Below are 70183 nucleotides of genomic sequence, written 5' to 3' on the forward strand. Positions count from 1 at the left end.
ACATGAAAAAGGTGCAGACACTTATGTGATTTTGTGACCCATTAAGGATAATATTGTGATACTGATGTCTATGACTAATTCATCTAAGCTTAGTTTCAATCTTGCTGTTTTGCCACTCTGTACCTAATGGCTTTGAACCCTACATGACATTGTAGTGAAATCACATAGGAATAGAAAGCCATAAAACACAGCAGTGATTTATGCTACATTTCATTAAATGTTGACAATAAAACAGAATGACAATAGGTTGCTCTGTTCTAAGTTCCTTATTGTGGTGGTTTATCACAGCCAAAAGTATATAAACCACTTGAGTCAAGAGCAACACAGAAGATTAAACTCACATATACATGAATAATTAAACAAAAGAAGCATTATCCAGCTTGGAGTACTATTCAGCTTTTTTCTGGTCTGGAGGGATAAAAGTGTTTGTACTTAATTATTCTTTTTAAGATAACTCCTCAGAGAGAGAAAGAGCTTGCCTTAAAAAAGTATTTAAAAATGCCTTTAAAAATACATATATATATATATCACACCCAGCCATCTCCAAACTCTTCTTGCTGGTTCAGTACTGAGATCTGAGTGAAAGTCACTGGGTCCCACAGGCCATTCAAAACCGGCTTTGATGAAAACATGGTAACCATGCCAAAGAATGAAAGGTACAATGATGCTAATCAAAAGGATTTTCTAGTTGCCATGGCTTGGTGAATGCTATGGGGATTACACAAACATTCATTTTCCATTCGACTCCACAACTCTTGACTTTCGGCATTTGAAAAAAAAGGGTCCTGGAGAATTGGAGAATTACCAGGCCTGATCAAGGCTTCTGGCTGGGGAGATTTAGATTAGTAGATCTATTAGTTTAGTAGATTTAGATAATTAACATGATCTTTGTGTAAATAGTTAAAAGCAAATTCTGGGTTAAGCAGATGCCACATAAATTCTGCCCTTTTCAGCCTGCATCCATGTTTCATACAGTGAGCTGTTTAAACAACCCAATGTGAGTTCTGTCTACATTTAGCATCTCAAAGGAACAAAAGGTAATACATTTCACTTACTCGTCTCTGAGGCCTTTAAAACTGGGTCAGGGTTTATGTTCACATTTACTGTTCAATTATTCAGTGGATATTCAGAATGATCCTTTGGTTTTTGCTGTTATCAACACATTCTCCTGATATTTGTCCAAGGGTGTTTTCTCAGCTCGGTTTCCTCAGAAACCCCCATCAACTACATTCTCCATCAACTACAGAAAAAAAACTAACCTGCAAGGTCTTTAGGTGTTGAATAAGAACAGCAGTGAATCTGTTTTTAATATCTGATAAGATGTTTATACAAACATTTGCAAAAATTATCCTTTTTAAATGGAGCTGCTGAAAACAAGCCTGCTTATAAAATAGATGCATTTTAATAATTAATGTTTCTTGAGCCGCTTAAGCAGTTAGCAGCCTTCTAAAAAATGCAGTTAAACATTTTAATCTGTAGTAAATTTATAGTAATACTTTTCCACAATGTTGGCCTATAAATCATTACATTTAGACACAATTAATTGTTTTGCTTTAGTCAGCAAACACTTAGCCACAATAGGAGGAACACTTAGCCACAATATTATTATACATTTTTTTCATAAAAGAAAAAAATAGACTTGTGTGTCAGTTGGAAAAATAAGCATAAAATACCACAGGCAACAAAGCATCTCTTTAGAATTTAGGGGCAGTCATGGTCTGGTGGTAGGGAACTGGTCTTGTGACCGGAGGATCATGGGTTTGATTCCCAGGCCTGAGGCCATGACTGAGGTGCCCTTGAGCAAGGTATCTAAACCCAACTGCTCCCCGGGCGCCAGGCTAGGGCTGCCCACCACTCTGGGCATGTGTGCACCACAGCCCCCTAGTAATCACTAGTGTGTGTGTGTGTTCTAACTGCACAGATGGGTAAAAGCAGAGGACTGATTTCGATTGCGGTGAAAAAAAAAAACAATTGACAAAATATGACACATTTACACATTTCTACAATTTGTTAAGACACCACATGAAATCTATACACTTGGGGCCTCACTCAAGCACAAGAGCACAAATATTACTGTGGACATTTCCTCTCCACCGGAATGCAAAATCTGGTGGTAGAGTACTAGAGAAACAGTCACCTCCATTACAATCAATACCATACAGTCATCTCCATTACAATCAATACCAAACAGTCATCTCCATTACAATCAATACCAAGCACAGTCATGTCCATTACAATCAATACCAAAATGTAGTCATCTCCATTATAATCAAAACCAAACATAGTCATCTCTATTATAATCGATACCAAACCAATCACAAACAATAAAAACAAACATCACCTGTTTTCTTTTTTCTCTTTTGTCTTTCTCCACTCCTCCCACTTGCTCAACCACAGAACGATTTCACTCATTGCTCTTGTTTTATTGGTTGAAAGTTCCAGGCTTTATACATCGCACTTTCGCCTGCCTAGTTGCATTATTTCAAATGACCTCACTTCTGTACTTCAGGATTTAATACAGCTTCCTCTGTTCTATGAAAGGCATCTGGGACAAGCACTAAAAAACACCCCAGGCTTGCTATAGTGTGTTCTATCCTATAATTTCACCACAGGGAAAAAAATTTATTTTCTGTTTCATGGGGCATTGATCTGGTATTGCTTTCCTTCACCACCTCAGAAAAGAACTGAAATTATCAGACAGTAAAGACGGAAACTGCTAGTAAGTCAGCATACTATATATGTGGATAGTATATATATATATATATATGTGTTACATACAAATAATGTAGAATACTACAACACACCTAAGATAACATAGCAAATGTCATACAGCACACCTGAAATAAAATAACAAAGCAAACTACAACACACCTGAAATAACAGAGCAAACTACATACAACACACCTGAAATTACATAGCAAACTACAACACACTTGAAATAACCTAAAGCTATGCCTACTATTATTATCCCTACTGAAAGCTATTAAGTTGCCAGTATTACAAATTGTGATTTACACCCCAAAATGGAATTTGTCCTCCACATTTACCATTCTGTGCAGTGAACACACACACACACACACTAGTGATCACTAGGGGGCTGTGGTACAGAGCGGTGGGCAGCCATAGCCTTGGCACCCGGGGAGCAGTTGGGGTTAAGTGCCTTGATCAAGGGCATTTCAGTCATGGCCTATCTGGGAAATAGAACCCACATCCTTCCGGTGACAAGACCAGTTCCTTACCTAAAGCTATGCCTACTATTACCATCACTATCTAAAGCTATGTCTATACTATTACCATGCCTACTGTTACCATCTCTATACCTAAAGTTATGCTTACTATTATCATGCCTACTATTACTATACCTATTTGTATTTGATTATTTCTAAATCTCTATATTTCAAATACTGCTTTTAGGTTCGCTAGTAGTGTTTGCACATTTAAGCCGTAGCCATTCCTTTATGAAGAATTGTGTGGTGGGTGGTCCAGAGACAGGATGTCATTTGGCACCAGGCGCACTAGAAATGGATTCAATGGAGTGACTTAATTGAAACTTAAGCTTCCTGAATCAGGCGCTGGTATGGAACAGAGACCAGGTATCAGGGCATGCATTTGCTAGGTTAAAAACAAAGGCTTCCTGTTCAATTTTGGTGCCTGCAAAAGTACACTTCTATAATTCCAATATCCAATGACCAGAACAGATAATTATCATCAGTCCCTGTGTCACCGGTGTTGTAGCATTAATGCAGGAGAAGAATGTGTATTAGCAGTCTGATTAAGGCTGTGCATCTTCTCCATTCTTTTAAAATTGAAAAAATAAATGATGTGGATATGAAATGGATTGCTGTAGTATAAAATACCACAGGCTGTAAAGGCAGTAAAGAACATCCTGAGACACGGTTACGACACCAGGTGAAATCTGCGTGACTGGAGGCTCACTCAAACCCAAGAGCAGAAGTTCTTCGTCTTCAACCTATTTGTCTTGTTCTTTTCCCCTCCCTAAATAGTACTGATTCATGTCATCTGACTTCATCTGTAGATGTGCCCATGGGGACATCTTAAAAGGGTTGGATTATGCAGAGCCCATGTTACAGGTTCTTTGAATCTTGGTTTTTACAATATTTATGGCAATGTGCAATGCTGTAATGTAAAGTATAGACTAACCCAGTTGGTCGGTTTTCCACACAGATGGATATGTACAACTATCTTTTTTGTTCCCAAACGACATTACAAGTAAAGGGTACTTTAAAGTTGATCTTTTGACAATGTTACATAATGTTCAGAAGTGCATAATGTTCATTATTGAATTCGTTTTTTAAACTTTATAAACAAGATCATACGGATTATTCAAGGCATATAAAACATAACAAAACTTCATTCCATGTATCTGTGGAGTCTCACAGAACTTCTCTGTCAGCTCAAATGTCAGAAACAACACAAGAAAATGCTCACTTACCTGAACGTCTGCGTTTGAGACTGAAAGATGGGGAGAATGCTGCTCCCATCTGTGTACTGTGTGGCGTAGAAAGAGACAGAGAGATGCAGAAACAGAAACTTAAAGCATTTTTTAAATAAATAAAGATGTGGTCAAGCATAGCCGTTGTGAAAATTCTCAATAAACACATATTTTTTACCTCATAGCATGCAGCATAGTGAGTGGAAAGTGGAGAATGAAAGTTTCAACCTTCCTTAAGAGTAGCATAAAGGGAGAGAGGCTGAGAGTGGGGCCCAGCTTCAAGCCTTTCTTCAATGAGTCCTTGCTTCAGCCTTGGCTCTGTGCCCCTGCCTCTTACCCTGAAAGAATATAGTGGGAGGGGGCAGTTCTTTTGTTTCTGCCCCCCTCCGCTTAAGACTGGAACTCCAGCCAATATTTAAGCTGTACAGCCAACAAATGCCAAGTTTTCATAGTCCAAATCTTCACTTTTTCCCCCAACTGTTCATTCATGTGAAAATAGAATAAACTATTCTAGCATCCTTAGAATCGAAAATGTACAACTGTCATCATCCCCCCTCTAAAGAAACCTGGTCGAAACTGGTCTTGAAAGTGTCACATGGAACAACAGAAAATGGAGACGTTTAGAGATGGTGCGCATCGTGTGGACTTGGGAAGCAGGTGCAGCGTGTCTTCCTCCCCTACTCCTGATTCCTCCTCTGCACGAGCCCTCTAGCCCAGACAAGAGGGCTTTGCTGCGGGGCAGCAGGTGCTCTCCTGCCCCTGGAGTCCAATTCCTGTTTCCCTTCTGCATGCTTCTCTTTCAGTTCCTTGCCCACTCCCTCTGCAGCTTTGCCCAGGCCTGCCTCGCTTAAATGCCCTTCCACAGAAATCCAGCAGGGCCCTCCAGGAGAAGCAGAAACAGTGCTGGAATGACAAGAAAAAAAGAGAAAAAAGCAGAGAGAGAGAGAAAAAAGCAAAGAATCTGAGTTGCAGAAGATTCCACAGTATGTCATCTTCAGAACTCTCTGCCCACTGACAGGAGAGAACGGGAGGGTGGAAGGTATGAAAGGAGAAGTGAAAGGAGGGATGAAAGGAGGGATGAAAGAATGTAAAAACAGACGGATTATTTGGCTGCCTCCATTCTCCTCTGCATCCCTCCACTGCTCTGTGCTTTATCCTCACAGCTCTCACTGCATCAGTACACACACACACACACACACACACACACACACACACACACACACACACACACACACACACACACACTTCTCCTCTCCCCTCCTCTTTCCCTCTGTCAAATAGACACACCAGCTTAGTTCATTACTATTCACCGGCTTTCTCTGAGACACACATCGCTACTCTACAGAGAGATGGTGGATGAGAGAAAGAAAGAGACAGACAGACAGACAGGCAGAGCAAGAGACGGTAGGTGAATGCCCAAGGAGGAGACATTTGACATTATCCAATAATCCGTTATTTATAGTCACATTTAGAAAACATTTTTCTGGCATGTTGCACATTACTACACATCAGAATGTTAGAAAACAGCTGTAGTCCCACTGTCACATATGAACAACATAAACACAAACAAAAGCCTTGTGATGCAATGTGTTGCAATGGAATTTCCCCTCTCTTGTGAACATTGCGATGTTTGGTGCTCCACCAGCAAAGCTTTCAGCTGAAACCTGATTTGAATCTATATGCCCTTCACTTATTTAAAGTTTCCTTTCCACCTTCCACTGAGAACTCACAACCCACAGGCAAGTGGGGGTTGGGGTTGGGGGGGGGGGGGGGGGGGGGGTCACCTTTGTCCCTCTCCCACTGCCCACTGCAGGGTGATCAGTGTTGCATGGCTGAGCAGTTGGCAGTAGTGTGGGAGTTTAGGAGATGGAGAGAGCACTGGGGTCTTCCATGCGAGTCCAGCTTCAGACCACTACACCGTCACACTACACCATCACATTACACCTCACACTACCCTCACATTACACCCTCACACTATACCATTACATTACACCCTCACACTACACCATCACATTGCACCCTCACATTACACTATTACATTACACTGCCACACTACACCCTCACACTACACCGTCACACTACACCGTCACATTACACCCTCACACTACACCATCACACTACACCCTCACATTACACCCTCACATTACACCACCACATTACACCCTCACATTACACTGCCACACTACACCCTAACATTACACCCTCACATTACACCTCACACTACCCTCAAACTACACCCTCACATTACACCCTCATACCACACCGTCGCACTATACCCTCACGCTACACCCTCACAATACACCCTCACACTACACCCTCATGTTATACCCTCACGCTACACCCTCCAGCAGCTGCCTGTGGAGAGCCTGGTGTTGTCCTGGCACTGCGTTCTCAGGGGAGCCAGAAGCAGAGCGTGTTGGAGAGCAGTACGAGCAGTGGCTCCAGTGCTATTTGCTGTGAGGAACTCACCAGTCAGTGTTGCCATGTTGCCTTTTTATTAGCATGAAAGTCATTTTTGCAGGGCTTCTCCATAGTTTTGCTTGGTACATACTAAGGTACCAACATCTGCACAAGAGAACTGAATTTGATTGGAATGTTTGATTGGGATGTTTCTGCCTACAGTTTCAAGCCAGTCTATGTTGAGTTTAGCATCTCCACTGGAGTGCGGACGAGCCTCACTTCACCCCCAGTATTGTTGAAGCTACCCCACATTGGAGTCAGTTCACTGTCTTGCTGATTCCTGCTTCTCAAATCTTAGCCCTATTACATATTAACCCTCCTGAGAAATGTGCTGCTCAGTATTAATGTAACTGAAAAGAAAAGAGGATCAAAAGAAGAAAAGTGGATAAAGATTTAGAATAATTTTTAAAGGACATATATGGGCATTAGGTCTGAGGATTTAAAAATGCTGGTATTTAGATTTACAATAACAAAGAATACAAGAGATAGCTTCTGTGCTTTTGGGGAGGTAATTCTCTCTATCTTTCTTTGTTTCTTTCTTTCTTCTTCTAGTTGTCACTTTGCTCTTGTCCAGTCTAGCTGGGTTCTATTTTAAGCAGAGGCTATACTGGGGGACAGAGACTCCCAGGGTGAGGAACCATTGAAATGAAAGACAACAGCAGGGTGAAGACCCATCCAGACTGTCTGGAAACTCAGACACTACTGGACTATACTGGTCTCCTCATATCCCCATTTCTCTCCAAAGAAAATTATCATAATTAATTACTGGTGTGAGTTGGTAAGGTGATTTAATAAAATCAATCTTAAAAAATTATCAAGATTTAAGGGGTTACTTAACAAACTGATCATTCTGATTTACCCTAAATGCACAAACAAGTCGGAACATGTTTGTCTTCTCATTATCTCTAGGATCTTGGTAAACTGCTTGCAAAGCTTTTGAAGCTAATCATTAAGGCCTTATGCTACTCATGTAGCTCTGACAGAGCAGCAATACACAAATCATCCTTGTCAGAACAAGGGCACAGGCTGTGTTGCATTCAGCCGCCTTATCTCCCCTCACCTGCTCTGTCCAACCACCATCTGGAATGTTCCAGAACCATCAGAGTGTGCCGTCCAAATCCCGCACATCTGAGTAGTAGTGGCCAGCGTATGAGGCTGATCGGCGCACGGGTGTGCTCTGGTGTAAAAGGATAACTGCCACCACGTCACATCTCCATGGACTCTCTCTCAAGCCACCACAGGAAATCTGGCAGTATCCCCACCCCTCACCCGCACTGGTTTTCTTCAAAGACAGAAATGCTTCCATCTCTGAGCCTTTTCATTTTCAGGTCAAAAGTGGGGTTTTCATGCAGGAACATTCTATTGGACCTCAATCTTCTGGACTGCAGGTCTTTTTCTAGTGTCTGCAAACAGAAAAAAACATAATAATAATAATAATAATGATAATAATAATAATAATAATAATATCCAAAAATTATGGAAAACCATCTGTGACAAAAATAAATATTCTGTTCTTACCAGAATCTCTTCTTCTGTGATGTGATTCATCAATGTTGCTGTCTGGACTGCTGTGTAAATACTAAAATAACAACAAACAAACCATGATTACATTTCCTATAGGTATTAATAATAACATGAATTAATATAACGTGGATCTAAAAACTAATTAACACTTTTTGAATTGATAGGGCTCAGGAAGGTGGCATCCACAGCTCAATGGCAAGCCCTCTTTGAAAGTTTCTGGATCAATTCCAGCACAGTCACTGTGTAACCAGCCCCCACAGTATTCACACTGGACCCACTGGACTGTCTGCACTTCTGGATACATTACTCTAAAAGACAGACATGCATAAATATATTTTATTTAATTTTACATTCATAAATTTCACAAGTCATTAATTCCAAACAGTTTTTTTACATACTTGTTTCGTATCTTTTGGTAAGTGCAGGCATATATGTCCTGTGCAAGACAGTGATGTTTGGATTTTGATGCAGTTTGTTTCTCTTGTTTGAGGTGTACTGGAGATTGAGGATCCTATGAAATACACAGCACTGATATTGTAGAATACTATTCATTTGTAGCAGTTTATATTTTTCACAGAATTAAGACTATACACTGATAGTGATGTAAGTCAGATAAAATAGTTCAATTAATCCTTGATGATTAAGTAATTAAATACGAAATGGCTGTAAAAGGGATGTTTTGTGATGTTGCATTCAGAGTTAGTACCCTGTGAAGGAATCTAAAACCAAACCTGGGTTTGTGCATGTTGTCCCACCCCTGCAGGACTCCCCGAAGTTGTAGAGTCCTGCTTCCCACACCTGATACCGATACACCATCTGACACAATGGGCATTGTCTAAAGAAAGTGGACACATCTACAAAAGGAAAAAAACAGATAATAAAACAGATAAATGTAGCAGTGTGTTCTATTAAATAATATTAAAATGGCCAAAGTTATTCAACAGGAAATTGAACTTACTCTCAATGATGCCACCTATACCCACAATCCGGGCTTTGTCCGTTATCTTGACTGGACCTTCCAGCGAGGGCTTCCCAGAACAGACAATACATTTAGTTTCTTTTGCAACTAGTCTTGTTGGGTAACTGAATACTGGTCTGGGAATAGTCAGTTCTTTTGGAAGTTTGGAAGGAACTTTTTTCTGAGTGAAAATGTATTTCACTACACGTTCCAGGTTGTTTGTTGGTGGGTAGATGATGCTGGGCTGATCGATCACTGCAGCAAATGAAACAGTTTTTGTCTCAAATAAATGTCTGTGGTTGAACAAGATGCCATTTTGCAACACTTCTTGGCTTTGCACAGGGACAATGCCATGAATTCGTCTTTTGCCTGAATGTCACCAGGATTCATCCAAGACAACTGGAGAGTTTCATTTCTGGCTCATGAATTGAGCCTCATTTTATTTCAGATGAGCCTCTGAAATGCACTTCTATAGAAAAAGGCACATGAGCTGTCATGGCTGTACCTTTTTAAGCAGGTATTTTTCCTTGATACACCCAATATACTTAGATGTACCATTTCATCAAGAACTCCCTCATCAAGGAACTCCTCACTAGCAGTGTTAGCACAGTAGTCAACAGATCAAACATGTTTACAATGGTTGTGAACACATTTACTACGTTGTGCTAGACGCTGGTACTGCTGGCAGTCTTCTAATTCACAGCCAGTGAATTGCACTTTGCCCCATGTCTTCCTCTGTACATGGACAGGCACAGAAAAACCACGACTACCCCACTGTACTGCATAAATACCATTGGTGGCATCCAAACATACACTCTCAAACACGCACAAACGTACACGCACACGCAGTGTACAAAACAAAAGAGAACATTAAAACACATTTTCACTTACAACCTTATCAATTCCAGTCCAATTGACCTGCTGTCAAGTAACCGCTGCTAAATGTCTAAACGCTAGACAGTCAGATTTGTTTGGTAAACGGCACTTGTTATATTCCAGTGCAATACCACCATCAAGATAATACAGGACCTCCTCTCTGGGACCTCAATAGGTCCCACAGATGAGGTAAGCCTCGGGGGTGAGATATATGGCCAGACCCTACTCGCTGAAGTTGGTTACTTATTCAAAAAAGGTGTGTTCACGATGCGTGTTTGCTGCCCACTTTGTTTAAAAGCGATAGATTAAACAAACGAGCATAGGAGCAAACATTTAAGAGGTTATTGTTTCCCATACTGATTTTGTGAATGTAGAAAAAAAAAAATTTAATGAAAGCATTCCTTTTGTAAATGGTTTCTATTTCAAGTTGTTCAAATTGCATGCGATTTGTACATGATGATTGAATTCGTCAGCATTTCTAACATAAGAAAACATTCTTAGATTTAAAACTAAAAACACAGAAATGCTGTTCTAGAATACAAATGAATCGGAAAAAGAATTACACACACACAACATGGTATATCGAGCAGTAGGCATATAGGTGAATGCATTTAAAGGGGCAGGTTCAGAGGCTTATTGAAGGCCTTATTGATGTTGGGCCAGAGAAATAACAAATGCATCATGAAGAACAGGTCACTCCCTAAGAGAGGAACCTGATTTTAGCCTGATCCAACATCATTTAATACCTCAAATCTATCTGGAAACACGGCACATTGAGTAGTTAAGCGCACAGAAAGCGCACTGAAATGGTTCAGAGGGACAATTTCAGAGGTCTGCTGTATGCCTATAAGGCGTCGGGCCAGACAAATAACACATGCATCATACATAACTAGTTCCTATATGTATGAGGAACTTGATTTAGCATCATTTTAGCTTCAAATCTAACTGGAAACATGGCATATTGGGTATAAGCGCACAGGTGAAATGGTTCAGAGGGGCAAGTTCAGAGGCCTGCTGTATGCCTGTAAGGTCTTGGGCCAGGCAAAACTCAATTGTATCATGCATAACTAGTTCCTTTATGTATGATGAACCTCTGAACTTGGCCCTGTGAACCATTTCACCTGTGTGCTTAACTACCCAATATGCCATGTTTGCAGTTAGATTTGACACATAAAATGATTCTGGGCCAGGCCAAAAACAGGTTCCTCATACATATAGGAACTACTTGTGTATGATACAATTGAGTTTTGCCTGGCCCAAGACATTACAGGCATACAGCAGGCCTCTGAAATTGCCCCTCTGAACTATTTCACCTGTGCGCTTTACTCAATATGCCGTGTTTCCAGTTAGATTTGAGGGTTAAAATGATTCTGGCCCAGGCCAAAACCAGGTTCCTCATACATATGGGAACTAGTTATGTATGATACAATTGAGTTTTGCCTGGCCCAAGACATTACAGGCATACAGCAGGCCTCTGAACTTGAACCTGTGAACCATTTCACCTGTGTGCTTAACTTCTCAATATGTCATGTTTCCAGTTAGATTTGAGGCATAAAATGATTCTGGGCCAAGCCAAAAACAGGTTTCTCTTACATATAGGAACTAGTTATGTATGATTCAATTGAGTTTTGCCTGGCCCAAGACATTACAGGCATACAGCAGGCCTCTGAACTTGCCCCTCTGATCCATTTCACCTGTGCACTTAACTACTCAATATGCCATGTTTCCAGTTAGATTTGAGGCATAAAATGATTCTGGGCCAGGCCAAAACCAGGTTGCTCATACATATAGGAACTAGTTATGTATGATGCATGTGTTCTTTGTCTGGCCTGACGCCTTATAGGCATACAGCACACCTCTGAACTTGCCCCTCTGAACCATTTCAGTGCGCTCTCTGTGCACTTAACTACTCAATATGCCGTGTTTCCAGTTAGATTTAAGTTATAAAATGATGTTGGATCAGGCTAAAATCAGGTTCCTCTCTTAGGGAGTGACCTGTTCTTCATGATGCATTTGTTATTTCTCTGGCCCACCATCAATAAGGCTTTCAATAATCCTCTGAAACTGCCCCTTTAAAATGCGTTCACCTATCTGCCCACTGCTCAATATGCCATGTTGTGTGCTGGTATTTCTTCTTCCGATTATTTGTGTTCTAGAACAGCATTTCTGTGTTTTTAGTTTTCAAATCTAAGAATGTTTCCTTACGTTAGAAATGTTGACGAATTCAATCATCATGTACAAACTGCATACAATTGAAACGATTTGAAATAGAAACCATTTTACAAATGAAATGCTTTCATTATATTTTTATTTTTTACATTCACAAAATCAGTATGGGAAACAATAACCTCTTAAATGTCTGCTCCTACGCTCGTTTAATTTAACGTTTAAGGGTCATTCCAGGATTTTGGTACATTTCCTGTCCCACCACTTAAATTTCAAATGTACATATCTGTAACGTGGCTTGCGCCACGGAGCGAGGAGACGGACACAATCGCTGAGAGGAGCGAGATTTATTAAAGGGAATACCATACTCGTCGTCAGAAAGCCAGGCAGGGTCCATACCGGGAGGGCAGTCCGAATAGCAGGGCGGAGCAGGGGGAACACAAAGTTCATGCCCAACAGGGGGCAGCACAGTCTCAAGGGCAACAGGCGGGGACCGCTGGCGGGCAGCGGGGACAGGCGGGGACCGCAGGCAGGCAGCGGGGACAGGCGCCGGCAGGCAGGCAGCGGGGACAGGCGCCGGCAGGCAGGCAGCGGGGACAGGAGCCGGCAAGGACGACCCCTCCTGGGTCGCGGAGACAGGAGCCGGCAAGGACGACCCCTCCTGGGTCGCGGAGACAGGAGTCGGCAAGGACGACCCCTCCTGGGTCGCGGAGACAGGAGCCGGCAAGGACGACCCCTCCTGGGTCGCGGAGACAGGAACCGGCGGGGGTGAGACGTCCTCGGGGGGCGGAACCACCATCGGGCTGACGTCCTCGGGGGGCGGAACCACCATCGGGCTGACGTCACCGGGGGGCGTGTCCACCATACTGACGTCACCGGGGGGCGTGTCCGCCATACTGACGTCACCGGGGGGCGTGTCCGCCATACTGACGTCACCAGTGGGCGTGTCCGCCGCGCTGACGTTATCCCAGGTCCGAGCCAGCCACTCCCGGGGTGCGTGGCTACTGCGTCCCCCCAAAAAATTCTTGGGGGGCCTTCGGGGAGTAGCTTCTGGGATCAGCAGAGGGAGGTCCTCCTCCACCGGGTCCGGGTCGAGCCTGGCAGAACACACAGACACAGAAGCTCCTCGGTTGCTCTCTCTGATGCGGCTCCGCCTCCCTTGAGGCGCCGGGAGCTCGCGGTGATCAGAGAGAGTCAACCGAGGGTTAAGCGAAAACTTGTCTGTGCGCTCAGACCGTCTGCCCGCTGCTCGCACTACAGGAGGTTTTTCCCTGTCGTGTTCGCAAAACCGGGCAGACACACAGCGCTCAGATGGAGTCTCGTCGCGAAAGCCAGTAGAAAGAGACTGCGCTTTCTTTGGTCGGCGACGAGACTTCCTTGTACCCGCAGCGCCAGGGGTATTCCTGTCTCTGGTTTGTTCGCACTGAAATACCGGAGAGTCGAACCGGATTAAACCAGCCGACATCCATTCACAGTGTTTGAACTCACCAGAGTCTCGCTCTCTCGCTGTGTCCTTGATGGTCTGGTGTTATGTAACGTGGCTTGCGCCACGGAGCGAGGAGACGGACACAATCGCTGAGAGGAGCGAGATTTATTAAAGGGAATACCATACTCGTCGTCAGAAAGCCAGGCAGGGTCCATAACGGGAGGGCAGTCCGAATAGCAGGCGAACACGGGCATAACGAAGACAGGGGAACACGAGAACAGACTATGAATCACAAAACAAAAACACACGACGGCCAGGTATACAATCAAACGGTCCAACATCCAAAATATCAAAACACCAGACAAAGGACAAGGGAGACTCAGGGGTTTATATACATGGGACAGAAAACGAGGGACAGGTGTGAACGATAATACAGGGGCGTGGTAACAAACGAGGAATCACGAAGACAAACGAGCTGGGCGGGATGAACAGGCAGGGAACACGGACATAAGGGAACCCAGAGTGGCAGCTACGAGAGGGGGCGTTGCCCTACGTGATATAACCCCCCTCAAAGCGTGCCACTCCGGGGCACGCAAGGGCAGACAGGACAGGGACACCGACCAGGACAGGACAGGGAACTACGGCACACGGCGAGGGACAGGAACAGAAGACACAGGACAGACCAGAGGGACAGGACCGGGCAGAACAGGACATGGGACCTGGGGCATGGCAGGGACAAAGACAGGGGACATGGAGACTGGCCAGGAGCTGGGCTGGGACACGGTATGACACGGGACACAGGGGGGCAGGACAGGGCGAGGCACAGGAGCAGGACTGGACAGGACAGGACTGGGGACAGACACGGGAGTCGGGCCAGGGGACAGGGCAGAGGAGAACACGGAGGCAAAGACAGCATGAACAACAGAGACGGGCACAGGCACAAGGTGGGTGACAACTTGGGGAACAGACATGGGGACGGGGACAGAGACGACACCACAGGAAACAGACACGGGAACAGGAACACAGACCTTGACAGACACAACCACGGGGACAGGGACCAAAACAAAACCAGGGACAGGACCAGGGAGCAAGGGGAACACGGGCAACGGAACATAGGAGGCACAGGGCGGAGCAGGGAGAACACAAAGTTCATGCCCAACAGGGGGCAGCACAGTCTCAAGGGCAACAGGCGGGGACCGCTGGCGGGCAGCGGGGACAGGCGGGGACCGCAGGCAGGCAGCGGGGACAGGCGCCGGCAGGCAGGCAGCGGGGACAGGCGCCGGCAGGCAGGCAGCGGGGACAGGAGCCGGCAAGGACGACCCCTCCTGGGTCGCGGAGACAGGAGCCGGCAAGGACGACCCCTCCTGGGTCGCGGAGACAGGAGCCGGCAAGGACGACCCCTCCTGGGTCGCGGAGACAGGAGCCGGCAAGGACGACCCCTCCTGGGTCGCGGAGACAGGAACCGGCGGGGGTGAGACGTCCTCGGGGGGCGGAACCACCATCGGGCTGACGTCACCGGGGGGCGTGTCCGCCATACTGACGTCACCGGGGGGCGTGTCCGCCATACTGACGTCACCGGGGGGCGTGTCCGCCATACTGACGTCACCGGGGGGCGTGTCCGCCGCGCTGACGTTATCCCAGGTCCGAGCCAGCCACTCCCGGGGTGCGTGGCTACTGCGTCCCCCCAAAAAATTCTTGGGGGGCCTTCGGGGAGTAGCTTCTGGGATCAGCAGAGGGAGGTCCTCCTCCACCGGGTCCGGGTCGAGCCTGGCAGAACACACAGACACAGAAGCTCCTCGGTTGCTCTCTCTGCTGCGGCTCCGCCTCCCTTGAGGCGCCGGGAGCTCGCGGTGATCAGAGAGAGTCAACCGAGGGTTAAGCGAAAACTTGTCTGTGCGCTCAGACCGTCTGCCCGCTGCTCGCACTACAGGAGGTTTTTCCCTGTCGTGTTCGCAAAACCGGGCAGACACACAGCGCTCAGATGGAGTCTCGTCGCGAAAGCCAGTAGAAAGAGACTGCGCTTTCTTTGGTCGGCGACGAGACTTCCTTGTACCCGCAGCGCCAGGGGTATTCCTGTCTCTGGTTTGTTCGCACTGAAATACCGGAGAGTCGAACCGGATTAAACCAGCCGACATCCATTCACAGTGTTTGAACTCACCAGAGTCTCGCTCTCTCGCTGTGTCCTTGATGGTCTGGTGTTATGTAACGTGGCTTGCGCCACGGAGCGAGGAGACGGACACAATCGCTGAGAGGAGCGAGATTTATTAAAGGGAATACCATACTCGTCGTCAGAAAGCCAGGCAGGGTCCATAACGGGAGGGCAGTCCGAATAGCAGGCGAACACGGGCATAACGAAGACAGGGGAACACGAGAACAGACTATGAATCACAAAACAAAAACACACGACGGCCAGGTATACAATCAAACGGTCCAACATCCAAAATATCAAAACACCAGACAAAGGACAATGGAGACTCAGGGGTTTATATACATGGGACAGAAAACGAGGGACAGGTGTGAACGATAATACAGGGGCGTGGTAACAAACGAGGAATCACGAAGACAAACGAGCTGGGCGGGATGAACAGGCAGGGAACACGGACATAAGGGAACCCAGAGTGGCAGCTACGAGAGGGGGCGTTGCCCTACGTGACAATATCCAAAATATCTAAATGACAATTTTTTTTAAACATGGTACTTGTTATAAGACAAACTGTAAAATTTGGTGGAAAAATAAGCGCCTTAGATATTATTCAAAAGACCGAATACCTTTGAACCACCTCAAAAAATGGCCATTTTCTCTTGTCCCACACATTGGGTGACCAACTCCTTTGCCAAATTTAACAATTAAAATAAGCTCTAAATAAATTACTTCCTCTTGTATATTGTTGAAATGCATCTCCTTTACTTATGAAAACAACTTATTTGGTCTACATTGTATTGCATGTCACAGTTTTTACACTATTAAGTTGTGTCCCACAACATGCGCGCAACCCTGTTACCATAAGGAATTTTATCTGGCAGAGAAAGGGTTAAAAATATTTGTGTACTAGCACAAAGGAATTTGCATCACAAGGACATTTCCTGCCCACATGGCAATAAAAATGGTAAGTGCTCTAACAATTTTCAAGGTTTTTTTCCAAATATGTTTGTCCAAGTTGTGTGTGTCACTCAGTGAATGCAACCCTGTTCCTCATATTGTAAGACTAATATTGAAGTAGAGTCAAAATTTACTTTATATACTTATATAACCACATTTGTCCTTGATCTTGTATACATAGCTAAATTTTACAGTGAGCATCTGTTCCTGGGGTAGACCACAACTTAGCCTAAATTTGCAACCCTGTTAGTCGCAACCCTGTTACTGCATACCAATTTACTGCACACCAATCTAATAAAGAAAAAACTTTACGAAAACGAATCAAACTTTTTGATAGTTTATAACCTGTAGATTATAAATATATGATTTAAAATGATCAAATTGAAGATCAAATTTTCAGAAGTTACCACCCCTAAAATGTACCAAAATCCTGGAATCACCCTTAATCTATTGCTTTTAAACAAAGTGCGCAGCAAACACGCATCGTGAACATAACCTTTTTGAATAAGTAACCAACTTCAGCCGCCGAATACGGAGCTGCGAATAAGTAACCAAACGAATCTCAAACTGCGAATAAGTAACCAACTTCAGCCTCGTGGAAAAAGTAGTCAAAGACATAACAATCCCTAAACTATGAAACATATACCTCTCTCTCTCTCTCTCAACTCGCAAAACGTCAAATGTTTAATCTTTTTTAGCGTTTGCTTTAATATATTTTACAGAGTAAAGACTACGATCAGTTTGGACACCTACTATAGCCTAGGGCAGTGGTTCCCAAAGTGGGGGGCGCGCCCCCTAGGTGGGGCGCGGAGCTATTGCAGGGGGGGCGCGGAGCTTGAAAGTAAAACGTGCACATGTGTTAGGGATGCACCGATTCCGATATTAATATCTGAAAAAATTCTAGATCGGGTATCGGGGACAATGTGACCGATCCATAAAAACAGATCTATTCAGTCTAATTCTATGCTTGTATTGCTTGCTTTTCGGAGTTAGTTCAACCTTAATACTCGCGCTGGTGGTAATACTCCACTTAGTCCGTTTATTTGCTGGTTGACCAAAATAAACCTGGGCTCCAGCAATACTTCACTGTTCATACATGAACTGGTGAGTTGTCCAAAGCTCATTTAATGCGTTACTTACAGAAATAAATTAAAGAGCAGTGGTCTGAGTCTGTCTACGGCAGAAAGCTAAAAAAAACAATATTCCATACGCGCGCTCTACTCGCTCCCTTAAAGAGACAGTACACATATTTCTGGCCATTACATGCTTTGTGCTCTGCGTGATGTCTGCGCTTGCAAACTAGCCGCATATGTATTGCTGTTTCTCTTATTTCATCTCCTTATTTATTTTAAATTATATGTAGAATTATTGAACCATTTAAAAGGTTTCTTGCTGTTTATTTTTTTCATGTTTGACCAAAGTTGTGAACCTATTGTTTTTGTAAGTTTTAAACACATTCCTAGTCAATATGGGGGGGGGGGGTGTAGGGGGGGCCGCAAAAATATTCTCATCTACTAAAGGGGGGCACGGCAGAAAAAGTTTGGGAACCACTGGCCTAGGGAACGTTTTTGTCGGGAATCGGCGAGTATTTACATGCATTTGATAGCGGCGTAACATCTGTACGCAGGTCTCTGCGTACACATGAGTACGCATTTCAGTGCAAAGTTTTGCGTATGATTTCATACGCATGGGGAAATGCGTCCCAAATGCGTCTCAATAAATGAGATCGAGACACGCTGCCTCCAGAGGTGAACAACACAGACTAACAAAAAGCTGCTGTCGATTTTTCAACATCGTTTCATCTTTTATTTGATCCTGTAAAGTTAATAGAGGGCAAATGATGCTTCACACTGACGACCCAGTGAGTCAGAGATGTCGGAATCAGAGACCCAGGCTGCTTGGCGCTGCGGCTGACATTGCCAAAGGAAGAGATGCATTCCACTGCTGTAAGTGCAGTCCAGCTCAGCTGGGCCAACAGGGGGTGGGGGTCAGACAGAGGGGTGCAGACACCCGACTGATGCCGGCACCAGGCCCAGCCTCATGCCTGCCATGGCCTGATTGATCTTATTTAGAGGGGTGAGATTGGCTTTTCTGAGAAAGCAGAGGATGCAGTCCTGCATTTACCTTGAGGCGGCGAGATAGATAGGCTGACATGGTATGTCACGGTGCAAAAGATTGATTTGTGGAGACTGTGGTCTGGGGGATAGAGGATTCTGGAAACACAATGACACAGTGCTTTCATTCTCTTTAAATCCTGAAATGGTTTTCTTGATCAGAGTAGTGTTGATCTGCAGATGTAGGTTGGATATCTATGGTTCATATGAAAAGGACAGTTTCTGCTCACTTTATGTCTTTAATTCGATTATCAGATCTATGCAGCACAGATTTTAGGGACTAAGGACTACTATGTTTAAGGAGATATTCAGTTTTCTGTTTCATGATGACTCTTTTGGTTATATTATCGCAATATTACCATGATGCTGCTTATTTGGAATACTAACAGTAACTTTGATGTCATGTTGTAAAACATTAAGTTGGGTAGGAACATCACAAATATAAAAACAAATTCCTTTACTTGTTGCTCTGAGGATACATGGTCAAGCCTAGGAGGTGTGCTGAAGACCCTAACCCTAGAGAAAGTCGAGCATCAGGCAGAGACTGACAATGAAAATCCAAGCCATGTATATCCTTGGCAGCAACAGCATCTATCAAGACTATTCCAACACCAACTTGTTACCCGGTTCAAGACACATTATTAGGGTAATGATCAGCACACTCAAAACCCACAGTTTCTTTAAATTTTATTATAATTGAATAATTATATGCACTTGAACAGGCCAACCTAAAACGTAGATGTCTATCAAACTCAGAGGGCTCATGCATACTGGAGCTATATAACTAGAGTTATATAAAATGCACCTTTTCAAACTGTGTTTTACACAAATATTTTTTTGTTATAGAAAAGGCTTTTATGCAGCAAATTGTTAATCTGAGCAAAACCAAAATAAAAGTAAGGAAGTCAAGCATGTACTTTATTTCTAGGGCAGATTTAACACAAGAAAGATGAACTGCTGTTAAAGCATAAAACAATACCAAGAAGGACAATAAACATCAATGACAAATACAGATTTGTTGTATGATGTAGTGCACCGACACAGCCAGAGATTAAAATTGTGTCTTTACCCTAGATGTAAAAGCAGAGATGGAGGTTGAAAGTTAAAGCAGGGATGGAGGTTATAGGTTACAGGAAAGATGGGGGTATACTATACCTAACAGGAACTGGTTTGACAAGGGCAGCAAATGCAAATGCTGTGTCACCTTAGTGATACTTAGAAGGAATTCCCATATCAAATTAAAATGAAATAATAATATGATCATGTCAAGCAAGGAAAGAAGGACAACTTCAATACATTGTGTACTGAATGACTGTATATGCCCAAAGCCTGACATCTAGTGTTGAAATGAGGAACGAGAACCACACTTTTCAATCTTACCGAAGTCAAATGAAATGGGTGAACATTCCATTAAGTGAGTACATGTGCTCCAGTGGCGATTGCTCTAAGACTGCAAGGGAAGCTCAGCTTCCCCTAAAATGTAAAAAAATAAGTGATCAAACATAAACTGTTGTGTGTACATGTCATTGACTAAATATGCGCTACAACGCGCTCAACTTTTGTTCAGAATCAGCTTCTTATCACTGGTAACGACGCGGCTTTCCTCTCACTCAGTCCCGCAGCTTCACGGTGCTTTAAACGGTGTGGACGCTGAGCGTCTACAGCAGGGGTGGGCAATTAATTTTTACAAGGGGCCACATGAGAAACCTGAATTGTGTCAGAGGGCCACACAAACAATAATGACGTCATCACAGTGGCTCCGCCCACCTCACGCAAACTTCCGCAAACGGCGGAGGCGTTTATACTTGCCGCGTCACATTCTGTGCAGTGTTCTCCGAAACAATGTGTGTTGGTATAAAGAAACACCCCTCAAAAACAGGGGAAGGAACATTTACCTGACCAATTTTAATGTTGCTTTTTGTTTCAGATTTGAAAAGTGCTGGAATTTAGGCTAAATACTTGAAAATGTTTGAAATTGTAACTACTTCGTTTCACAACAAATAGCCATTTGAATGAACAGTTTTCTTGTATTACGTTAACAAATACGAGCCTCTTGTAATTCCAGGACGAAACACGAGAAAATGTGAAGACGTTAAGATTGGGCGTTTTGAAAATAAACAACCATTAAATAATGTGATAAAAAAGCTAATTATTTCGGATCATTTCGAATATATGTATAAATATTTAACTTAAGTTCAACGTGCTGGGAAATATTGACATGGACCTTTAAAGTGACGTACAAGTGCTTTAATTCCACCTTGTAAAGGTGTATGAACCCTGCAAACATGACTTTGTTCATTGCGCTGAAGTGCGGCGCGCGCGCGAAGTTACAAAATTCGAGAGGTGCACGACCTTGCGAATCAACAGCACGTGAGGCCCTCCGCCACCGCTATTACATAATTTTCGCCGCGCGGACCCTCGCGCCACGTCAAGTATAAACCTGGCTTAAACCTAGCTTTAGAGCACTTCTACGGCACTTTCAATGTCCATTTCAATATTTCCCAGCTGACTCAGGTTCTCTCTAAGCTCGGTTTCTGTAACGGAAAACCTGAGCTTTCGTTAACTCTGAGTTTACTTACCCGCTTTCTGGAATACCCCCCTGTTCAGTCAGCTATTTGTTGTGAATCGAAATACAGTTACAATTTCAAGCATTTTCAAGTACTTTAGCCTAAATTCCAGCACTTTTCAAACCTGGAACACAATGCACAATTAAAATTCGTCACGTAAATTTTCCGCCGTTTGCGGAGGTTCGCGCGAGGTGCAACGTTCACTCGCGAAAGTATAAATACAGCCTTAACTTGTCGCTGATCACCTACAGTGTTTCTCGCACAGCTCACACACACACGCAGGTACGTCCACACGGAATTAACACAAACGTAGCGCTTCAAAATAAAAGCGTCACAGTTGTATTGCACGCATGACATAGATATTTGTTTCATTTATGATTGGCCTCTCGCGGGCCGGACAGGGACGCACAACGGGCCGGATGTGGCCCGCGGGCCGTATTTTTCCCAGGTCTGGTCAGTGCAGCGAAACGAGACGAGCCATTGGATAAATACTGGGCTTTGTCCCGCCCATCGGACGCTCAGCGTCTCTGGGGGTCTATGGGGCAGTGGGCTGGCCTCGGCTGGCCCGGACGCTCAGCTTCTGCATGATGATTGGATGATCTGTCTGAGGCTGAATCCCTTTTTGATTGACAGCAAAATGTTCGAATCAGCGATCTTTTGGTGTAAACCTCCGCGGGAGCATTTAATTTTAATTTTTTGAATATTCATTCTGTTTTGAGTTGAACCGGAGATTTTCCTAATCCTCTTAGCGGCATTTTCTTCATTAAAAGAAACGAAGAAAGAAACGTTTCTTGTTGGTACGACAGGGTCACAAAACATTTTATTGAAAAGGAACGGGTAGAATTTACGTATAAATAAACCGACACATTTTATGATGTAGGCCGAAATTGAGCTTCCCCTCTGTACTGTTCTTAAAGCCAACAGCCAGCTAAACTCATCTCTTCAACGAATCCCCCGAGGAAGAGGCAGGTCTCGTAATAAGCGAGATTTATCGAAAAGACGGTAAAATGGCAATGCCACACCAAAAGAGTAAGATAATTTTTCAGAGGAGCTGAGCTGATGTATGTCCTTGCCTTTAAACAACTAAAAGAAAATGGCTATTCCCCTGAACAGCAGTGACATCATACCTTCATTGCTATGTCAAAATAAAAGCCCCCTTTCCCAAAATATATTCCCTGTGGCATCACACTCCCCGCCTGGCATCACTAGATGCCAAACCCCGTTAACCTAAACAGTCTCTGCCTCTAGGAGTAGGACCACGTCAGAGACAGGTCTCAGGTAAGTCTTTGGCGGATGATGCAATGTGACTTTGACATCCACTTTTCTGACAAGTCCATCATCACTTGGGAAGGTCTTCACAATCCTTCCAATGGACCACTCATTCCTCCTGGCTTGCTTATCTGTCAACAACACTATGTCTCCTTCCTTAAGATTCCGTTTCTTCGCATGCCACCTTTGCCTGGCTTGAAGTACACTCAAGTACTCCCGCCTCCATCTTGCCCAAAACGTCTCTGCCAAGGCCTGTACTCTCTTCCACTGATGCTTCAACAGACTGGCCTCTGAGCCGTCTGCAGGAGGAGCTGGTGGAGTACCACTCTTCTGCGTAAGCAGCATCGCAGGAGTAAGTATCAGTGGCGCTTCAGGATCTGAGGAGACTGGTATTAATGGCCTGGAGTTAATTATAGCGGTAACTTCAGCCATGAACGTGCACAGGACTTCATGAGTGACCTTTGACCTTCCAGCTTGGAGCAACATTGAATCCAGGATACGACGTGCTGTACCTATCATGCGCTCCCAGCTTCCACCCATGTTGGAGGCATGCGGCGGGTTGAAGACCCAGGTGCACTTCTGAGAGCACAGGTAAATATTCACACTTTCTTCCTCGGCTTCCATTGCAGCATTCAAGTTGGTGTTGGCACCCACAAAGTTGGTTCCTCGATCGGAACGTAACTGTCTCGCTGGTCCCCTTATTGCAAAAAACCTGCGGAGGGCATTAATACAGCTTGAGGCACTCATTGTCTCAATCACTTCTATGTGAACTGCTCTCGTAGACATGCATGTGAACAGTACTGCCCATCTCTTACTGTTGACACTACCGCCTCGGGTTCGTCGGGTGATGATCTCCCAGGGTCCGAAGACGTCTAACCCTACGTAGGTAAATGGAGGTTCCTGCTTTAAGCGCTCTTGAGGAAGGTCCGCCATTTGCTGTTGTTCCAATTTGCCACGTAACCGCCTGCATATTACACACTTGAACACCAGGCTAGAGATGGCTCGCTTGGCTCCTACTATCCATAGACCACTTGCGCGCACTGCTCCTTCAGTGAAGTGCCTTCCTTGGTGTTGCACTCTGAAGTGATGGTGACGAATGAGCAATGTGGTGACATGATGCTTGCCAGGAATCAGGAGTGGGTGAGTCTCATCAGTTGGCAAGTTCGAGCGAGAGATTCGGCCTCCAACGCGTAGCAGACCTTCTGCATCTAACACAGGGTGAAGCTTCTTCAGAGGACTCTGTGCAGGTAAGTCTCGCCCCTGCTGGATGCATTTGATCTCATCTGCGTACACCTCATGTTGTACAGTTTTGATGATGATGCGCTCTGTGGCAGTAAGCTCTGAAGATGTTATTCCTTTCTTGCAGAGATGCCATCCATTACATCCTGTGTCAGGTGCAGGGTTTTGGAAACTTTGGGCTATGTGCCTTAGACGCGTTACAGCTCTTGTCAGACGCTCCCAGGATGAAAACTTCTCAAAGCGTTGCGAGTCCAGCTGAGTCCCTGCAACCTTGGTCAGAAAAGTTGCAGGACGAAGTTCAGGGTCTGCACCTGGATCGATCAACTGAAAGTCACTGTCAGGTGATGAAGAACTGTGTGGCTGTAGCAAGAACTTAGGTCCAGTAAGCCAATTGGTTACTTGCAGCTGGCTTACAGACACTGACCTTGTGGCATGGTCTGCTGGGTTGTTCTTGGTGGCAACATACTGCCACTGATTAGGTTGACTGGACTGCCAGATCCGGTGTACGCGATTACTAACAAACACATAAAACCTTCTGGACCTGTTGTGGATGTAACCCAATACCACCTTACTGTCAGTAAAGAATGTGATCTTGTCCAGTGCTTGGCCTAGTTCTTCTTTGACCTGGTCTGCAATCTCTGTAGCTAACACCGCTGCACAAAGCTCAAGTCTGGGAATGGTGAGCTCAGCCAGAGGTGCAAGCTTGGACTTGCCTAAGACAAAGCTTACTTCTGTGTGGCCATTCTCATCCTCTACCTTGAGGTAAGCCACCGCTGCTATCGCCTTCACTGAAGCATCTGAGAAGACGCATAACTCTGTGCACTTTGCTGTTGTTACTGGGAAGGAAGCATAAGTGCGAGGGATGTTCAGCTGATTCAGCTCCTGCAGAGATTCCTGCCATCTCTGCCACTTAAGGAACTTCTCACCAGGTAATGGCGTATCCCAGTCTGTCCCCTGGGACACTAGTTCTCTCAGTAGAAACCTGCCTTGAATTGTCACAGGTGCTAAGAATCCGAGTGGATCAAATAGGCTATTAATTGTGGACAGAACGCCTCTGCGTGTAAAAGGCTTCTGAGACACAGGAATGGTGAACGTGATAGTGTCCTTAGTCATGTCCCAGGCAACACCTAGACTGCGTTGGACAGGTAAGTCATCAACAGCAAGATCTAGAGCCTTAATACTCTTGGCTCGATCGTCTGCGGGAAAGGCTTCCATAACCTCTGTTTTGTTGGAGGCAATCTTGTGAAGCTTGATGTTGTAACCTTTCAGCAACTGCTGAGCTCGCATCAACACGTCCACTGCTTCGGCCTCTGAGGGAAAAGACCGGAGGACATCGTCGACGTAGAAGTCAGTCTTGATGAACTCACAGACGTCGCTGCCAAAGTCCTTTTCTCCCTCTTGAGCTGATCTTCTCAACCCATAGGTTGCGACTGCCGGTGACGGGCTATTCCCGAACACGTGAACGGTCATGCGGTAGTCCACTACTTCATTCTCAGGGTTGTTGTCCTTGAACCACAGAAAACGTAATACATCCCTGTGTTCGTCCTTCACATAGAAGCAGTAGAACATCTGTTTGATGTCTGCGGTAACTGCTACCAGGTCTTTCCGGAATCTGAGAAGGACTCCGAGAAGGCTATTGTTGAGGTTGGGACCCTGAAGCAAGACGTCATTCAGGGACAGTCCCTCAAAGCTAGCGCTTGAGTCGAACACGACCCGGATCTTCCCGGGCTTCTGGGGATGGTACACCCCGAAGATAGGAAGGTACCAAGCTTCCTTTTCATCTACTAAAGGTGGCGCCCCCTCTGCATGGTGGTTATCCAGAACCCCCTGCATGAACTCGATGAAGTCTTTCTTCATGTTGGGTCGTCTCTGGAAGTTACGTTGCAGTGACATAAAGCGTTCGTAGGCATACCGCTTGTTGTTAGGGAGTTGTTTTCTTGGAGTCCGAAATGGCAGTGGGGCTATCCAGCTTCCGCTGTTATCCCTGACGAACTCCTTGTCCATCAGCTGTAGGAACGTCAGATCATCAATAGATGGTGATAGATGATTGTCCTTGTCAGACCTCAAGAAGACTGTTCTGCCCAGGTGGTCCTCTTGTCGCACTGTAGCACATGACCAAGGAATATCTTGCTTGAAGCTCTGACTCAAGTCTTCCTTGACTTTGACAACATTCAGACAAGGATTCATGCAGCTTGGACGACCGTTTTCCATGAAGCATGTCTTGAACGTGTTTACAGTTTTCGGCGAGTGAGCTCCACTCAAACAGACATCGCCGACAATCACCCACCCAAGGTCGTGCTTCTGGGCGAAGGGTGCGCTTGGTGGGCCATTATGTTGCTGACGCACCTTGTGGACCTGGAGTATGTCCCGTCCTAACAGCAGCCAAATCTCTGCGGAGTCATCCAGAGCAGGTATCCTGTCAGCAATGCGCTGCATGTGGCTGTGGTGGTATGCTGCCTCTGGAATGGGAATTTCTGCTCTACTGTTAGGGACATTGTTACACTCTATCAGAGTAGGAAGAGGAATGCTCAATTCTCCTGTGAGTGGTTCGACCACATAGCCATGGGCCCTCCTTCCTGTGACATTCCTGGCTCCTGCACATGTTGTGAGGATGTATGGCAATGATGGCCCTTTAATGTGGAAAGCGTCAAAGAACTCCGTCTTGGCTAAGGAAACATTGCTTTGATCATCTAAGATCACGTACATCCTTTTCATCTTGTCACGATGACCTTGCGGATATACGTTAACTAGGCATATCTTTGAACAAGACTTGCCTTTGAAGCCCTGACCACACACCTGGGTGCACATGGTCGTTGCGGTTGAGCTTGGTGCATCGTCAGACTGCTCATATGCATCATTTGACTCCCCGCCATGGTCTTTGGAGGGCCTCTGCACCCTAGGTCCCTTGGGAGTAGGCCCTGGATGTAGTGCGGCAAGGTGTTTCTCACTGTTGCATTCCGCACACTTTATGGCAACATCACAGTACTTGGCCATGTGTGAGACTGACGCACAGCAGCGGAAACATACACCGTTGTCCTTCAGGAACTTCTTCCTGTCTTCAAGTAGCATAGCTCTGAAGCTCTTGCATTTTCTTAGTGGATGGGGTTTCTTGTGTATCGGGCAATGTACATTTGGGTCCACTGTTTGGTTTGTTCCACTCTCTGTTGTTTCCTTGGAAACATTGGTCTTGTGCACTGTAACTTGGTTTTTGTTATAGAGGTTTCCTGTCTTTTCCTTTTTCAAGGTAGGTGCAGTGGAGCTGCAGGTGTTGAAGCTCGGGTCATTTCTTGCCTTAGCCTCCCTTCTGATAAACTCAGAGAACACTACAAATGGTGGAAATGCAACCCTTTTGTCTTCCTTGTACTTTGACCCAAATGTCATCCATTTCTCTTGCAGATAGAACGGCAACTTTTCCACAATGGGAGCGACTCCTCTTGCAGTGTCCAGGTATGCTAAGCCCTGAAGGTACCTGTCTTGTTTTGCGGCTTCAAGTTCTAGCACCAAGTCTGCGAGCTCACTAAGCCTATGGTTGTCCCGGTTGGAAATCTTGGGAAAGTTATCCAGTTTAGTGAACAGTGCCTTCTCAATGGCTTCTGGAGCTCCATATCGTTCCTCCAGCCTGGTCCAGATCAGTCTAAGAGCAGTAGATGGGTGGCCGATACTAACCGATTTCATCCTGCGTGCTAACTGACTTGACTCAGGGCCTAACCATTTAATGAGCAGGTCAACTTCATCGTTAGCTGATATATCTAAATCCTGTAACACGCTGGTGAATGTTGCCTTCCAACTGAGATAGTTTTCGGGTTGATCATTGAAACGACTCAGTCCACTTGTTACCAGTTGACTCCTTATTAGAAACTTAGCTATGTCTGATATGTTGCCGTTTACGTTCTGGCTGGGCGTGTGGTGTGGGGAATAAGGACTGACCTCTGGTTCTCTTTTGAATTGAAGCGGATCCATTCCTTGTGAGTATTGGTTAACCTGTGACACGCGTTGCTCTCTATCCATCCGCTGTGATACAGGAGACTGCATATGTGGCTGCCGTGGGCCGAAACATTGCTGCATCCCATTGTCTGGAGGTGGGCTCGGTTGTGCTGGAATAGAAGCATTGTGCCCCAGAACGTGTGTCGGTTGGGCAGGTAGTTGTGGTGCTTGAGGGGTTAAATCTAATTCTTCTTCATAATGGCTATGTTCTATGTGAGTGTGGTTAGCAACATATTCACTGACTTTCTCTTGCACATTCTGTTCTTTGGGTAACGACTCAAAACTTGCCAAGCTACCACGATAGCTTCCTTCAGCAGCAGCGGCTTCCATGACAAGAGCTTTGGCAATAGCTGCATCTGCGTCTCTGTCTTGACGGAGTGCATCCAATTCAGCTTCAAGGCGGGCCTTCTCAATTTTTAGTTCTTTTTCTTTCCTACTGTAGGCTGCTCTAGCCTTAGCTGCTTCAGCATCTGCCCGTGCCTGCGCAGCTGCTATGCTTATCTGTGAAGCCCGTGAGCTTTTAGTTCGGTGAGAGCCGGATACATGGGATCTAACTATCAAGGACTGTTCATCAGCGTCCTTTAGTTGTACTTCTTGCACAGAAAGCTGCTGCATAACCTCTTTATCTTCCTCCATCTTCTGATGAGAGGCTGCCATTTTACTGTACTGTTCTTAAAGCCAACAGCCAGCTAAACTCATCTCTTCAACGAATCCCCCAAGGAAGAGGCAGGTCTCGTAATAAGCGAGATTTATCGAAAAGACGGTAAAATGGCAATGCCACACCAAAAGAGTAAGATAATTTTTCAGAGGAGCTGAGCTGATGTATGTCCTTGCCTTTAAACAACTAAAAGAAAATGGCTATTCCCCTGAACAGCAGTGACATCATACCTTCATTGCTATGTCAAAATAAAAGCCCCCTTTCCCAAAATATATTCCCTGTGGCATCACACCCTCCTTGAAAGACCAGCATCCGCCACTGATGTGCTCATGTAAGAAGTGTGGACATATGAGTTTCTGCACATACCAAACACACCTGATAGATAGAGTATATATTAGCAGGGGTATAGCCGTAACTTCTGGGCCCTATACACTCTCAATGTCAGTGCGCCCCTATAAATGCCAATAAATGAGGCACATGAGCAAAATGGGCCCCTCTCTCTACTCGGGCCCTGGGTAGTCAAGTCCACTTTTCCCCCCACTACCACACCCATGTATATTAGTATATATTATATTACAGGAAACCTGGCAGAAAGACACTCCTCTCAATGACCTCTGAGATGTTTGTAATTGGCTAGATGCAAGTTCAATTAGCTCTCCATTTGTTTTCTCCTCCTAAATACCCCGGATGCTTTCCCGACCTGAATTTCAACCTGAACCTGAATTTTAACTTGAATTTTTGGATACCTGACTGAATTTCACATACTTTTTTTCAAGAAATAATGGTTTCAGGTTCAGGTTCTGGTGACACTGAAAAAGCTTCATACAAATGGTCTGTCCGCCTCCTTTTATAGCTTGGTCGAGCTGTTTGCAGACATGTATTTTCGAATTAAAGCATTTAACCAATCACATTTCAGCCATCATCTGTTGCCAGGCAGGGTTAAAGTCAAACAAGTCTGGCCGCAGGCCTTTCACAATCCATTATACAGGCCCTTTAACACAAAATAAATGTCTATGAAACTGTTGCTGCAGCCAATCAGATTTTTGACTTGCTGTCACCAGGGCCCTCTAACAGGCATATGGCAACGTCACCGTATTCAGACCCGCTGATTGGATAGTCTAGATTGGTCCAATCTAGCTTTTTTGTTACCTAACAATGCCTGAAGTAGAAGAAGAAATTGATTTGGCGGCAGATTTACTTTTTCAATTTTCAAGACGGACTTTTCAAGAAAAGCTAAACACTGTTAAGAAAGGTCGAACAACTGCGAGGCTAGCTAACCTGTCATAACCAGGAAGAGGATTTGTCCGCCATTTTCAGGTTACCTACGAGCGGTACCCTTAGCATTAGTTTCAACGGCGATAGAAAAAGGTGCATAATCGGATGAGGAAAGAGAGGAAGATGGATTTTGTTTACAAATAATTATTATTGATGGTTATTGATATTATTGATGTAGAAGGAGACTGATTTGTTTATTCAATAGAGGCATTTATTAAGGCTACACGAGTTATCTATCTGGGATGCAATGGCTCTTATACTGTATATCTGCATATTAATATGTCTTATATAACCATACATTTGTTTCTGAGGGGTAGATTGATTCAGTCGGAGCATTATTGAAGGCCTAAGTGTGACTTACACTGGATAAAACATTTCCTGGTGGAGTCATTAACAGATTACACTGATAACAGTAATGACAAGTAGTCCTACTATATGGGACAAGTACTGACAAAATGTTTTGGGTTGCAGGAGGTTATTCTAAAACAACCCTGCAGCTGTTATGTCTCCTCTGTCTTCTCTGTCTTCTCTTCTGGTTCCTCAGCTACTCTTTCTGCATCTTCAGATGCAGGTGCTGGTTCTGGTTCCAGTTCCTCTACCATGGCTGTCTTTTTGGATGGACCTTTTGCAGGAAGCAGAATATATGTAGACCCAGATTTGCACAACTGAGAACTGCCACATAGTAAGAATCGTTTGGTGTCCTGCTGAGGTACTACTGTGTGGTTACCTTTGAGGAAGTTCCTATAGAAACGTTGACTTAGCACCAAGCCGAAGAAGAGGACCAAACTTAAACAACCTGTGGTCATGCCGCACAAGAGAAAGCTATAGCTACCAGCCGTCTGGATGATCTAGAAACAGAGTGCTCACATGATTTGACTGTGTAAGTTTAATAACTCTGGAATGCTGGAGAAAACAAGGATCTGACTTCTTACCAATCCAATCAGCACTTGTAGGACCATTTCACCCATTCCAGCACACGTTACCAGGACAGTGGTGGCACATCCTGAAAGAGCAGGGTGATGAGCTTTGCGCACTGTGTGTGATTTATGTGTCTGTTCTTGTACACACTATGTATGTAGTTTGGGTATCTGTTCTTGTACACACTACGTGTGTATTTTGTGTGTCTGTTCTGGTACAAACTATATGTCTGTTTTGTGTGTCTGTTCTTGTACACACATACTGTAGAAGTTAAACGTCAACACCTTCATCTTGCCAGGATATTATATGAACGAAAAGAATAAACAGACATATGGGCAGACAGATGGATGGATGTTAGAGCTTCAAGCCCATTTTTTTCAAGCCCTTTTTTTTGGGAACCATTTCTTACCGTATGTGACATGTGACTATTAAGATTAGACATGCATGTTAGACTAATGTTGGTGCCCAGAAAGGAAAACAAAAAGTGTGTGTGTGTGTGTGTGTTTGACACACCCTGGTAGTCCAGAATGTCCTCGGTATAGGCAACCATACATGGGAAGATGCTGCTCAGGAACAGGCCCAGTGAACATGTCCCTACAAACAGGAAGACCCTGCTTGTGGAGAAAACCAGCAATAGCACCACTGTGGCGATCACCCCCACCTGAGCAACAGAGACAGTAAGAACATGTTCACAGTGTCCCCTGTAAGTTACAGTATCCACCACATTGAGGCGGGAGTCCTTACCAGGCTGATCATGAGCAGGTATACTGGTTTGAAGCGACAGGTGAGTGGGATAGATAGCAGTCTTCCACCAGTGATGGCGGCCCAGAAGATGCATGGCAGGTAGCCTGCCATTTTGCTGTGCAGTGACATCGGAGGTGACACAGCATACGTGTAGGCGAACCCGGCATAGGCCCCCTATAACCACGTGTGTGACAGATGAGTCCTGAAGCTCCATTTAAAATGGCCCGAATGAATTACTACTGGAAAAAGAACCCAGCCAGCTCACCACAATGCCGTCCGTCATGAAGAGGACTAATCCGGCAAGAACATGGATTCCAAAGAAAGAGGCAGGGAGGTCACGGAGGCTAACATTTGTGCAGCAGCTGAAGGGACTTTTGTGGCCTAGAAGAAGTGAGTCAAGCAGAACTGAGGTCAGCCTTGGATACAAGTGCTCATGTCCTCAGGCACTTTCTCTTGATGATATTTGCTCTTCAGCCACCATACCTTCCACATTCTGGTCCAGGGCCTCCCCTGCCAGGGTCTTCATGGTTAGCTCATCTTTCTTAAGCAGGTCTGGAGGCTCCATGGGACAACATGGGATCAGCTTCTCCCGATACATTAGCAGGAGTACAGCGATGGGCACGGGCAGCTATAGCACAGCACACAGGGGGCGGAGCTTAGTTTAACACCATACTACTGCAACTGTCTCTGTTTGTTGCAGTAGGGGAAGAGGTTGCCATTTTATTTATGAGAACTGTCAAAAAACTGCAAGGTTAACCCAAACAACAATTCTCAGGACACTAAACAGGAACAATTCTCAGGGAACTAAAGTCAGTCCACCAGCCAACAACAAAACTACAGCATGTAAACAAAGGTACAATCAAGAGTGACCACCTTCAGAGTTTGTTGGGACCTGAAATTGGAGACAAATATTGAAGGATGGACTGTGAATCTCTGATAAATAAATAATGATGACTCTTATCTAAACACGAAGAAGAATCAATTACAGTCATGGCTTATGCTGCAAAGTGAGGATCCTGCCAGATACCACTGAAATTGTGTCCTCACTACCAGCTTTTTGACATGTGCACAAGAAGGCGGTACAGTGGCCTCACATTAATAAGAGCCATGATCCAGAATGCGTAGGACACACTGGCACGTTCCGTCACCGACCCAGGCTGCTGAGAGGAGTTGAGAGGCACGTGACTTCTATAGCTGGTGGCCAGGCTATGCCTGAAGTGCATCATCACCGTGCTGTCCTCCGTGCTGTTGCTACCCAAGCAGTGCTCCGACAAGAATGGGTCTGCAATCAGAGGGCTCAGCAGAGCCCCAATCCCTGTGAAGAAGTGCAGTGCCTGGGACAAACACACAGAGGTGTATGCTTTGCACTGGATGTATAAATAAAATATATATTTATATAAAATATATTTTTGTGTGGCTTGGAATAAATCATATATACTACAATTGCAGTCATTTCTTTTTCATATAGGATGGGATGTGATGTACTGCTATGTGCCTGTAGTTTCATTAAGTAAATATTTTTAATTATTCACTTTTGTTCTTTCTGGTGGGAAAACATTTGATTTTGTTTGTAAGAGCAGACAGTTACTCTAGTGAGAGCATGCAAATGTACGTATATGCTTGAGAAAATATATGTGTGCTTTCACTTACCTGCAGGAAGATTGCAGAGTCTTTCTGATAAAGAGTCACCAGCTGAATGTTTGCAATAGTGTCAATGATACCCATCGCCAACCCTGACACTGCCATGGCAACAGCTAGAAGCAGCACATTGTAGCAGAGAGGGATGATGGCGAAGACCAGCGAAATGAGAACAGTGGAGAGCAGGAGAGCAGTAAGTGCACTGAATGGCCTGAGAGAGAGAGAGAGAGAGAGAGAGAGAGAGAGACCATATTTCTCTCAAGATCAATGTTCTGTGTTTTTCCTCTTACTATGCTAAAACACACTATATTGCTCACCCATCCAAATTATCGGAATCAGGTTTTGCAATCACTTCCATGTCCACAGTTGTATAAAATTCAGCACCTAGGCAAGCACACTATTTATACATTTGTGAAAGAATGGGTCACTCTAAGGAGCTCAGTGAATTCCAGCGAAGAACTGTGATAGAATGCCACCTGTGCAACAAAATTAGTCGTGAAATTTCCTGGCTCCTAAATATTCCACAGTCAATTGCATTGTGCCAAGTGTAAAGTTTGGTGGAGGGGGGTTTACGGTGTGGGGTTGTTTTTCAGGAGCTGGGCTTGGCCCCTTAGTTCTAGTGAAAGGAACCCTGAATGCTTCAGCATACCAAGACATTTTGGATAATTCCATGCTCCCAACTTTGTGGGAACACTTTGGAGCTGGCCCCTTCCTCTTCCAACATGACTGTGCACCAGAGCTGACCTCAACCCAATACAACACCTTTGGGATGAATTAGAGTGGAGACTGAGAGCCAGGCCTTCTCGTCCAACATCAGTAAGTGATCTCACAAATGCACTTCTGGAAGAATGGTTCAGAATAAACACACTCCTTGGGGCCTTCCCAGAAGATTTGAAGCTGTTCTAGCTACAGAGGGTGGACCAATGTCATATTGAACTCTATGGATTAGCTCATATGTGAGTCAAGGAAGGTGAGTGAATACTTTTGGCAATATAGTGTATGTTACTGGTATGTTACTTATTATGTATGTTAAAATCTCTATGAATGCCCAAAACTCTTTCCAATATCATTATACTTTGTTAAAGAAAACAAATGACATCAACATCAGCCTTTCCATTAACAGCACTTTGAGGTCTTATTGTCCTCACTGTAAATCAGCTGAAGTTTGAGACACACCTTTATTTATCACTTGTGCAATATTGCCAGACTGAGGGCATGTTTTCACAGAACAATTACAGACTAATGTGTGTTTTCATTCTGTACTACACTTACTACTGCAATACTCCTTTCACTGGTGTCTCTTAAGGAGTTACAGCATGTACATCTATGTATTTGTCAGTCCGCTCCTTGTCAACATATTACTCATCTGTTTGAAATTACAGTACATTGGCTTCTTGTGTGTGAGAATATTAAATACAAAATTCCCAAATTCTTAATGTAAAAGGCAGTTCATGGCACAGCACCGTTGTGATCTCTGATTTAATTAACCATTTTGTGCCTTCCTGTTCTCAACAGGTTCCCTCACATTGCAACAGCTTTCCTGCTATCTTACATCTGCGGGTGTGAGATCCTTGTCGTGGTGTGCTCCTCGGGTATAGGCTGCCTTGCGTGAACATGTACGAAAGGCTCACACGTGAAATTTTTCAGAAATTATTGAACATTTATCTTTTTAACTTGGCTTGTTTAGAGTTTCACCTCTTATTTCATATAAGAGGTGGTACACTTAAACATTGTTATTGGATTGTTGCTTGTATTTAACTTTTTTATTTGTTTTTTTTTTTACTTTTTTACCTTTTATATTACATATGCATGCAATCTTCCATTATTATTGAGTCTCCTCAAATCTGAATTGACATTGACTGAACATTTGCACTGGTGTGAGCAATTTTTCATTACCCCAAACATTAAACTTCATCCAGATCTTTTAACCAAAATGATTTAATGCCAAATAACACACTGACTCCTCGTGACTGTTTCCCAATTAGTTGAGAGATTAAACAAGGTCTGTACAACTAACATACTCAAACTTCTGAGCATGTTTCTATGGTGTGTTGTGAACTCTTCGTAACGCAGATGTCTGCAGGGAGAGTGCAGCTGTTTCATGCAGCTGTTCCTTTTACGCTTTGAAACACTAAACTCTACAAAGGGCAAAAAAACTCACGTTTTCTTGAAAATGCCGCCAACTGAACTGCCAACCAGGAGGCAGAGCTGCTGTGAGAAGAACAGCCAGGTGATGTCCTGCAGCGTAGAGTTGGTCTGACATTTCAGATCTAGAATGGTAGGCCCCAAGAAGGCTATACAGAGTCCAAAACTGAAGAAGACACTCCAATACGTCAGTGTATGTTGACAGTTACGCTTGAAAAGCGTTACTAGACGATCTTCAATAAGCATATTATTGAATCAAATATAAATGTTCATTGGAGGTCTCTGTTTCTGAAAGTATTGAGGGTTTCCTGCTCAGTGTTATTCTGCCAGTGTCTGACAAAAACTGTCAAAAACACCAAACAATAATCCATATTTATAGTCACTCCCTCTCTCGTCACAGGAGACATACATATTTTAAGTTAATACCTGAAAACAAGAACCTTTCCTCTTGAACTGTCAATGATTTTCACACGTTGAAATGTGTTGAAATCAGATATCAGCGGAAGTGTCATGGTTTAGATTGTCTCCTGCAGGGTTAATAAGTTTGTGAGGGTGCAATGACCTTCCTGTGGTTTATGTACATCTGTAGCTGTGAGTACACAATCTCTGTTCTGTCTGTTGAAAGAAATAGTGGAGCAGTATATATACCTGGCCCTTAAAAAAACTAAAGGTAACTATAGTCTTTATTATATCTTTATATTTTTAGTTTAGTTATTAGTTTTCAACACAGATATATTCACAGAAAAATGTATGATAAATGTTAATTTACAGATTGCCTTTGCAATTTGTAGGGAATGTTTTCTCACATTACAGTTTCATTCATTTTCATATTGGCTAATCAAAATCAAAATGTTTCTTTTTATTTCAGTGGATGCTGGTGAAATGATTGCAAACAAGGCATGGGAATGATCTTTAAAGTGTTTCCTGGTCTTGGTTAAGAAATATCGCACCCTTCGCAGGTTCTAAGAAGCTTTTGCAGCATGTTCATTATCACAAAATGTTGAAACTTCTTCTGTAACATATTATAATTCATCTGACATGTTGAAGTCTGAATCTCCCCACCTGGAAATAGAACAAGCCGTGGCTTTGTTCATCTTGTCAGAACAACATTCACCAATCACACCACCTTGTATTTGCTGTGGCATCTTTAAAGACACAGGAAAGCAGTCCTATTTGATTTTCCTTCACTGTGAAAGGGAAGCTTAAAGCAGAGCACCTGCGGTCTTTGCCCTAGGCGATTTAAGCCTGACCAGTGAGTGACCTAATGCATTTACACTTTTACTCACTTCTATTTCCACATTTTGCTCATCACTGGGGATTTGATAAGAGTTGAAGCTCATCATCCTTCCACACTCCATTCTTTTTCTTAAGTCATTCTCTGATTTTGGCTCAGGGAGTTTTGTGCCATATTTTGTCAATTGTGATTTTTACACCCCAATCGAAATTTGTCCTCCGCTTTTAACCCATCTGTGCAGTCAGAACACACACACACACACTAGTGATTACTAGGGGGCTGTGGATCACACGTGCCCAGAGCGGTGGGCAGCCCTAGCCCGGCGCCCAGGGAGCAGTTGGGGTTAGGTGCCTTGCTCAAGGGCACCTCAGTCATGGCCTGTCTGGGAATTGAACCCACGACCCTCCGGTCACAAGTCCAGTTCCCTAACCGCCAGGCCATGACTGCCCTCTCCCTTGCACGAGCGTTGCAAGTCCTCCACACATTATTACTGACACTCATTAACAACCAGGACAACTCTAACTTCCTTCTCTTGAGTTATACTGGCACAGAGTGACTTATTGGGAAGCTGGTTTAACCTGAAGCTTTGTACAGGTTTATTGCAGGGGTGTTAAAATTCAACATGTCCCATCTGGAGAGTTACACGGAGGGATGCAGATGGCTTATGTACTTCATGAAGCTCTGTCATTAGACAATGCTTAGTTGTTAGTAGACTTACTATCTATAAATCTATAGATACATATATATAAATTTAGTATACTAAATTATAGTGGGTATTTGCATAGAATTTGACTTGCACATATACAGGTGCTGGTCATTAAATTCACAGAGCTCTGTGTCCAAGCACATTAATAGAGAGTCGAAGGGAAGGAAAAGATGGTATAAAAAAGTATAAAAGCAATAGGTATAACTGCACCCTGGAGAGGATTGTGAAACAAAACCCATTCAAAAATGTGGGGGAGATTCAATGGACTACAGCTGGAGTCAGTGCTTCAAGAACCACCACACACACACGTATGAAAGACTAGGGTTTCAGCTGTCGCATTCCTTGTGTCAAGCCACTCTAGACCAAGAGACAGCGTCAGAAGTGTCTCGCCTGGGCTAAAGACAAAAAGTACTGGTACTGCTGTTGAGTGGTCCAAAATTATGTTCTCTGATGAAAGTAAATGCTGCACTTCCTTTGGAAATCAAGGTCCAAGAGTCTGGAGGAAGAGACAATGGAATCCACGTTGCTTGAGGTCCGGTATAACGGTTCCACAGTCAGTGATGGTTTGGGGTGCCATATTATCTGCTGGTGTTGGTCCACTGTGTTTTCTAAGGTCCAAGGTCAACGCAGCCATCTATCAGGAAGTTGATCAAACTTGTAGAGATGCAGATTTCATTTTCCAACAGGACCTGGCACCTGCACACAGTGCCAAAGCTACCAGTACCTGGTTTAAGGACAATGGTTTCCCTGGTCTTAATTGGCCAGAAAACTCGCCATAGACAATCTATGGGGTATTGTAAAGAGGAAGATGCAATACGCCAGACCCAGCAATGCAGAAGAGCTGAAGGCCACTATCAAAGCAACCTTGGCTCTCTTAACACCTGAGCAGTGCCACAGACTGATCGAATCCATGCCACACCGCATTGCTGCAGTAATTCAAGAGAGTTAGGAGAGTTAGAAGAGTTAGAAAAGTTAAGAGAGTTAGGAGATTTAGAAGAGTTAGGGATTAGCAGAGTTAGGAGAGTTAGGAGAATTAGAAGATTTAGGAGTTAGTAGAGTTAGTAGTTAGGAGAGTTAGGAAACCACATTCTGAAATGTGATGCAGACAAGTGAACAGATGCCTAAACCCACATTCCTCAAGAGTCAAGTGCTATTAAGCACACCTGTTATGGCTCATGGCTTCCAGTCTTCTGCTTATGTGTCAAATATACACTCAAATATAGCACCCACTTTATAAAATCATCTCTGGCTACCATTGGCATGTGAGCAGAAATGTAGTGTAAATATAGTACATAGTTTATACATAGTCATCTCCAGTATCAACCAGCAAAACATATTTGCTGATGATGACAATTGACGAGCCTTGCAGAGATTCTAGTGACCAAATAATGTTGTGTAGTAAATAAATACAGCTGTAAATAGATGCAGGCTACCTGTTACTATCTTGGGCCACTTTCTTGAAGATAGATTAAGCCTGATCCTAGTGCATGATCAATTTCATAGTTTATTTTGACATATTCATTCTGGGAAAAAAAAATTTGTTATGTCGGTTTTCAATTACCAGGAGTGAAGATGAACAGATCCATGGATCCCGAGAGTAACAAATTCCTCCATTGTTGTAAGTTCTTGTACTTTGAACGTCTGCTCCACTTCAATGAATCGTGGACATCCTACTTTGAGATCAAGACATTGTCTCAGTCTGAAATGCCATACTTCCCTCCTATTCAGTACGCCAATCCAGTACAAGATAACAGGCAGTATGTCCGAGGTTATGAAAAGTGCTCAGTCGCCTACTGAAAGAACGCACCGATTTAACAGTCAAGCAGAACGTGACATCTAGTGCCTACTGCTTAAGTGCAGCATTTCGGATTCAGCCATTGTCATAAAGTATACGATAAAGTATATTTTGAGTGGACTGACAAAGGAACTTACAATCATTTTAAGTAAAAGACAAATTCACTATTACTTTAACTTTTGCTACTTGGGAAATATTGTGTAACTCTTTATTTATTCAGTTCTTTCAATTATTCTTCATTCCCACTTTGATTTGTAAGGTACATGTGCACCTTCTCATTTCAAACAGCATGATGAGGCCTGATCATCCTTCACACAATAATATAATATTTAACAATATTTTTTTTTCATTTATTCACAATGAAAACACAAAATGACACCAACTCCTGCATTTCTTTAAAGGCAAGATACATTTTATTTTTTCCTTGTAAAACAAATATTCAAAAAATCAGAATAGCTTAATTAAAACAGTTTCTTTTAGATAAATTATTATATAGATTGAAAGGCTACATAATAGGACAGATATAGGAGCCAAGAAAATAGACAGAAGAAGCCAGGAAAGCTCTGAATGGTGTGCATTACAGTCTGCTGACCACTCAACTGGCGCAGCAGACGATTCATCTCAAAGGCATCTATAAGCATCAAAATACTTAGAAAATACATGTATCGAGCATCACAAAGTCAATAGTAAGGTTGTTACTAGCTCGCTTTTGACATCAGTCTCTCTGATTAAGGTTCTCAAGTTCATACATCCACACCAGCTCAATTTGTCGGTCATACTGCCTAGAACATAACAAACACACATGTAGGCCATCCCATGAAGAGCAGTCATTGTAAGAAAACGCAAGAAGAGGCTACATATTAGAAAACGCAAGAGGGGGGCTATGTATGAGAAAACGCAAGAGGCTACGTATAAGCTGCAGAAAAGCTCGAATCAATACGTAAATGCTCATAAAACCAGTCATCTTAACGTCGTTAAAAATGTTCAATGTGAAATCTGTTTATAGTGCCTGATCTTTGTGTCATGATGAATTTGTTGATGGGAACCAGTCTCTTATGTATATGATCCTGTTGACATGTTTATACACTATACTGGCATGTGATAATATGCACGTGGTCCAATCTGGAGCTTAAAAGACCTGATTCCTTATTAGACTTCGAGGAACATTTTACACAATGAATGCAACTGCCTGTCTGAATGAATCCTGTTCACTGATACCGAAAGAAAAAAAAAAAAACAACTGCAGAGAAAGTGTCAAACTATGGCTAATGACTATGTAATGTTACATGTTCTTGTAGAACTATGACTGGTCAGACAAAACTGCACTGGACACAACGTTGCTGAGTTATGTTGCCATACAAATACACAGAGCAGCTCAATGACATAATTAATCTTAAGCATACATTCACTGAATCATAAAACTGAGTCACAAATCTGTTCACTGTCCATACAGCACACCTATGCTCAAGATCGAAGCGAATAACAAACCAGAAGCTTCATTCAGACTTGGGTGAACGACCGTCACCATATTTCCCAACTTCCATCACTACAGATCTTATGGCAGTATTTCATGTCTTATTATATTTTCTTTAGGATTAAAAATAGAAACACAACCTATTATTTCACACAGCTGTGTTCCCCACATTACAACCAATCGTTTTCCTAATATTGGCATAGAGAAAAATTAGCATTTAAAAATTTTGTGTAGGTTATGATGTTGGTACATAATGAATCTGCCATGAATGTAAAATTCACGTGGGTACACTACAGAAAACATTTTTTGGCTTCACAATTTTTATGTGTCTAGTAGCATAAAACTAGATGAACTTAGCAAAAAGGCCAGCAATGCTAGAGCTGAGGCAATGATCAACATTAATATAGGTAACCATACAGAGAAAGGGACGCAGGTACTTAAATGATATCATTTTAGAATAGTGTGGATGAAACTTCACAGAGAGTTCTTCTGAAATATTGTATTTACAAGATGAAAGATTTAACAAACATCTGAAACACCCAGAGCTCTTGTGGAAAACAACTTCCAATGTTCCACATTAAGAAAAGACGAAAAACTGCTTAAACTTTTTTTTTCTCTGTGACCAGACAGAAGACGGTCAGTCTTCGCCTGATGGAGCATCCTCCTCCGATGCATCGTCCTTCTCTCCTTTCTTTTTCTCACTCTGCTTCAGCTCCTCTTCCTCTCCATTGTTGTCCTCCCCTTTAGCAGTGCTCTCCTCTGCTTTCTTGGCAGGCAGAGGAGCCTTCTTCTCTCGGTCATGCCCTTCCTCCTCCTCCTCCTCCTCCTGCCGGGAGCTCTCTGCATCATCGTCCACTTCTTTGGGCTTGGACACGCGCTTGGACACGACCTTCTTCACCTTCGCCTGCCGTTTCCCTCTCCTCTTCTTCGGCACTCTAGTTGCTGGGGAGAGAAGGGCACAGTGAACCACAGCACGTCCCCACCGCGAGACAAACCACGGAAGCGCTTCATCTCACACAGTAGGTGCGTTCCGGCACAACAGCCGATTTCTGCCTCCTCTGCATGTACCTGAAGATTTTATCCTGGGTTTTGGAGACTTTTTGTCTTTGCTCCTCCTGCTCACTTTCGAATTCCTCCTTCTCGGCCGCCCATAGTCGCTGTCATCGTCATCGTCCTCTACCATGAAGTCTTCGTCGCTGCCTGAATCCTCTATGAGCGCAAGAGCATGCAGAGTACCACCTAGTTCCCCTCCTACCAACCCCATGGTGCAAGATACGTGTTCTGGCAGTTTAATGAGGAAGAGACCTGTACCTCCTGTGTAGACATCACTGTCGTCTTCTTCTTCGTCCTCTTCACCCTCCTCTTCCTCACTACCTCCATCCCCAAGAAGAATCTCTCTCTGTTTGGAAACAGCTTTACTGGCAGCCTGCCGCACCTGCCGACCCTTCTTCTTCACAACCTTTTCTTCATCACTTTCATCTGAATAATAAATAAACAAACAAATAAATAAATACATGATTATAGCACAACACATGACAAAACACATCTAACCAATATTATGTTTAGCACGCCCTCATTCACAAACATTACTTTCTCTAATTATAATCATTTGTCTGTAAAGAAGCTACATTCCCACTTGATCAAAACCAACATGCCTGTATAGTGGTAAGAATAGTTCTACAAAAAGAGCCATGCACACAAAGGATGCAGTGAATATTCGGCAACCAAAATAATTTAGCCAAAAACATCAAATAAAAAAAAACAAACAAACAAACAAAAAAAAAACAAACCAAAAACCTATTTTCAGTGTTCGACCAAATAAGTGAAAAGGCCAAACAATTTATACCGTACAATGACGTCTTTAATGATGCTGTATACGCCAACCACCAAGTCTCACCAGAGCAGCCACATCCAGTCAAACGTTTGGACACAACTGACTAAATGCATGTTCTTAGTAGTAAAGGGCATTTTAATCTAATGGATTATGCGTTAATTTGTTTTATAAGACAAATATAATTTAGGAAAGGTGTTGTATACAAATTTATTCTCAACACACACACACACACACACACACACACACACACACACACACACACACACACACAATTTTAAATGCAGCCATAGCAATCTCACTCTACAAGTGATCTACATATGTGAGAATGTCTTCAGAACTGATGGAAAAGCATCATATGTGGATGCTTCATTAAGTTGGTTAACAGAGCTATCATCAAAATACAAGAGAATTACTTTAAAGAATGTGATTTTTGTTCATTAGAGCATGATTACGTTTTCTTTCATTGGTTTGGCATACGGATATTTATGTCGAAAATAATTAAAAAAAAAACAGAGTAGGCATGTCCAAACTTTTGACTGGTAGTGTTTGTAGTTATAGCAATTGTCATTATTTTTTTTCTTTGAAAACCAAGATAAAAATACATTTAGCCTATTTAATTTATGAAAAATTTATCACCATAAAAAAACAAACATGTTTGGTATTGGTATTTCTTTTTGTTCGGTTTCCACCCAAAATTTTTATTTAGCTGCATCCCTAATGGAAACAGTTGTGTACAGAATGAGGACGTGGTTGTTTCTCCAGTGCTGACATACCTACAGCTCGTTTCCGTTTAGTCGCCACCTGCCTCCCCTTGGTGATCTTTTTAGTCTCATAGTCACTGTCACCACCATCATCTTCCTCCTCTTCCTCTCCGTAGTCATTATCATCGTCACTAATGTCATCTGGAACGGAGAAGAAAACATCAAGCACTTTGAGTTGCATGTATGTATGAAAAGTGCTATACAAATAAAGATTATTATTATTACTATTACTACCATTTTCTGATGAATGGGTAATGGCCTTATCACTACATATGGAAAAAATCAGCAACTGGACTTACTCTTGTGGTCTGCAGGTCGAGACTCATCACTGCACCGGAAAAGAGAATGGTTATTTGAAATGTCAGAGCTATACATTTCAGAAGAGACCTGAGGATTATGGTCATAAGTACTTGTTAGTATCTGTTCAAATTATTAAATATCTAGTTGATTTAATATCTTAACGTATACCAAAACTATTGTCTATATAATGTCCATTGTTACGATCCATGACAATGCATTGATATGGTATATGGAACACTAAATACAAAATGGCTTGGCCTATATACATTATGATTTATGAACAAGTAAATATTTTATTTAGATTTATTTTTTATTGTCCATTTAATTTACATAACATTTTTACTTTTATTTTGGCACTGTAACACAAACACAAAGGGATTCTCACCTCTGTTTCACTGCTTTCTTGGGTTTGACAGAATCCCCTTCATATTCTTCATCTGCATTCAAGCATTCCGGTGAGTCAGATAAGTTATAAAATTATCATAGCACTTTAATGTGCAGCTTATCACTTTAATGTGCAATTTAATTGAGGTTTGCAGCTCCATGAGGTTACAAGCTGAGACGCAAACTAGAATACAAACCAGGCCAAAATAATTAACTCACCAGCTTCATCAGACTCTTGAAACTGGGCATAGTCAACCACCCTCTTATTTCTGAAAGCAGAAGATATGTTAACAGACACGTTCAAATAATTTCTTTATTTATTAGTATGATGAATAAACACTGCAGACTGAAAACAACGATGGGTGAATGAAACAGAATGTCTCCAATATGACCCTATAGGGAGGGATCGCCTCCCAGATGTTTACCACACTGAAATACAGCCCACAGCATAAGACACTAGAGCTCCCACACACGACTTAACGTCCTTAATTAAATCATGGTTTCCTGTATGAAGTTAAAACAGCCCACACACAGCAGCTCTGACCAAAATGCTTTCATTGATCGCTTAATACTATTGGCCACATTTACAATATGTACATTTATAACGTTTTCATGTGACGATAACGCCATAATTGCCGAGCTGTGATGGTCGATTAAACAAAAGTTTGCGGAAACTACAACCAGTGAGGCAGTTAGCTGCACACTAGCTAGCCGCTTCACTACTGCGTATACACGGAGGAAGAGTAACGACGTCTGGCGCTATGATAGCGTTAATAATGCTGCAATTACTACCGTCAAAGTAGGTGGAAAGCTGGCTAGCTTAACTTAGCTAGCCACTTATGTTTATGCAGGTTAGCTAACCAGCTAACGCAGGTAGCGAATGGTCGCCAAGCACCTCAAAATTTAGCCAGACTATCAAAGTATCTGGCCAGTTATTACCGTTTAGTTACCAGTGCGAATATCCACATATATGAAGTTATCAGACAGTTGGCTGGCTAACTCGTATAGCTAATCATTCAGTTACAGACTAAGACATGTGGACCATACAGCTTCAAACTTAGATATACAGACCATACAGCTACAGACTAAGACACGTGGACCATACAGCTTAGATATATGGACCATTCAGCTTCAAAATAAGATACATGAACCATATAGCTTCAAACTAATATACATGGACCATACAGCTTTAAACTAAGATACATGGGCCATACAGCTTCAAACTAAGATACATGGACCATACAGCTTCAAACTAAGATACATGGACCATACAGCTTCAAACTAAGATACATGGACCATACAGCTTCAAACTAAGATACATGGACCATACAGCTTCAAACTAAGATACATGGACCATACAGCTTCAAACTAAGATACATGATCCATACAGCTTCAAACTAAGATACATGATCCATACAGCTTCAAACTAAGATACATGATCCATGCAGCTTCAAACTAAGATACATGATCCATACAGCTTCAAACTAAAATACATGATCCATACAGCTTCAAACTAAGATACATGGACCACAGGCTACAGCTTCAAACTAAGATACATGAACCATGCAGCTTCAAACTAAGATACATGATCCATACAGCTTCAAACTAAGATACATGATCCATGCAGCTTCAAACTAAGATACATGAACCATGCAGCTTCAAACTAAGATACATGAACCATGCAGCTTCAAACTAAGATACATGGACCATACAGCTTCAAACTAAGATACATGATCCATACAGCTTCAAACTAAGATACATGGACCACAGGCTACAGCTTCAAACTAAGATACATGAACCATGCAGCTTCAAACTAAGATACATGAACCATGCAGCTTCAAACTAAGATACATGAACCATGCAGCTTCAAACTAAGATACATGGGCCATACAGCTTCAAACTAAGATACATGATCCATACAGCTTCAAACTAAGATACATGGACCACAGGCTACAGCTTCAAACTAAGACACATGGACCACATTACCTGCTAGCTAGCCACTTTGCCAGCTAATGTAGCGACATTGTCGAATGCACAGACGCCATAAATAAGGGTAAGTAGCTACATATTAGCACAAATAACACAAAACACCTAAAGAATATTAGCCATACCTCGAAGGTCGTGCCATTCTGCAGATACGATTCCGTAATTTTCAGGTTTTCCGGACCCAATAATGTTCGCTGAGTATTGGCGGCAGGTTTGGTTACACAAGACGGCTGCTAGCCACGGTTAGCTACGTACGTTAGCTAGATCGGTCAACCAGCGCCCGCTCTGTGCCTCTCTCACAAGTTCAACCAGGTACCAGGTGTGTTTCTTACTGAACCGTTCCCTAAAATATTAACTGTTATCGTTGTCGACGGCTAGGCTAATCAACTTAGCTAACGCTAGCTAAACCAGAGAGATATGGTACATGTACACAACCCGGATCTGATGCCTTCAAGTAGGAGACGCGTGAAACAAGCGACTAACTAACTACACCCCGGACTGACCTGGCCTACCGACGGACCGTAGCTAACCAGTGATCCAGCGACTACAGACACGCCACAGCACAGCGCCTGGCCTGCGCCAGCCTGGAGGACTTCAGTGTGTGTGAAGTGGGATGGGCTGAGGGGCTCAAAGACTCAAGATGCCCGCAAATTCAGGACTGGAGGACCAAACTTGTTTAGGTTAGTATATTGATAATGTGCTATACTGAATATGCAGCTTTCCAAATTGTCATGACATCTTTTCATAATTTTTACGAGTCATTAAGGCTTACTAAGTCATTAAGTCTTTAAGTCATTGAGGCTCATTGTAATACTAAAATGTTTAGGTATCCCAAAAGAAGCAGAAGCATGAGGAAACAAACATCTTCCTGCTGATCAATAGAACACTTTTCCTTTTATTAGCATGGTATTTAGGAAGGAGAGGGATTGAAACAGTGTAATGCTGATAATGGTAAGCAATTTATTGTCAAAGTAATGAGACATTAACTCCAGTTACAGCATGAGCAGCTTGTGTCAAACACCAGCCCACTTGAGCATTCCTGAAAATATGTTTTCCCATTACTGCACTCATAGAACTTGTTGCTTTTGGTGGCAAATGGGTAAAATCCACTGGCTTTGCCAACACAGAATGAGCGGGTCATGCCACTGGAGCTTCCCCCACTGGAGCCTCCCCCACTGGAGCTTCCTCCGGTAGTGGTTGGTGCGCTGGGGGTAGTACTGGTCAGTCCTGATATTGGGGGTAATGGGGTTGCAGGAGGCTTACAGGCTTAAAGGAGAGAACAAAACATCTTGTTAATGACCAAACATAGAAAATGATGAATTATTCACTCCTTACATTTTAGCTCCTGCAAAAATGTTCCAAAGTTGACAACAGATTTATTGTCAACTCTTGGTAAAGGAAAGGTTTGGTGTTGCAATCAAGTATTGTTGATAATCAGCACATGTCTTACGCTGCTGGTCCAGATTAAAGGCCTTGTGAAGCACATTGATAAGTGGATATTTTCCCTGGTTACAGAAAGTGCCCAAATAGTCGTCCATGTCGATTGTCCACACCATAGCACCACCATAATTATTCTTCATGAGCCACTCTGCCTGCAAAAACATATTGACTTGCTTTATTTTCTTTTTCTTTTAGTACCCCTCTGTTTGCCTTAGTACTGCATCTGCATTGCATTGCATTTAAAGCATTACTTCCAAGCAAAGTAACCAGTTTACCTTGATCTGAAAGCTCTTTATATTGTCATAGCCCACCCACTGATTCCCGCTATAAGCATAAGGCACATCTTGTTGCGTATTCCACACTTCTGTTGCACCATCTTTCAGGAAGGTGCAAATCTATAACACAGTGAAAAAAAGGCAAACAAATGTGTAAAATCTAATACATATAAGCCATATGTTTACTCTTATGATAGCAACTGTCTATTTGAAAGCAAATGGAATTATTAATTATTCACTCCTTACATTTTAGCTCCTGCCCTATGAGGTAAATGATGATTTACATAACAGACATTATACACATATAATAAAGTGTCTCAGTAGGCACACCTCAAAATAAGCATATAGCATTCTACACATATTACAAAGTGTCTCAGTAGGCACACCTCAAAATAAGCAAGCTCCCCCGCTTCCTGAGTATATTTTCCTGGCGTCCCAGCCCCAGAGACTGGAGCTCCAATGCCATGGTTTGAAGGGTTTTTTAGGGTGAAAGTGTTTCCATAGGTGGGGAACCCAACCAGTAGCTTCTCTGCAGGAGCACCATTGCTCCTCCAGTAGTTCATGGCATAGTTCTGCAGAATACACCAGGAAAGTTACTTACATATGTTTTACATAGATGCTGTTTTAATATGCGTTTTTGGTTAAATGCTCACCACATTGAAGTAAATATAGCCTCCACTGTCAAATGAATCCCTGTAGAGAGGACTGCATTCCCCTGTGAATGGGTCCCATGAGCCGTGCATGTCATAGCTCATTACATTAATCATATCCAGTGCTCTAGGTAAAGAGATTTTTTTGGCATGACTAATTACAAGCAGCTCACAAGTGTAGTCAATGTCTACACATCAAAATTTAGGAAACTAGTAACTGTTATTGCTATGTAATAACAGTTTTGTGAAAGTGTTGATGCAAGGGAATTGGGTTTGGCTCACTGTCCAAGCTGAGGAATCTGATAGGCAGTGTCAATGGTGTCTTGACCCGAGGACACAGCAGCAGACAGGAGTAGTCGAGCTCTGTTTGTCTTCTTGGCCTCAGCCTCAAATCCGGCCTTCATTTCCTGTTGATCAGCACAAATAAAATATCAGCTTTAAGTTTTTGCTTTATGGATTTGTCACCATATTTATTCATTTGTTTTTTTGTTTTTTTTTTTTGTTGAGGGGATCTGTATTTTAGCCTCATCATTATCATTGTTAATTTTAATGAAAGAAAAATAAACAAATGTTTAAAATGTTTTAGTGTATTTAGTGACTTCTATTATATTAAAACATACAAAGAAAATAACTATTGAATATGGGTATTTATTTCAGAAAAACAGAGATAGTGTACACCTGAAGGAGAACGGAAAACAGCTGCTGATCTTGAGGGGGACTTCCTCTGTTAGCTGGATACTCCCAGTCAATGTCCAGCCCATCAAATTCATACTTCCTCAAAAACGCAATCACAGATGTGATGAAGGTCTGGCGGTTGGCTGCTGAGGCCACCATGTTAGAGAATCTAAAACCACACATGGAGAAAAATGCAGCTGGGTTTCATAGTCCATATTCTTTGTACTTCAGATAAGTAAAATAAAATGAAAGGTTCCTACCCTGAGGAGCCAAAGTTCCATCCTCCGACGGATAACAGAGTTTTCAGGTTGCCGTTCCTGAATGGGGGGGGAGGGGGGGGGGGAGGGGGGGGGGGTGGAAGTGGCACATATCATTTATATTCCTTTTGTGTAAGAAGAGAAAATATGACACACAAGCAGCAGTTTACTCACTTGTCCTTCAAAGCATTGAACTGACTGTAGAGTTCAACATCATTCCACTCGTATGTGGCAATTTTGTAGTCGTTGGTCATGGTGGCAAAAGCGTAGAGGAGATGGGTACATAGGCACGGTTCAATGTCGTTGGGCATGTAGATGGTGGGAGGGGGGCGGTACTGAGCCCAGTTGGTGAAGTAACATGACAAAATGAAGGCAGAGCCTAGCGATGCAACAATGAAATAGTCAGTCTATTATTATGGATTAGTTAATGAGGGGGAAAAAGGTTGAAATACGCCAAAATACTTACCAAGCTGCACATGCAGCAGCAGACCCAACACTTAGTAAAAATAAGAAAAAGAAAAGACAAAATCTGATTTCTTTTGTTTCACTGAACAGCGTCATGACACAAAAATCTTATTTAAGATATAAATACAAACATCTGGATACCATGCACTATGCACCTTTTCTTAACAACATAATTATTATCAAAACCTCTTACCTGAAGCCAAGACCACCTTGAACATAATTGCCCTGGACAGAGAGTATGGCAAAAAGTACTTAGCCTTTTATAAGCTGATAGTTGGCCTTCAGCCTCTCAAATGACATTCTTGGCAGATGTAAGTATTTACAGTAGATTATGATACTTCAACACAGATTATGACCTCAAACACCACTTCTACTTCCATTATCTTACTTTCCATCCAATAAAATTACATTATTTTTTGTATTATTAAAATATTTGTAACCTAATCAATTTCACATATTCTTTCACAAAACTATCCTTCTGTTCCCACCGGAGTGGCTTGTGCTTTTTAGAGAGATAGCTCTCAAGCTTGAGAGGAACAACTTAGTTAAGTATCTTTAATTAGACTGTTAAGAATGCTTATATAAGAAATTGAGTGCTGCTGTTTCATGAACAAAATGGAACCACAGTAATGATATTGTTATCTTAAGTAAACTTAAATAGGACTTAGCTGGCTCAATTAATATTCACTTACGAGTCAATACAACTGCATGTTTAGCTGAGGCAGTTTCACTATTCTTTATCTGGTATACTGTTAAATCCATGCTGTGTTCTTCTGTGCCCAAGACTTCAATAATAACAATTATTTTTTTGTTCATTTGTTTATTTAATCACATGGATACTCATTTACTGTGAAAATGCAATTTCTGTAATGTAGTGATAATCATTTAAAAAAAAGTAGAAGAGACAGGACATTTATAAAACAAACAGTGATGCCAACACATTTTAAGTGGTAATACATTTTGACATACTTCCTGCAAAAAAATCGAAGGACATTATGTTGGGGTATAGGGGAATCTTCTTGTTCTTAAGGGGTGATTATTAAAATCATTAAAAGAAAGGTCACCTCTGGTTTGAACAGTTCTGGAAAGTCCTATGCTGTGTAAGCAATCTCTGCCATTTCAAACAGAATGAATGATAAGACTGAATGATAATACCCTGGTCATACCAATGTTTCAATGTTTCAAAAGAAAATCCCAAACTATTTTTATTTTGCATTTAAAGAACTGAAATTCAGTGCAGCATCCTCTAGGACATTCCAGGCTGGGCTGGCAGGAACTAAAAACAGACGTGTCCTACAAATAAAGCTTGAAAGCTGCAGGAAGCTATCCTGAAACATTTGCAGCGGATAAAACAGTTACATCATGGACACAAAGCAAACATCTGGTTCTGGTCATGGTCTGGTGATTAGGGAATCAGTCTTGTGTCATATGTTTGATGCCCAGGCCATAGGCCATGACGGGCAAGGCACTAAACCCCAACTGTTCTCTGAGTGCAGGGTTACAGTATATGCGTATATTTCTGGTTCTGATATATATTTATATATATATATAATGTGTGTGTGTGTGTGTGCGTGTGTAGGTGTGTATGTGCGTGTGCGTGTGCATGTTTGTATTTATATACCGAACCGTCACGGTACGGTGCTCCCTGTTCTGAGAATCCTCGGTACATGCATCCTACAGGGACGTACGAAGACCAATGAACGTAATGCTAAACTGAAGTTCACAGGTGAGTTGCAACCGGAAACCATAGCAGTACATATAATGCTCCAATGTGAACATATAATGCTCCGCCTGTTTATTTTCCAACACCAAAGATTAGCACGTCTGCTGAAGTTCCAAAATATCTGACTCTTTATCACCTTTGAAAAGAAACAAGGAGAGAAGGCAGATAAAAAATGCTACAGAACAGCTATAGTTATAGCTTTCACTTTGGAATAGAAGTGTAATGTTAGTACAAAACACCTACTTAGCGTTGTTAGACGACTAAGATTAGCTAGCACACATTTAACATTACAAGGCAAAATACTAGTAGCCTACAAAATTTTACTTGTCCAACATTGAAATTCAGTGTTAATTAATTTTGCCATCAATCCTACAAACTATGAAATCAAGGTGAATTAAACAAATAATTATTATGTACTGCAAACAAACAAATGTTTGTGTACTGCATATAGTTGGTTTCAGTATTGGAAAAATACATGATGACCTTTATTTGTGATTGGTTCAGAACATATAGATTAAATTGAGTCCTAGCACCCCTGGGACGAGTAAAACGTATTTGTAATGGACCTTTGTCTCTAATAAGCTGAAAAAGCTTAAGCACCCCTAAAGCTCTTATCCTAGGATCGCCCCCAAAACATGGATCTAAAAAAAAGAAGCTTGCATTAACTTGCTCAAATGCCTTTTGTGCAGCTTTTAATACAGCCTTGTTAGAGGCTCGCCAGGTTATACACGCCTCTTTATGACCTGTCCCTACAATTGCAATTGTCAATTCACAGTAGTAATACCCAAGGCCGGAGTGGGCCCCTTTCTCAGCCCTGGAGTTTCATGCCCAAATCCGGCCCAAAATTATTTTTCCCTCCCAATCGGCCCAAACTAGAGATTGACATGAGCCGGCCCATCGGGAATCCTCCCGAATCTCCCGATTAGCCACTCCAGCTCTGGTAATACCCAATAAATGTTTACAATGAAATATGCTATTGATAATTATCCTTTAGTTAATAGGCTTTAATGCTCTAGTTAGATGCTGCTAATAAAACACTATTTAACTAGCCAAAAAATGGCTCACAGGCTATATATAGCTGGTTTAGTGGGATTTCCCATTTTAAAGCAGTGAGTAATACAAGTGAGCATTTGTTTGCTATTTTTATATGAAAGTGTACATGCATGCACTATCTCTCTCCACATTAGTCTCCACCATGTTTTGTTTTTTCACGGATTGAATGTTGTGGCCATGGGATAGCTCTGTTCGTGGACTGGAATATTTTACAGGGTTCTTTTGCATACTGGAAAAATATATATTTTGGTTGTATACTGCATACTGGACACTGATTGATTAGGGGCAGTACATGATCAGTACTCGAGTAGTATGTAGTAGTATGGCTGTAGTAGTATGCAGTAGTATGGCTGTAGTAGTATGCAGTAGTATGGCTGTAGTAGTATGCAGTATGCAGTAGTATGCAGTAGGCTGTTTCGAACAGAGCTCCAGCCTCTTCCTATTTTCCCCCCAACCATAGCCAATTCTTACCGAACTGCGGGGGTCCATATCGTGGTGTGACCCGAACCGTCAATTTTGTGTACCCTAACACACCTAACATATATATTATATGTGTTAGTAATTTGTGTGTGTCTAAAAAAAAAAATTAAATATAGCCGCAAGCGGCAATTGGCGGGTTCACACACGAATAGGCTTCTTGGCCTCAATAGGCAGAGGCCCAAAAGGTCCTTTAGATCCCAAAATGTGAAAAGAAGCTGTTTGAGTGGAAAAAATGCACAAATAAATCAATGTGCAAAAAAAGGTTCAATTGGGGCACTAAAGGCCCAAAAGGATCAAAATAATATGTATTGGCAAAATTATTCAGATCACAGAACTAAATCACATGCTGAGATCAGCTTTGTGTGTCTTTGTGTGGTATTTCATGTGAACAATAGTTTTAAGTCAGTTCCGGTGTTTGGCCACTAGATGGAGCCCAAGTACTATCATACTGATACCTCATTAATCTCAGAAATGAAATAGGACATTTTGGTGAATTAAAAGGTTCATTTCTGGTCAGGCAGTGCACTTTTTGTTATGAGATGTAATTGCAATGTTATAGATCTCATTGATCTGAATCATACAAGACCAATTACTTGTCTGTATTCTTTATAACAAGATTGCAGCCTGAGTTTTTATGATTTTCTAGGTTTTTGGGTACTGTAGCGCCCCCGACAGGCCAATTTGAACCAAACTTGGCATACCTCACAGGGACCTCAGGCTATATAAGCAGTTCAAATTGGGATTTGATCACTTACATGGTTTATGAGTTATAGCAATAAAGGTAATTTATGGCATGGCCAGAAGGATATAAGGGAAAAATAGACCAACCTGACCATTTAAAATTCCAACATTTTTTTAGTCAGTTTTTACCTCCAGACTCTACAGATTATGCTCATACCAATTATTCTATAATTGGATCAAATTCCTGGGACTAGTTCGAAAAGAGCTATTTTCAAACAATTGATTAATGTGACAAAAGTCTGCATTTTTTAAAAGGACTTGTAATTGCAAAGTTGTCAGGTCTACTGCAAGGAATAAAAAGAAACAAGTTGCATGTTCCTAAGTGAAAATTTGGAGGAGTTATGCATGATTTTCACAAATGTTTCAAAACTGCACAGCATGACACATAGTCCTGAGATATGCACAGTGGTGAGGTTTCATGTTGATTGGCCAATGGTAAGTCTGTCAAATGGCCAATTAATTCAAATAAAAATTAATTGGCTTATGGCAGCCATGTTTTTTGAGTAATGATGTCATCATTGTGTGTCTTGATATCACTTGGGCCCCTGATGATGCCTGTAAAGTTTTGGCATGATGTGACTAATGGTTTCTGAGAAACAGTTTTTCCCATGTTATAGCGCCCCCTATTGGACAACCGTAGCCAGCTTTGACCTGTGACCTCTGAGTCATGTGCCCTAACAACTGATAAAATTTTATGAAGATCCGTCAAAGCGTTGCTGAGATATGGCTGTTTAAGTAAATTTGGCCACGCCTTGGAGCTATTGATTGACATGTGACAACCAGACTGTATGCAAATCTCAAAATGTTTTTAAGCATCTTTGATAATGAGATTCTCCTGAATATTTTGACACCAAGGTTGTGGTGATCCGATGAAAAACCAGGGACTAGTATAAAAAAGTAGGTTTTGCATATTATGCAAATTAGCAAAAAATCTAAGTAGGCGGAGCTTAATGGTTCTTGAGACTTTTTTGTTTGTCTGGAGCCAAGGAATGCAACTGAAGTGGAATTTTGTTTCTAGGACCTACGGGGTGGGAGATATGGACCAAAACGCAAAATGCTGCGCTATAGCGCCACCATCAGGCCTATGTGGGCGTCTGTACTTTAGGACGGTCCCGCAAAGAGACTACACCATTCTGCCAAGTTTGGTCTTCCTGGGCCTTACGGTCTAGGCTACAGTATGCGTTTTATCAGTAGAAAAATAATAATAAGAAAGAAAGAAGAAAAATCCGAGCAATTACAATAGGTTTCCCACACTATGTGTGTGAACCCTAAAAATGAAGGAAAAGTGTACGTAATATAAAAATAAATACTTCCACGAAATTCTTTAAGTGCGACCCAGTGGCAAAGCATTGTGGGAAGGCATGGAACGGTGAAGGCGTAAAGTATGGCGGATGGAGAAGAGCCGTAAGTAGCATTGAATGAACGAAATGTTTCTCGAACAAATAACGATAATATGTGTATGAAAACATGGTGATATATGAGCATGTTTGACCCTTCTTTTATTCTCTCTTTTTAGGGAGAAGAAAAGAAGGAGAATAGAGGAGCTGACTGAGAAGTTAGTGATGAAATGCTAAGAGCTGGCTGCAGGTTTGAGTATTGCACAGCATAGGGAGTGTGAAAATTCATCCTCTTTCGTTTGAATAAAACGCGTCCAAAAATACAGAATGTCGCTCGGAAATGTAGAAATAGTAATACGGGATGTAACAAGAAGTATTTTGTATTTGCGGTTGTTGGTTTTTAACGTATACGCGCGCTAACTGGCGTAGCTAGCTAGCTACATGATGTGGGCACACACACATACACACAAGGCCCATGAAGAGATTAAATCAAGACTCGTTAAAGTTGTGATGAATTTTCACATAATGTTCTGTAGCCAAAACAGCTAGCTAGCTTATCTGCAGCAGACCTCTTTGGAAACCAATGTCAAAGTTTTTGTTGTACGTTTTGTTAATTTGTTGCCCCATATAAATACTAGTTAGCTAGTTAGAGCTATTGCTAGTCAGACAAGCTGTCGCTGCAGTTGGAAAAGACAAATTAAGTTTTAATGTGACTTAAGTTAAACATATTGGTTCTGTACATTAGAGGGGATTTCGTTATTGAAACGTGCTCATGTCATTGCCCATAAGAACATAGTCAATTACGCAGTGATCTGATCTGTCTGACCAGTAATGTGAAGCTGTTTCCTGGTTTAATGCTGTTTGATATGTAGTGAATAGTTTTCCCTCTCCAGAATGGCAGTGGATGTCGGCAGCAGTGGAGATTGGGACGGGCGATGGAGCCATGTCCAGAAGTTTCTGGAGAGATCTGGACCCTTTACACATCCTGATTTTGAACCAAGCGAGGAGGTGAGCCACTGATGCATTTTGAAAAGGGAATTTAATTACATTTATTAATCCCTTTTAGTTTTAGGAAATGCTTATGTCTTTTCCATTTCTTTTGTTTAAGACACTCCAGTTTTTGTTGGAAACATGCAAAATTCTCGTCATTGGAGCAGGGGGTCTTGGCTGTGAGCTGCTAAAAAACCTGGTAATATTTAAAAAATGCTTATATCTTATTGTTTGAAAGCTGAAAACATATCACACAGTGCAGGCAATTTGGGTTTCCACTTTCTGGATATGGGGATTAGTTTAACCTACTGTGTTGTTGTTCATTTTGCTAACCAAGCCTTTTAACTGTAAAGATAGAATATCAACATCATTTTGTGAAATGGCTCATCATTACTTTGGCTTAGTTAGTATTTTACTCCTGCTTCTGTTTCAGGCTCTGTCAGGGTTTCGTCATATCCATGTCATAGACATGGACACCATTGACGTCTCCAATCTGAACCGACAGTTTCTGTTTAGGCAAGTCTGCAATCTCTTAATCTAAATAACCAGTACAATCTCCAGGAGATCTCAGGGATTGGAGTTAAAATCACTCTTGTTCAAAAAATTTTATACTAATGTTTTTGCTTTTCCTTCAAAGGTCCAAAGATGTTGGGCGCCCCAAAGCAGAGGTAGCAGCTGATTTCGTAAACAGTCGTGTTCCTGGTTGCCACGTTGTTCCGTATCCTCCACAGCCTGACCATATTGGATATTTAAAGAAGCCACTTTTATTTTTTGAAGAATGCCAGGGGTGGCATGATAGTTTTTTACACTTTGATTCCTTAGCTAGCATTTAGGCACTTCAAGAAAATTCAAGATTTCGATGAACCATTTTACAGACGTAAGTTCTACATGCCAACAGTTTTCCTGTAAGTGGCTTAAGCAGTTTTATATGATGATAGTAGTTCTGGACTCATCTTGTGGTCTTCTCTCATGCAGAGTTCCACATCATTGTGTGTGGGCTGGACTCCATCATCGCTCGACGCTGGATGAATGGAATGCTGGTCTGTGGTGCTTTTTGATATTCTTCCATCTAAGTATCTGCAAATGTTTAGAGTGCTGGTAGAGCACAGAGTACCACCTAGTGCAGAAGACCCTACATACTGTGATGTCCATAGACCAATATCAGTAACACAATGGCCCCAAGCCCAAGACCACTACTCAAATGTGGCATTACTGCGTCTGTGTCGTGTGCTTGTCTGACTGTGGTTCTTGTGTTCTCAGTTGTCACTGCTGGTTTATGAAGATGGGGTTTTGGATCCCAGCTCCATCATCCCATTGATTGATGGAGGTACAGAAGGCTTTAAGGGGAACGCCAGGGTCATCCTGCCGGGAATGACGGCTTGTATAGATTGCACACTGGAGCTGTACCCTCCACAGGTACTTCAGTTTAACATTTAATATGTGAAATGCCATATGTACATCTTACACATTTCACATGGATATATGAAAATATTACCAAAGGAAAAGTGATATAAATCTGTGGGAAGAGAATGCACTTTCGACATGGTGAAAAAGTATAAAACAGATGCCTGCATTGTAGTTACTGGTGCGGTACTGTAGCTAGTAAGTGCTGTGGTTTCTGAGCCGTCATTGTCATGCATTGAAAGCTCCGACCATTAGCAGCTCCTCTAATGTTCGTAGCAATTCATACTATTGAAAGTGGAATGTGCCTGATCCTGTTTGGTGTTTTTCCAGATTAATTTCCCTATGTGCACTATTGCATCAATGCCTCGGCTGCCTGAACACTGTATAGAGTATGTGAGAATACTACAGTGGCCCAAAGAAAAGCCATTTGGAGGTGAGCACTCACTGAGTACAATCTGTGTTCTTAAAATATCAGTATATGGAAAAGGATTGATACTTAACCCTGATCTTGAAAAGTGTTACATTGTCTTAATAGGAATAAGCATTGAAATGTAACATCAAACATCAAAGAGTAATGAAAAAAAAGTCACAGTAGAAGTTGCTGAAGTGCAGAAATCTACTTAAAATCTTGATACTTTTTAATTGATACTTTTTTTTTATACTTGTGCAGATGGTGTAGCTCTGGAGGGTGACAGCCCTGAACACATTCAGTGGGTGTTCCAGAAGTCACTGGAGAGAGCTGCTGAGTTCAACATCACCGGGGTCACTTACAGACTCACTCAAGGTAAAACCGTAAACTTGCTAGGCATCGAGTTTGTAGCTTCCTGAAATTTGAATTGACAGTATTCAGTAATCAGTAGTTGATTAGATTTCCTGTGCTTGTTCTGTTTCAGGAGTGGTCAAACGAATCATCCCAGCTGTTGCATCTACCAATGCTGTCATTGCTGGTAAAATCCTACGCAGAGAGAACACAGCTCTGTGGCTCACTGCACACTATATAACACTGTTTTATGCCCCCAAAATTAAGAGGGTGCATGCTGACATGAAATCTGTAGTCCTTAAATGAGCACACAGTAAACGGGCATGCTTGTTATGAACGCCAAAAATCATTTTGTGTTTAGTGAAATATGTTTGGTAAATCATGTGTTTCTTTACAGCTGCTTGTGCTACAGAGGTCTTTAAGATTGCTACAAGGTGAATCTCTTCTGCTGTTTGTACTCTGATAAATGAAAATAAATGGTGGCATTGATTTAATATACAGTTTATACAGATGCATGCAACTTTAAAAAGGTTGCTATCTGTATTTGTTTGAGTGTTATTAGATGTTTGTTAATGTGAGGATATTGTTTCTGTGGTTTGGATTCTTTCAGTGCTTATGTTCCTTTGAATAATTATTTGGTGTTTAATGATGTGGATGGACTGTATACTTACACCTTTGAAGCAGAGCGGAAGGTAAATTTGCTGCTGGAATTTAAGATTTAATTATTTTAATTCATTGCAATGTACCCCCCCTCCCAATGGATGTGTGGTGTTGAAAGGAGTTCTGTATTTGTGTTCTCTCTTCCAATAGGAAAATTGCTCAGCATGTAGTCAGGTTCCTCAGAAACTACAATTCCCACCCTCTGCTAAACTACAGGAAGTACTGGAGTATTTGACTGAAAATGCGTCTCTGTGAGTACCACATACCTCAATAAAGAATGATTTCTGACATATAAATATTGTTTTCTTTTACTGATCCCTGAGAAGGTGATCACTAGTAATATTGGATGATTGATTTCAGACAAATGAAATCTCCAGCTATAACAGCGACTCTCGAAGGCAAAAACAAAACTCTTTACCTACAGGTAAGGTACCGTTTGTCTCCAAATGCAATTCCAAATTTTTTTTGAAAATGCATATATTTTCATGTTAATATTTGCTTTTCTAGACTGTTGCTTCAATTGAAGAAAGAACCAGGCCCAATCTTTGCAAAACATTGAAAGGTTAGTTCGTCTTTATGTCTCGGTGGGACTTGATCTGCTGTTTTTATACCGAAAGAATTAGACAACCTACAACAGCAATTGAGACTCATTTCTATTCCTTGTGTTCTAAAATCACATTTAAGTTGCATTTTTAAAACGACCTTGTTTTGATTTTTCCAGAGCTGGGATTGGCTGACGGGCAGGAATTGGCAGTGGCTGATGTCACCACCCCTCAGACAGTCCTGTTCAAGCTGAACTTCACATCCTAAACAGAGCCAGTGCCCAACCCCTGAGATGAACCCCATACTAATAGAATACTGGAGCAAAAACTCTCGCCACTTACTAGTGACTGCTCATAACTCACAAAGATAAATGGAATAATATTAGCTGTAATTCATATTTAAGTATCAGTTTTAATGTCCTGTAAATAATGCAGTTTGCTGGTTCTGGATACACTTGTAATATTTTTGTTGTGTGTTTATTCAGTCACCTATGAATCTCATTTTTAGGCTTCTCACTTCAAGACTTGTGCTGTTGTTGCACTAAGCAGATGCACAAATCTTGAGGGGCTGAAGGAGCCATTTGTCAGCATATACAGTGTTCTGCACTGGTGGTGAAGATTTTTTTTAACACCGCCAACAATAATGGTCTGTGTTTTTATCAGAAATTGGTTTGTTTATTTGCTGAAATGGTGTATATATACCACTAATCACTTGTATGACGGTAAACATGCTCTGTAAAAATAAAACTAGTTTAAATTGCTCTCACAATGACACAAGGTTGTGGTAAAATTAGCATATACAGATATACTGGTGTATGCATATAATATATGCGTGTGTGTGCATATGTATATAATCAGTGTGTTAGAATGTAAAGTAGCTATAGGGCAAGTTACTGGAAATTTCAGTTAATATATCGCTGATTATTTACCTTTTTAGATTATGTATCATTTTTGAATATATGGCTTTTGGATATACCTTGGGGGGAAAAATACTGATCTGGACGACTTTTAAAATATTGTCATCATAGGTCATATTGTAATAAGTCAGAAGATCTTTATTAAAGTGATGTGATTAGGTTTGTTATTGTTCTTACTGTGAACATATGATCCAGAAGTAGTATTGTTCTCCAACAGAACAACTTTGCTTTTCTTTGGAAAAGATGTTTGGTCTGAACCTAAAGCAGGAACGTGTCTCCTCTCAGTCTTATCACACTGGAGGTTCTGGGTAGGTCCAGTTCTTTCCAGAATATCTAAAATATGAAACCCGACTGCAGCATATTAGAGCCATAGTATCTTAAATCTGGCCAAAACCGCAAAAAAGTAGTAGAGGTACTCCTTTTGAGTAATGAAAGAAGTCTGTTAAAAAGTGTGTGCTTTTGTTTAAGTCCTCACCCATGCATGTAAAGAATCAGACTTGGCTTGTCTCGCCCACCACCAAGAGAAAACAGCTGTGGTACTACGAGGCGCCCTAGAAGAACCCGGTTCTGCCTTCACTTATTGCGGTTTCCTTCATCTAACTGCAACTGTTGCGACTCTACTGCACACACAGTAGGCACGGTGGTCATTATTTTGGTAGTGATGGATGAAGACACTTTAGATGAAATATGAAGCATAACTATGAAAGGAAATACTGAATGCTGCGTTACAAGGTGAGGATAGATCTGCTCAGTCTACTTGGATTATGGATTATTAAGGAAGAAAACGAAGGTTTACGTTCCTTATTTACGTTTGCTTGGGAGAAAAAAATATAAGCAAAATTATTGTAGATTGATATTACAAATAGTATTAATAGTTTCATTTTATTTGCATTCTACCACTTCCCAAATGTTTGCGAACCTCGATAGCGGAAACTTCCGGTCCGTATTGACAGTTGTACGGTCTTCTCAGCAGGATTAACACTAAACGGGGTTTGGACATCATTATGGACGCCAAGGTCGTGAACTGAAAGTGGGACAGAACTTACCTGATCTTTGGGGAACTGTTAATTTTTCAAGTGTCTGTTACTTAGAAAGGTAAGGTTCATGTACGTCTAGTGCCATGTACAAGGGATGTTCTGAATGGATCATGATTACATGTGTTCGCAGAAAAAAAAGACTGGAAAACTTTTAAAGTGTTTGTCAGTTTCTGATTATTGATACATGGAGTGAAACAGATTTATATATGAAGTGTCAGTATTCTGTGGCGTGAGAATTAAATGTTCAGTGTTCAAACTCTATCATCGGAGGTGTTCGCTCGATCACATATATTACATTTAGCCTATCGGAGAATACATAGTTGGGGGCTGCCTAGTGGGATAAGCCATACATTATTACGATTTGAGTTTTAAATCAGATTTTTGTTTTACAAAAAATTCCTGTTGCACGCCTTACAGCTATTTGACCCGATCAACCGGATAGTGATTGATCTCAGAAACAGTTACAATAGCAAGTGAATGTAATGAATGTGGCTACAGGATATCAGTGGGTAATGTAAGACGCAGAGGATGGAAGATAAATAACCCTAGGGCTCGAGAACATTATAACATATATATATAACAGAGATAGAGTGGTAATCATTTCAGTTTTCATGAAGATTGGAAAACTTATCAAATGAATATGATTTACACAACGCCTAATTAACATGCAGTATTCCTGCCACACCCCACCTCCAATCCAAAGGTAGATGAGTGAGAGGCTGTTTCTGAGTGCCCTACTGCTGGGTCTGTGGGTCCTCTGTGCTCAAGCAGTGTCCAGCGGCAACCGAAGCTCCAGGGGACAGCCAGGTATGTGCTCTCTCTCTCTCTCTCTCCCCCTCTTTCTCCCTCTCTCTGTCCCTCCCTCAGGACTCATTACACATTACACCTGCTGGACACCCAACCAAAGCATCCCTTTGAGAGATCATTCAGACCAGCAGTAATTGTTACTAAAGAGCTATTTGCAGCTCAGCCTCCACAATTCTGTACAAACACATCGTAAGCATGCTGGGACGGGCAGGTTGTGGCTGTGTGTCATGTTTTTCATGAGCTTTGAAGATGCATTTATAATGACATGGAGGATTATTAGATACACATACCCTGCATCTGCATTCAAGACACTTCTTATGGATATATTTTATGGATATTTATGTTCAGAGTATAAAAATATTTGTTGATAAAGTTTGTCAGTCACTCTCTACCCCATTCATTACTGTTTAGTTTCTGACCAGAGGTCCACTACGGTCCACATATTAATTGCAAGATGGACCATTTGTGACAGTGAGAGTGATAGTGATGTGGTGTTGACGTGGTATTGACATGACAGGACTGTAGGTGTTCTGAGTGTATGAAAATCATTCCACATTGCTGTCATTTTTAATTCATATAGTGTTTACACATTGTATACCAAGCAATATGTTTCTAATATATATGCTCTTAATAACGTGGAGGAATATGCATTTTCACATTTAAGGTTCGGCATTTGTTTGGTCACGGCTGAGTTACTCACACAGCTTGTAATCCCAAATCTGTGTCCCAGTGGATGCTCTATGACATCTTTTGCTGCTACTGTTTTTTTGTGTCATCTTTTTTCATTTGATTCCACAGCAAGGTGACCCTTGCCTGAAAGTAGGTACATCATGTTAAAAAAAATCCTGTGACAGACAAATTTGATTCAGTATTTATAAAACTCTAAAAATCTAAAATATTTCAAGACTTTCTACTTAATGCAATGCCTATTAATGCATACCATGCACAGGCTTTAAAATGCAAACAAAATATTATGTGCATCTAGATTCAATGGTTTAAAGGCAGAGGTGGACATTCCAGGTTCAGAAAGTAAAACTCCAGGATTTTACTCAAGCTTGCTGGATTTTCAAATTAGTGCAAGCCAGATAAAATTAGTGGAATCAACACAATCCAGAAAGACTTTTACTTTCTGAACCTGGAATGTCCACCTCTGTTTAAAGGCATATGGCTGCACAGTAAACATTGATCTGCATATCTATACTACAGTGAACAACACAATGTAACTCGGTCAACCATACTTATGTGAACCCAACCTGTTCAGTTAGGAAGCAACACTGATTGTGAATCAGTTTCACCTGCTGTTGTGAAAATGGAATCGACAACAGGTAGAAATGAGAGGCAATTAGCAAGACACCCCCTATAAAGGAGTGGTTCTGCAGGGGGTAACCACAGACCTTTTCTGTGTTCTCATCCCTTTTGGCTGATGTTTTGGTCACTTTTGCATTTTGTCAGTTCTCTCACCATAGAGGTAGCATGATGCGGTGTCTACAGGATGGCACATCAATGTGTCTGTCAGCACAGTGTCCAGAGCATGGAGCAGATACCAGGAGACAGGCCAGTTCACCAGGAGACATGGGGGAGGCCGTAGGAGGGCAACAACCCAGCAGCAGGACCACTAACTCCTCTTTTGTGCAAGGAGGAACAGGAGGAGCAGTGCCAGAGCCCTGCAAAATGACCTCCAGCAGGCCACTAATATCCATGTTTCTGCTCAAACTGTCAGAAACAGACTCCATGAGGGTGGTATGAGGGCCCGACGTCCACAAGTGGGGCTTGTGCTTACAGCCCAACACCGTGCAGGGAGATTGGCTTTTGCCAGAGAACACCAAGATTGGCAGATTCGCTATTGGCGCCCTGTGCTCTTCTCAGATGAGTGCAGGTTCACACTGAGCACATGTGGCAGACGTGTCTGGAGACGCTGTGGAGAACGTTCTGCTGCCTGCATCCTCCAGCATGACCTGTTTGGTAGTGCGTCAGTAATGGTGTGGGGTGGCATTTCTTTGGAGGGTGCACAGACCTCCATGTGCTAGCCAGAGATACCCTGACTGCCATTATGTACCGGGATGAGATCCTCAGACCCATTGTGAGACCATATGCTGGTGCAGTGGGCCCTGGGTTCCTTCTGATGCATGACTATGTTAGGCCTCATGTGGCTGAACTGTGTCAGCAGTTCCTGCATGATGAAGGCATTGATGCTATGGACTGGCCCGCCTGTTCCCCAGACCTGATTCCAACCGAGCACATCTCGGACATCATGTCTCATTCCATCCTCCAACACCACATTGCACCACATACTGTCCAGGAGTTGGCTAACACTTTAATCCAGGTCTGGGAGTAGATGTGTTATTTTAAGTGTTCTCTTTATTTTTGTGTGCATAATCATTCTGTTTCCCTCTCTCTGCCCTCTGGCTTGTCTTTCTCTCTCTCAGGTCGGTCTGGAGTGAAGGCAGGTACGTGTGAGGTGTTGGCTGCCCATCACTGCTGCAATAAGAACAGGATCGAGGAGAGATCTCAGACAGTGAAATGCTCCTGCCTGTCTGGGCAGGTGGCGGGCACCACCCACGCTCAGCCTTCCTGCGTGGATGGTAGGCTATCACACCTTTCTCAGTGAGGCAATTCACGACATGAAGCCATCACTGAAAGCCTTACGAGTTAGCTTCCTAAATAAACTTCACAGCCTTGCAGCTTTAAGGTTTCTGTTTTCTCTGGACTGTCCAGAAGGGGGCACTATTAGAGTTCTGTTTTCTCTGGACTGTCCAGAAGGGGGCACTATTAAACCAGGAATGAGCTGCTCATCGCTGCTGAGCACTTGTTCTTCTTAGTTTATGTCATTGAAATTTTGCTAATTTTAGACGTAAAGGTCATTATACTTTTAGCCAATGATTACCCATGTCTTTCTAAAATGAAAGGGATTTTGCTTTGTTTAGGCAAATCATTTAGGCAAACATTTCTGTTAATTTACAGTTTTACATATTCAAAGGTTCTCATTAGATTCATTAGGCTTTGTTCAAGTCATTATGCTTACTTAGAATATAGAAAAGTGGAATTATAAAATGGCCAATTTTAGAAACAAAATGTCTCCTGCTTAGGTACGAGTCCTGTAAGTGCTGTAGTTTCACTGGTCTCTGTACTCATAGATAGCACAGAGCAAGCAAGTGCCACCAGTCATATAATTGTCTGTGATCCCAAACTCACCTTAGCTCCACGCAGAGGGTACACACACACACAGGACTGTGTCTGTTTCTACAGGCCTCAGTCTATAGAGATGTAATTATAAAACACTTGCAGGAATTCGGAGCAAAGACTGTTGGAAGTCAGACTTTGCTGAGAATTGATTTCAGTTAGACAGAAGTGTTTTAGATGCTTCATATACTGTGTGTGTGTGTGTGTGTGTGTGTGTGTGTGTGTGTGTGTGTGTACATGCATGCGTGCATGAGGATGTGTGTGCTTGTGTACTATTTTGTATCTCTATTCTCCATCTCTGTCATTTTCAATTCACTTATTCAGTATATCTGCTAACATTTGTTAGTCAGTCCAACTCTCTCACTCTCTCACTCTCTCACTCTATCTGTCTATCTGTCTATCTGTCTATCTATCTGTCTATCTGTCTCAGCATCTATTGTGAGTCTGAAGTGGTGGTGTCAGATGGAGCCGTGTATGGAGGGTGAGGAGTGTAGAGTTCTGCCTGACCTCACCGGCTGGTCCTGTACATCCGGGAACAAAGTCAAAATCACCAAGGTGAGCCAGCCGGTGTGACCCGGCTGGTGTGACCCGGCCGAGCCCTCCAGCTCGAATCCGTTTCCCCTCTACCCAGGGATTCCTCTTGAGTGCATGTTCTGAACTCCAGAAGTACACAGCATGATGGAACACCACCATCATGCACAACTGTGACTCATGTTGTAAAAACCCCACGTGGACTATGGCTGCCTTCATGTATTTCAGAGTTCATGCTTCTGCCCTGCAGCTGAGTACTGGTGGCTGCAGTAAACGTGGGGGGGGTTTGGCTATGACTGTGTCTGCAGGGATCCCACTCGTGTTACTAGATCATGGGGTTTTTAATCTGTTTCTATGTCTCCTTTATTATTGCATAGATGACACAATGACACAGCAACCTGATGACTGTCCTAATACGTGATAAAACTGCAGAACTGTTATGAAACCTTTATAACTATGGGTTATCTTGAACAACTACTCCTGTAGGTCTTGCAGAGGGTTTGAAACCAGGATTACAAATGTTGAGCATACACAAACACAGAAGGATAAATGTCTAAAAAAGGGCACTGTATGAAGGAGTTATTTTAAGAGGAACCAAGTAAACACTGTTCCACTGTGATGATTTCAATATTTCTCTTACCATGTTTGGGAGTTTAGCAATATTGGATAAGAAACTTGTAAAATCAATTTTGACATTCAAGGCATAGCCTTAGATGACTTCACAGACTTGCACATTATTCATATGAACTTCAGTTCCACTAAAGCATTGACCTGGAACTGATATGTTTGGGAAGTTGTTATCCCTCTTTCCCGCCCTCTTTTATCCCTCTATACGCATGATGTTCTGTCTGTGGCCCAGGATATCTTTGGGCTGTAATAATATCCAGACACACATACACAGTGGCCCTCCATATTTTCTATAAGACTAGTTTGACACACTAGCTGCAATGTCTGTGAATGCAACTATATGTGGAACTCTGTAGCCAAAAAGGTCTGTTTGATATGCTAATCTGAGAGGGGGATAGAGAGAGAGAGAGAGAGAGAGAGAGAGAGAGAGATAGATAGAGAGAGAGAGAGGTAAAGAGAAAGAGACAATGGGTGTCAATCCATCTTATCAATTCTTATCATGTATTATTCTTATTTGTTTTATATATCAGTGGTCATCCTGTGCTTGTTTAACATGGTTTTATGTGACTAAAATACAATCCCATCACATGGTTCTGTCTTATAGTCTGTGTTAGTATGCTTTGGTGCTAAGTATAAAATGCAAAATTTCAATGATGAATCATTTTGGAATAAAGTTATTTTGGTGCTGTTGTTATTTTTAACCACATCCTTGAATTGTATTTTCAATCAAGAGGAAAACAATTTAAAAATCATGCATTTTCTGAAATATTTCACACAAACTCTTTAATCTTCTTTAAGTTATATCCGACAAGCTGGGTAAGCGAAGATAAATCTGGAAATATTTGAAATGCATACATATCAGTCTTAATGATATATAGTAGAACTCTCCTAGAGAATGTGATTGTTTAGGACAGAACTGAATGTTGTATATATGTATTGTATATATGCATTGTATTAATGCCTACAGCATTGCTACCACGTCAGCAGGGAGAGTGAGGGTCTAACCCAGAAGAGTAGAGTGAGGGTCTAAACCCAACAGGGAGAGTGAGGGTCTAACCCAGAAGAGGAGAGTGAGGGTCTAACCCAGCAGGGAGAGTGAGTGTCTAACCCAGAAGAGGAGAATGAGGGTCTAACCCAGCAGGGAGAGTGAGGGTCTAACCCAGAAGAGGAGAGTGAGGGTCTAACCCAGCAGGGAGAGTGAGTGTCTAACCCAGAAGAGGAGAGTGAGTGTCTAACCCAGAAGAGGAGAGTGAGGGTCTAACCCAGAAGAGTAGAGTGAGGGTCTAACCCAGCAGGGAGAGTGAGGGTCTAACCCAGCAGGGAGAGTGAGGGTCTAACCCAGCAGGGAGAGTGAGTGTCTAACCCAGAAGAGGAGAGTGAGGGTCTAACCCAGAAGAGGAGAGTGAGGGTCTAACCCAGTAGGTGTAGTGAGGGTCTCAACCCAGCAGGGAGAGTGAGGGTATAACCCAGAAGAGGAGAGTGAGTGTCTAACCCAGAAGAGGAGAGTGAGGGTCTAACCCAGAAGAGGAGAGTGAGGGTCTAACCCAGTAGGTGTAGTGAGGGTCTCAACCCAGCAGGGAGAGTGAGGGTATAACCCAGAAGAGGAGAGTGAGTGTCTAACCCAGAAGAGGAGAGTGAGGGTCTAACCCAGAAGAGTAGAGTGAGGGTCTAACCCAGCAGGGAGAGTGAGGGTCTAACCCAGAAGAGGAGAGTGAGTGTCTAACCCAGAAGAGGAGAGTGAGTGTCTAACCCAGAAGAGGAGAGTGAGTGTCTAACCCAGAAGAGGAGAGTGAGTGTCTAACCCAGAAGAGTAGCATGAGGGTCTAACCCAGCAGGGAGAGTGAGGGTCTAACCCAGAAGAGGAGAGTGAGGGTCTAACCCAGCAGGGAGAGTGAGGGTCTAACCCAGTAGGTGTAGTGAGTGTCTAACCCAGAAGAGGAGAGTGAGTGTCTAACCCAGAAGAGGAGAGTGAGGGTCTAACCCAGAAGAGGAGAGTGAGTGTCTAACCCAGAAGAGTAGAGTGAGGGTCTAACCCAGCAGGGAGAGTGAGGGTCTAACCCAGAAGAGGAGAGTGAGGGTCTAACCCAGAAGAGGAGAGTGAGGGTCTAACCCAGAAGAGGAGAGTGAGTGTCTAACCCAGAAGAGGAGAGTGAGGGTCTAACCCAGAAGAGGAGAGTGAGTGTCTAACCCAGCAGGGAGAGTGAGTGTCTAACCCAGAAGAGGAGAGTGAGTGTCTAACCCAGAAGAGGAGAGTGAGTGTCTAACCCAGAAGAGGAGAGTGAGGGTCTAACCCAGAAGAGGAGAGTGAGGGTCTAACCCAGAAGAGGAGAGTGAGGGTCTAACCCAGCTCAGGAGACTTTTCTCCAGAGTGAATATAGTACCTGTTGACATTCATAATGACGTTAATGGCTGCCAAAGCACTTCACGTCGCTGGTGTGAATTGAAATGTTAATTTTCTTCACATTTCACACTCACATGTGTCACTCCTGTTTGAAAATTAATTAAGTGACCTTGATCTGACTGGGCTCTGGAATGATTTGCAAATGATTATTTGTTTCTGTTTGATTGAGGGCAGTATCAGGTTAGACACTGGCATGAGTGCATTTCTTGTAACATTCTGATGCTTGTTCAGCCTGCAAACAGGAAATTCCTACTGCCAAGATTCTGGCCTACTGTTCAATGTGTTGTTTAATTTCAGCTGTCATCCCTGAAACAGTGACACGTTACTGCACTGATTATTTCTTTCTGGTCTCTCCATTCGGTAGCCAATTTGAAATGCTGTGACCTTGAAGATGCTGGTATGTTGCCAGTTTTAAAAAACTGCAATTATTATAGTGATGGAATGGTGTAAACAACACTGCATGTAGTGGCAGTGGCTCAGGGAAAGCTGGCAATAGCCTGAGACATGTTTGTGCCTTTAACAAGGTGTTTATCCTCAAGGTGTTTATCCTCGAGCTATTCCAAGGAGACTGTCCTTGTTGGCCACTGGAAGTTGTTTATAACAAATAGTGTCAGTGCAACACTAATCTCACACACCTGCCTCTAATTATCAGTTGTTTTCATAGACCTAAATGGAATCTTTCAGTTGATGTAACTTCCATTTGAAATGGAAAATTATGAAAATACCTTCATTTTATTCTGTTTGAAGTTGCTGTATAGTTCCTGATGGACAAGTGACTGTCTGTTGATCATTAATCTGACTGTAAGCTGAGTTGTGTGAGCAGGTATGGTGGCAGGTCTAAATGAGTTTATGGAAGCCGCTTTACCTTGACTGGGAGATGAAGCTACACCAGCACATGAAGACTGAAGTTTTCACAGCAGGAGAACCTAAGAGATGTCTATGCCCAGGGAGGATGAAGTATCATTTTAAAGGTATAGTCAGTTCATTTATGTCTATACATAAAGTGTTTGTTAGTGTGTTAAATATTCATTAAAGTTAGTGCACTGTCACTGGATAATTGTGTTGAAACCAAAAATCAAAACCAAGGGGTGATTCATTAAATTCATGCAGATAAAGAATAATTATGCCTAAAACTTCTCTGCTACATCCTGCTCCAGACAAATCCATTTAAAAACTATTCAGGTTTTTGCTTGGTGGCTTCCAAAGTGTACTGCAGTGGAGTTTAAATGACATTTGCAATCAT

General features: G+C 42.4%; 5 protein-coding genes and 1 long non-coding RNA gene across 11 annotated transcripts; 3 read left to right on the forward strand and 3 right to left on the reverse strand.

The window, feature by feature from the left end:
- Window positions 1-5770: 5770 nt before the first annotated feature.
- On the forward strand, window positions 5771-34173 carry LOC143485097 (uncharacterized). The gene is made up of 3 exons (XR_013122788.1): window positions 5771-5857; window positions 33388-33562; window positions 33963-34173. It is a non-coding gene; the product is annotated as an uncharacterized LOC143485097 (long non-coding RNA).
- On the reverse strand, window positions 30313-35831 carry slc60a1b (solute carrier family 60 member 1b). 3 transcript variants are annotated; one of them, XM_076984293.1, is made up of 10 exons: window positions 35531-35831; window positions 33382-33580; window positions 32826-33065; window positions 32215-32359; window positions 31997-32112; window positions 31732-31905; window positions 31501-31648; window positions 31002-31072; window positions 30797-30917; window positions 30313-30691 (listed from the first exon to the last, which is right to left on the reverse strand). In XM_076984293.1, exons 1-10 carry the CDS (start codon window positions 35758-35760, stop codon window positions 30570-30572), a joined length of 1566 nt encoding a protein of 521 aa, XP_076840408.1. In that variant the 5' UTR covers window positions 35761-35831; the 3' UTR covers window positions 30313-30569. The 3 variants fall into 3 exon arrangements, with proteins under 3 accessions (XP_076840408.1, XP_076840409.1, XP_076840407.1); XM_076984294.1 differs by having other exon boundaries at window positions 30313-30917; window positions 31997-32161; window positions 32222-32359; XM_076984292.1 differs by having other exon boundaries at window positions 30313-30917.
- A 5440-nt stretch (window positions 35832-41271) lies between these two features.
- Window positions 41272-46615, reverse strand: nucks1b (nuclear casein kinase and cyclin-dependent kinase substrate 1b). Of its 2 annotated transcripts, XM_076984709.1 has the most exons (8): window positions 46114-46607; window positions 44222-44271; window positions 44004-44055; window positions 43618-43646; window positions 43331-43459; window positions 42035-42202; window positions 41792-41932; window positions 41272-41665 (listed from the first exon to the last, which is right to left on the reverse strand). In XM_076984709.1, exons 1-8 carry the CDS (start codon window positions 46128-46130, stop codon window positions 41361-41363), a joined length of 891 nt encoding a protein of 296 aa, XP_076840824.1. In that variant the 5' UTR covers window positions 46131-46607; the 3' UTR covers window positions 41272-41360. The 2 variants fall into 2 exon arrangements, with proteins under 2 accessions (XP_076840824.1, XP_076840825.1); XM_076984710.1 differs by lacking the exon at window positions 41792-41932 and having other exon boundaries at window positions 46114-46615.
- Window positions 46616-46959: 344 nt separating this feature from the next.
- On the reverse strand, window positions 46960-49611 carry LOC143485312 (acidic mammalian chitinase-like). The gene is made up of 9 exons (XM_076984712.1): window positions 49460-49611; window positions 49289-49345; window positions 49032-49197; window positions 48636-48760; window positions 48357-48480; window positions 48090-48275; window positions 47704-47823; window positions 47439-47580; window positions 46960-47254 (listed from the first exon to the last, which is right to left on the reverse strand). Exons 1-9 carry the CDS (start codon window positions 49594-49596, stop codon window positions 46971-46973), a joined length of 1341 nt encoding a protein of 446 aa, XP_076840827.1. The 5' UTR covers window positions 49597-49611; the 3' UTR covers window positions 46960-46970.
- Window positions 49612-54955: 5344 nt separating this feature from the next.
- On the forward strand, window positions 54956-60517 carry uba3 (ubiquitin-like modifier activating enzyme 3). Of its 3 annotated transcripts, none has more exons than XM_076984706.1 (18): window positions 54956-55151; window positions 55264-55302; window positions 55978-56092; window positions 56193-56273; window positions 56508-56590; window positions 56712-56792; window positions 56908-56951; window positions 57050-57114; window positions 57335-57490; window positions 57809-57911; window positions 58149-58262; window positions 58372-58425; window positions 58636-58672; window positions 58849-58930; window positions 59049-59149; window positions 59259-59322; window positions 59406-59460; window positions 59620-60517. In XM_076984706.1, the coding sequence occupies exons 1-18, from the start codon at window positions 55132-55134 to the stop codon at window positions 59706-59708; spliced, it is 1383 nt and encodes a 460-aa protein (XP_076840821.1). In that variant the 5' UTR covers window positions 54956-55131; the 3' UTR covers window positions 59709-60517. The 3 variants fall into 3 exon arrangements, with proteins under 3 accessions (XP_076840821.1, XP_076840822.1, XP_076840823.1); XM_076984707.1 differs by having other exon boundaries at window positions 55081-55151; window positions 55264-55334; XM_076984708.1 differs by having other exon boundaries at window positions 55100-55151; window positions 55964-56092.
- Window positions 60518-60937: 420 nt separating this feature from the next.
- Window positions 60938-67097, forward strand: LOC143485313 (chemokine-like protein TAFA-4). Its single transcript, XM_076984713.1, has 5 exons — window positions 60938-61089; window positions 61331-61452; window positions 62098-62201; window positions 64628-64783; window positions 65812-67097. The coding sequence occupies exons 3-5, from the start codon at window positions 62102-62104 to the stop codon at window positions 65952-65954; spliced, it is 399 nt and encodes a 132-aa protein (XP_076840828.1). The 5' UTR covers window positions 60938-61089; window positions 61331-61452; window positions 62098-62101; the 3' UTR covers window positions 65955-67097.
- The last annotated feature ends 3086 nt before the right edge of the window (window positions 67098-70183 follow it).

This window comes from Brachyhypopomus gauderio, chromosome 21 (assembly GCF_052324685.1).
Source record: "Brachyhypopomus gauderio isolate BG-103 chromosome 21, BGAUD_0.2, whole genome shotgun sequence".
NCBI classification, from domain to species: domain Eukaryota; kingdom Metazoa; phylum Chordata; class Actinopteri; order Gymnotiformes; family Hypopomidae; genus Brachyhypopomus; species Brachyhypopomus gauderio.

Excerpts from the sequence above, each read along its gene's own strand:
- LOC143485312 (XM_076984712.1), bottom strand. The coding sequence starts at position 49,596 with ATGCCCAACGACATTGAACCGTGCCTATGTACCCATCTCCTCTACGCT. Across the intron at positions 48,761-49,031 it reads TGTTTTCCGTTCTCCTTCAG|GAAATGAAGGCCGGATTTGA; the intron begins GTGTACACTATC and ends GCTGATCAACAG. Across the intron at positions 47,581-47,703 it reads TAAAGAGCTTTCAGATCAAG|GCAGAGTGGCTCATGAAGAA; the intron begins GTAAACTGGTTA and ends ATGTTTTTGCAG.
- uba3 (XM_076984706.1), top strand. The coding sequence starts at position 55,132 with ATGGCGGATGGAGAAGAGCC. Across the intron at positions 56,093-56,192 it reads ATTTTGAACCAAGCGAGGAG|ACACTCCAGTTTTTGTTGGA; the intron begins GTGAGCCACTGA and ends CTTTTGTTTAAG. Across the intron at positions 56,793-56,907 it reads CCTGGTTGCCACGTTGTTCC|GCACTTCAAGAAAATTCAAG; the intron begins GTATCCTCCACA and ends GCTAGCATTTAG.
- LOC143485313 (XM_076984713.1), top strand. The coding sequence starts at position 62,102 with ATGAGTGAGAGGCTGTTTCTGAGTGCCCTACTGCTGGGTCTGTGGGTC. Across the intron at positions 62,202-64,627 it reads AAGCTCCAGGGGACAGCCAG|GTCGGTCTGGAGTGAAGGCA; the intron begins GTATGTGCTCTC and ends TCTCTCTCTCAG. Across the intron at positions 64,784-65,811 it reads TCAGCCTTCCTGCGTGGATG|CATCTATTGTGAGTCTGAAG; the intron begins GTAGGCTATCAC and ends TATCTGTCTCAG.
- nucks1b (XM_076984709.1), bottom strand. Across the intron at positions 44,056-44,221 it reads TCAAGAGTCTGATGAAGCTG|ATGAAGAATATGAAGGGGAT; the intron begins GTGAGTTAATTA and ends GCTTGAATGCAG. Across the intron at positions 43,460-43,617 it reads TCGACCTGCAGACCACAAGA|ATGACATTAGTGACGATGAT; the intron begins GTAAGTCCAGTT and ends TCTCCGTTCCAG.
- slc60a1b (XM_076984294.1), bottom strand. The coding sequence starts at position 35,760 with ATGCTTATTGAAGATCGTCTAGTAACGCTTTTCAAGCGTAACTGTCAA. Across the intron at positions 33,066-33,381 it reads ACTCTGCAATCTTCCTGCAG|GCACTGCACTTCTTCACAGG; the intron begins GTAAGTGAAAGC and ends TGTTTGTCCCAG. Across the intron at positions 31,649-31,731 it reads ACCTGCTCATGATCAGCCTG|GTGGGGGTGATCGCCACAGT; the intron begins GTAAGGACTCCC and ends TCTGTTGCTCAG.